Source organism: Hyalella azteca, unplaced genomic scaffold (assembly GCF_000764305.2).
Source record: "Hyalella azteca isolate HAZT.00-mixed unplaced genomic scaffold, Hazt_2.0.2 contig3816, whole genome shotgun sequence".
NCBI lineage: Eukaryota > Metazoa > Arthropoda > Malacostraca > Amphipoda > Hyalellidae > Hyalella > Hyalella azteca.
In genome coordinates, this window is record NW_025934050.1 from 152004 (window position 1) to 224092 (window position 72089).

Consider the following 72089-nt stretch of genomic DNA (forward strand, 5'->3'; position numbering starts at 1 on the left):
ACTTTGTCGGCGTTCTCCGCAGCAAGTGAAGAGAATTCTTGCAGCTCAATAACATATTCGAAGAGGGTTCGTTCCTTCTTCTCCTTTAAGGTTGCTATCTTCCTACAGGTATCTGAAAAACAGCCAAAGCACTGAGCTCTAACCTGTCGTCCACACAGGAGCTCTGTATCTCCCACAAAGCAAATAAGGTCGGGATATAGATCCCAATCGCGTGGCTTGTCGGAACAAAGTTTTCATGAGCACGCTTTCATAGTTGAATGAAGTCTCAATCCTTCCGTTTCCTATTGCATGGTACTGGATTGTGAACAATGGCTTGAACCCCAACACGCCAACAGTCTATGTAGTTCGACCATCATCTGGGACGTGAAATCGGTTCCTCGATCGGACAGAATTTCTCGCGGAATTCCCACCCTGGAAAATATCAATAGAAGCACTTCGGCAAAAGAAATAGAATCAGTTTCTTTAAGTGGGACGGCTTCGGGAAAGCAAGTGGTGAAATGACTGAAATCAATCAGGTTAGGATGTACCTGAACCCACTAGACGGTCGCGGCGGTAAGGGGCTACGATGTATACGGCAACTTTACTGAATCAGCGTTGCCAGATGGTATATTTCTATACCAGATTTCACAAATTTGGTATTTTCAGGTGTCTTGTATTAATATTTTCAGACTTAATGCAAATTTACTGCATCAAGTTACACCTCTGAAGTTTGAACTTCCTCCATCGTAGGCGTGGATTATATAGATTACCTTCAGAGCGGCGCGACTATTTTGGTTTCCCGTCATTTTTAGGAACCGCAAGTTTACCGCTTGATGAAATAACCCCAATCTAATTGTTAACATTTAGTGCTTAGTGCAATATAAGCACGGGAGTGATGGTCCTTGATTGATTACCGATCAGTGATGATATGGCCTAGGACGAGTGAGGTTGTCGAACCAATATCTGCGACGCAAGCTCCACCATTTTTGTTCGGTGGTTTTGAATTCTAGAGTGCCACTTGAATTCTGGAGTTCCATTCAATTTTCCCTTTTTTTAACAATGATTGAAAAAACAATTTAGGTCCTGTTACCGCGATAACACCTACAGTGGAGATAGAAATTGACAAAACATTTATCTAAATGAAAAGGACTCCAGGCTTTTCGTATTGATTCTAATAAATAAAACAATAGATTTATCCTGGCTAGTTCGTAAGCCCGCATCGAGTTGATTATAATAGTTTTAACTCGTAACTTCCTAATTAAAAATTATTGGTGGAGCATCAATGATTATAAGTGGCTATAAGCTATAGGTGACGCTCCGATGCGGCATCGATGGCGTGTGCGGCCTATGTTCCGCCTATAACCTGCCTGTGGCCACCCCACCCGAAAAACTCTTCTTCCACCCATAACTACTCATAGTCATTGGCACCGGTGGGGTATTGATGAACCACCGATAACCACCTTTAAAATGAAGTCGATACAATTTTTTTTATTTAGCTTCAAATCCGATGCATTTGCATTTGCTGATATTGCTTCTTACGATCACAAATTCTGAGGACTGCGTATGCAAATTCACCATGGCAGTACAAGAAACAATGTCAAACATATAGCAGGAACAAATTATCAGAGTACCATGCACATACATGATGAGACTTGAAGAATCTGTACATTAACATCGGGCTGTCTTGGTGGAACGGGTCTTTAGGCCAAAAAATATGTTTGCTGAGGCCAATCATAAGAATTGCTCTCATAACATCTGGAGTACAAGCATATACCAAAGTTGCACTTAGATATATGCTCCATGCTATAGTATATACTATATAGCATTTACTTTATGCTATAATATGTCTTTCATGAAAGGCTCATTCATAAGACTGCATGTAAGGGTATCATCCTTGATCCTAAACGGTATCAGTCGAACCGGTGGGTAATAATGGACGCATCACAAAATAACTTTAATGAAATATAAACGAATTGACAACTTAACTTAGGAACAAGGCAAGATCCGATGAAGGAATGCAGTTAGCCGACGGGAGAATCCCAGACGACTGACGGTGCAGTTATGGAAGGCTGACGGTAGGGTTACGGACGACTGACACTAGTTACGGACGACTGGAGGTAGAGCCACGGACGACTGACGGTAGAGTTACGGACGACTGGCACTAAAGTTACGGACGACTGGCACTAGCCCACACAACTGGTTCACAACTTCACAGATGGCGGATAGAGGTACAGACGACTGGTAGTTCCATAGGCCTACTTGGTAACACGGCTGTGATAGTCTTGCTGTTAACTCGGGTCACTGGTGTGTCAGATAGTAGATAGTCTCCCCAACCGGAACTGGAATGGATACAAGAGAGATCAGCATGGCCCCTTAAATGTTTCAAAGGTACAGAACATAATATTCACAGGCAAGACAAATGAAGATTTCCCATCAAGAGAACATTATCAGTTGTTAGTAACCTATGGCGCTGGCGGCCAGAGCAAGAGTAGCTGATGGCCGGCTAATGAACACAAACTATGACTACGGAGGCAAATATTACCCTAGGGTTAGCTAGAAATGGTTACACTGCATCGGAGACTTTCTCGAGTCTTTTCAAAGTAATATTCATATTGGTTGGAATTAGCGGACGATTTGCTTTCCAAGGTAGACTGACTGAATATTGGCCTTTCGAATATGAAATGCTGTCACTGAATCTTGACAAATATGAGTGATCCTTGAATGGTAGTTTAACGCCAACTGCATTAAGCTGCCACATTTGCTTACATGATTCGTTTAAGTTAAAAGAATAATCAAAAAATGCTACACTTGAACAGTAGTGACCAATGAAACTTTGCCTGAAGTCTAAATGTTCCCAATGACAAGCGTTACCCTTTTGATTGAATAGAATAAATATCCTTCATGACCTTAGTTCCGTACACAAAAATGTAATAATTATCGACTCCAAATACTATATTCAAATCGGAAGACTCTTCCGTGGATGAATCGCCAGCAAAAACCATTACAAATGATTTTAGTCAGTCAATCGCCTATGGCCCGTATGCTAAATAGGGCACTAGCACTACGAAGTAGCACTACAAGCCGTAGTGCCGTACTAGTGCGACATGGAACACTACGGTTGGCATGCTAAATAGGGCACTAGCACTATGAAGTAGCACTACGCACTACAAGCCATAGTGCGGCATGGAACACTACGGTTGGTATGTTAAATAGGGCCAAAAGCATAACGCGCACTACAAAAATCTGAAGTGTCCTACACACCGCACTTCACGACGACACTACGGTATATTTCACCTTGTTTACTTCGTCAGCTATGGATCTGTTTGGGTTACAGCAAAGGCATCATCGCGTAAAAACCTCAGGAACAGCATGCCATGAATATAAAAAAGTGTACCGCTTCAGTGAACATGTTATTCTTATGGCTCACATTTTCCTTGGCGAAACAGATGAACAGCGTAGAAGTAAAAAATATTTTTCTTGTTTTTGATACCATGTTTTGAATTTTCTTTTTTGTTTTTTTCTGGAGTCATTTTGAATTCTTCTGCAAGAACTTTCCATGCTTCTCTCTTTAGTTCGATGTCTTTGGGAAGCGTGGACTTTGAATATATGATGGGAAAGGTGCGCAGACGCATTGCGAATTTCAGCTCACCATCACAATTTTCACTAGTACCATTACCATCACAATAAGACATTTTACATCAATCTTCTGCAAAGAATGAGAATTACTTAGGGAATAATTAATTATTTGAGCACTTATCTACCATTCTTCAATAGACTCATAGCGTAGTGCGGCACTATAAAGTACTCTAACAGCGAAGTAGCACTTCAATGTCTTTCTGCATACGAATCAGTAGTGCGACACTAAGCGACACTAAACATTGCAGAGCTACTTCGAAGTGCTTAGTGTCTGTGACGTATTTAGCATACCAACAGGACACTTCGTAGAGCATTGTGCTACTTCGTAGTGCTAGTGCCCTATTTAGCATACGGGCCTATGTCGCGGGCATCAGTGCGCAGTGGCGTGCCACCACAGCAGGAAGCGTTCTTGGGCCTATTCTGTTCGTTGCTTTTATAAATGATCTGCCAAAAGTAGTGTCCTGCGTGTGCTCCATGCATGCCGACGACACAAAAGTTTATAATACAGAGAAGGATGCGTCAAATAAAGTTAAACTGCAAGATTATCTTGACAGTTTAGTTAACTGGGCTGATACGTGGCAGCTGTATGTAGATTACAGTATGAGAAGACATGCATGGTTACAACGAGAGAGTATGGATTGAAAAGTCTAGTGTGGAAAAAGATGTTGGAGTTCATGTCGACAAGGAGCTGAAATTTTCTGAGCATGTTGAAACGAAAGCTAATACATCCAACAAACTTCTTGGTCTGATCAGACGTTCGTACAAGTTCATAGATGCAAAAGCGATGAAGCAGTTGTTTGTTGCTGTCGTGCGCCCGAATCTAGAGTTTGGAAACGTGTGGTCACCGAGATTTGAAAAGGAGAAAAATTTAATAGAGAATGTTCAAAGACGTGCAACAAGGATAATTCCAGGCTTGGAGGGCAAGTCCTATGAAGAAATATTCGAGGTTATCAAGCTTCCAAGCCTCAGTTATCGACGACTGCGTGGGGACCTCATTGAAGTATACAAAGTATACTCATGGTTTATACAAGGTTCCCGAAGGATTACTAGAATTTGAAACAAGAACCAACACCAAGGGCTACGGTTATAAACTAAAAAAAAAAACACGCTGCAACTTGTCCACGCGACAATATTTCTTCTCGCTTCGAATCACCGAAATGTGGAACAGCCTCCCTGATTACATCGTTGGCGCTTCGAGTATGAACGCGTTCAAGAACAGACTAGATAAAGCTATGGGAAAATATAGGTTCAGATTTGCAATGACTAGAACCATATAGTATAGTAGCTATTTTAAACTATCGTTTTGAAAAGATCCGGTCAAATGACACGTTTTTGGATCTTCTGTGAACAAGTCACGAAAAGTAAGAATCGGCGACAGGCCACATCAAGCCTACTCTTTAGCGCCGACATCACTATGTTATGTTACGTTATGTTATCACTTCCGATCTACCAGTCACCGTGAGACGAGGTTGCATGGAATCCACCAAATTGCCCAAACAGTAAGCATTATTGCTATCTTTATATGATACGACGAGTTCGAAAACAGGATAAGACTTCTCCGAACCCACCAACAGCAACCACCATACATTGCCAGAATCCGCTCACCGTAGCCTGGAACCAATCAATATAGCCTGTATATCAATTAACTTTTTCTGCAGCAATCCAGAATCTTTAAGTCTTAAACCCCAATATGCATTGACCTGAAATCGAATGCCGTAAGAGGGGAGTGCTTTTAATGAGTGTCAAATGGGCGGCAGAGGATTGAAGAATAGTACAGCTTGGTCCACGTTCGATGTTGTTGTAATTGCCCATCCTGGTAGTGGCGACTAGGTAAGGGAGGGGGTGATAGGTCAGTTTTTCCGGGCACTCTGTACCACTGGTAGTTCTACGACCATCACTGGCTCACTGACCTGCCAGAACCATTTTTTGCATTACACAACACCCTGGACAAGCCAGGTACTCATCTATCAACCAGAGTTGGATGAATGGCTGAGTTGCCCTTGAGCTGAGCTTCCCGGAAGAACTTGTCCTCAGCGGGACTCGAACCCGGGCGCTGGGTGCGAGAGACAGTCTCTCACCACTGCACCACCGCAGCTCTGCCCCCGTTCGTGTCTCCCACTGCCGGGCTCACTCAGTTGATAGCAATCAGTTTCGGAAACGATTTTTGTGCCTTGCAGCAGCAGACAAACAATTTACTAATTGATGAAAGATGAAAAACATTTGTTGCGATAATTTATGCCTTATCTTGTACACAACATTCACAAACAGTGCTCATAAGAGATAATGTCGCCTGTTTAAAATCTCGTCGATTTGAATTATCGCTGATCAGGGCTTCTTTCCTTTGAAAACTTACGTCACGTTCAAAACAGTCAACAGTGAATTTGTCAATGAAGAATTGTAGAAAATTCATTCTATCAGCATCAATTCTAGGAAGAGTTTATGGTAGCCCGATATTTTCGCGATATTTTTTGCGACAAAACGACACGTTCTTTGTTCACTATGAGAGAAAAACCTGCAATTTGATTGCTTCATGACAAATTTTTCATACATTCCCTTTAAATGAGACCAAATAGGACGTTTTATGAGAATCCCTATATTCTTGCAGTCTTACCTCACCAACATTCATTGAGCCGTGTTCGACCTCTCAGCCATGTGGCGTTAGATGTGCAGGCTGAGTGGCTGGCTCAGCCGTCCGATACACAAGAGTCTCGGGAGGCAAGTCGCCAGTATTGATTGTACTGCGTGGCTTGCAGGATGTGCGGTGCATTAATAAACCATCCCTCCTTAAAGATTCATTCCAATGTCTAAGGTGAGGCATTTATTTCTCGAGTTAAATGTCTGTAATTTATGAAATATTGTGTTTGTTTCATATAATGCATAGCACATTGTTTCTGATGACTGAGTGAGAAGGTAGCGAGCAGTGTGATTGTATGGGAGATGATGGCTCTCATGACGCCCTAGTCAACGACCACGTAAGAAAATTATTTGACCCCACTATCAATCACCAGAGCAGTAATTTCAGAATTTTTCGATGACTTCGATCACACATGGAGTATGGCAAGATTTCAAACCTTATCTTCCAAAAAACTGTTGACATTTTACACATACTGGCAAGCTTTCATGATGCCGCTCTATGGTCGTGCGCGGGACAACATGTTTAACTGGTTGGTTTAAACGATAAATTAAAATGAAATAGATGAAGAATATACTAATATTGACGGTAAAATTAGCATTCAGAGATGCTTTAGCGTTGGACAAATTGCAAAGAAATACATGTTGTCCCCCGAAAATGTCCCGAGGGACATTAAAATTCGGCCCCGGAGATGTTGAATGATACTTATTCGTACTCCATTTATTAAGATGCTATTTTTGCTAAGAATCTGTTCCTTTTTTAATTTTTTGTCTGTTCGTTTACTTTTTTGTGGGGTAAGAGACAAAATAGGAAAGTACACAAAAAAACTTCAATTGTACTAAATGGATCAATGTGGAACGGTTATTCAACCAAATTTCCCAAAAACAATAAGAAATATAGAGATAAACAGATAGATGAAGATAGAGATATAAAGCGGAATTTAAATCAATTAAACATCGGGGACATTTTTTGGCGCACCTTCTATGCCTCTCAGATTATGGTACTACAGCTACCATGGAAAGCTTATAACACGCACTTTAAAATAGAATATGAATTACAGATCCAGGTCAGAGCAAAATTAAATCGAAATAAACTGTTAAATAAAAGGAATTAAAAATAATAGATCTGTCGTATGTAATCCTGCCGTTGGCACTGTCTTATTCTTGACGAGCCTATTCAGGACTAACAGCTTTGTCCGATGAGTGCTAAAAAATCAGAACAGTTGCGGCTTTCTTTAAAACTCCGGGAGTTACCAAGGCGAAACGTTCCGAGCACGTACTATTTTTAAAATTCATTCAAATTCATATCAATTGACCGGAAACTGATGCCACTCTGTTATATAATTAAGGCAAAGAAAAACTATTATTATATTTTGTCAGAAATATTTGTCAGTTTTCAACATTTAAAGTATTTTACCTTATACGATTTCACTTGGGCCCATCTTGTCAATAGGAGCAAATCTGAATGACCTGAGAAAGCCCGCCTCGCTCGCCTGAACGGCTGATTCATAAGTTATTACTTATGACGGCCTCGTTTACACGTGGCCTGTTGTGGCATGCTACTTTTACGGGTGCATGCTAACCTCCAATAAATATCAGTGTATCAGTGGTCTCGTGTAGAGGCGCCATAGCGTCGAAGCTCGCCAGTTTTTTTTTTTCGGGGTACCGCTGATGACTTCCTGAAAACTTAATATTTGCCTGATATGCTTTTAATGATTGACTATTTTGATGATGTTTCGTATAATGTCCCGGGGCTCCCACATAATTTTATATTTTTTACTCGTGCGTCAAGGGTGAATTGTCATTCATCCTGACATGATGTGGGTATTGCTCGTCTTGGCGGGTAAAATCATTGAGTTTTATATGAAATTGCTAAACTTATTTGTCTTGTCGGCAACATATGCGCATTTTATTCCAATATCTTTGCACATAAAATTTTTATCCTGCCCTTTGCCCTGCATATTCAGCATTCGTTAATGCTAAACAAGGTACTTCGATATTTAATATATTATTTACTTCGAGGGCACGAGCTTAACGAGAGCACAAGCTTAGCGAGCGCACGAGCTTAAACATGACATAGTTAAGTCATAGATCAAGAAATTTCAATTAGGTCCGACCTCAACAAAGCATCGGATCCGAATCATCATCTATATTACAACCTTACTGGGGCTCGTGCAGCTGCAAGTCCCGATACAGCTTCGCCACTGGCACTACAAATTCATTCAGTGACATCAAAATGTGTGGGGAGCTTTACCACAAAAGGGCACTGGCTACTTCAGCACGTGTCGGCCGGTAGCTGTTCAATTGATCACGGCCACCTTATTCGCTGGTTAATTGTGAAGAATGCTAAGGTTTATATGGATTAAAGGTTAGCTTGTTACTTACTTATTGTCTGTTTAATACCTGATAGAATGCGATTACTCTTTTTTTTTCTTGTTCATTCTTTCATTGCACATCAATCAAAGATGAGGTGAATGTACATGAGTATATAATTTGTTTGTAAATAATACTGGAAAGATTAATTTAATTGATTGAAAATAATTTTGCTTTAAATATGTTTCATTTACGTCACACGTCGTTTTAATTGACTTCGAAATAATATCATGTGGAATTCATTTCTAACGTACTTTCTCCGATTACGATCTTGACCCATTGTGTACTGACGCCATCTTTTGTTCAGGCCTTTAAGTGTTGATGTCATTGTCTGCGATTAATCTATCGGCAATAGTTAAAGATTTAAACATTCATGCAGAAAGCTATGGCAACCCGAGTTCCTAATTTTTACTTTTAATGTAAATGTGCATCGCAAAAAACTATCAAAACTCACTTTGAAAAGTATTATAGTAGTTCACATGTCACTTATTAACAATCTTCAGGAATACTTATTGATACTGTGGCGTCTCACTGGGAAGCACTAAAAAAACTTACAGTCAACTAAAGACATCGACAGTCACCTGAAGAACCTGACAGTCACCTAAAGACACTGACAGTCACCTAAAGACACTGACAGTCACCTAAAGACACTGACGGTCACCTAATAAGTCTGGCTGCGGCCTCTAAAGACGTAGAATTAATGGCCGCCACACCTTGGAAAATACTGGAAGCCTTAATGGCCTCATGTGTAAGCTCACCAGCGATAAAACTATTGGCGGTCAGCTGTGGCCGTCAATACGGGCTGCCACAAGCGGGCCCTTGTACATGCAACTGTGGACACGACGACACCGACCTGCACTTATATTCATTGAGGCATATGGAACGCGTATAGCCGTATATATGGTGCACGTTAGGCCCGATTACCTGAAGTGTATCAAATGAGATGTTATGAGAATTATTTCTGACAGCAAAATTTATTTTCCAGATATTTATCGCTACTTCTACCTATTAATACCATTGCCGAATTGTGTTAGTTGTCAAATGACGCCCACTCTTCAAAACCATTCAATTACAATATAGCGTTTTACTTTTCATACTCTATCAGCTCGTTCAGTATATTACATTTTATCTCGTATGTTAATAAAATGTATTAACTTGTATCGAATATCTAAGACTTGCCTCGTTTTATGTCCATCTGTCTCCTTACGTTTCAATTTATGCGAGACAAGTTTTAAATTCCCGGACGTTGGTCCAGAAATTTGACTCGTTATATTTTCCGGGACTTTTTCGGGACTTCGAGGCTTTCCAAAAATGGCTGCAAAAGTATACTACGTCCCGATATTACTCAATATTTTTTTCTAGCTGAATTTTGTCCTCACACATTGCGGCTGGAAAGCCTTCCTCGTACAGTTACGAGGCACAGGATAGAAAAATGTACAAAGATTTTTACCCGATGAGTGGACACATCCTGTCTTGTCCAGTATGGAATCGTCTCTCTATATGTGCTTCAAACCGAATGCTTAGAGCGAAGTGAGGCTTTATTTCGTAAAATATGTTGTGGGAAAAATTTGCGCTTTCTGCAGACAGACAGCAAATGTGAATAAAACTAGAAATGCTTCTCCGGAAAACTAGTGTACACTTGTACTCGGCACATGGCTCGGCACATTCAGCCTATATTTGTCTCCTAACTTTACAATTAGGCCTCAGTGCCCGTGAGAACAGCCTTAGAAATTACTGCAAAAAACTTAACATCCGTTTGGCTTCGAGCCGGAAAAATTTACGAGGATTTAGTCAACATACTGACCCACAGGCCTAGACCATATATAGCTGTGTTCTGCATAGCTCCTGGCAGCTTAATGTTTTCGTTCTTACCAGGTGTCTTCAATTATCCGTATTTTCTATTATTAAACATTCAATGTGGTAGTAAAATATAAAAATTCCTATGACCATTTCTCCTGCTCCCTCATGGCGCGCACTCTTCACATTGGTTACCACTGCACTTGCGGTTAGCGGAACGTTTACCACACCCTTATAGTGGTACTATAGAAGCTAGTTAGTGCAACAAACGAGAGCTCTGTGATGGGGCGCTCCGCGCTCAGGAACAATTAATTAACCCCGCATGAAAGCGAAACTCAATAAGACTTCTAAGCAGAAACAACGTAAAAAGCAGGACTTTCTTAGTTGTCCTTTATGTATTCCTATACCCACCTTCTAAATCTTGGAACTCATTCCACGAGGACACCGCGTCCATAGCCACGATGAAAGCACCGCATGTCGGTATCTGCAATCAATATTACGGAATTTTCCAGCTTGCAGGGGCTCGAACCTGTTGCTCGCTGCTCCAATCGCTGCTTGTTTGGCCACTTTATTACTGTCAGGCACAAATGACCTCAGAATTTCCTTTAATCATAATCATTGAACCTACAGAGCCTGCATTTTCTGAAAAAAATTCGCATACATCATCATACAGCAAAGTAAATAGACTGGAAAATGATAATATTGTGGTGATATTGTGATATATTGCAAATATACTGATCATCAACAAAAATGTATAACGCTCAACAAATTCGAAATGTTTTTAGCGGTTCATGTATTAATCGCTTCCAATACTTTTTTGGAAGTAATCTTAACCCTTGACATAGACTTGCGATGTTCTACACTGCCAATTAACACTCTATTTTCGTATGTCAACTTACAGATCTGTTATGAGCCTTCTCTCCCAGGACAGATATCTTTCTTTATTCATTTTAATATGGAATCTATTTTGAATTCATTCACCACAGAGTTATTTTTGGATTGGCAAATTCAAGTCTATTTACCAAGCATTTTTGGTACAATTTTCATAATTTTTGTACGCTTTGTAAATTTTCATCCTTAATTTTTCCATTCACTTCGTGACATTCACATTCACCTAAATTTTGTTTCCATGCGAAAATAAAAAATTCGGAACAATTCGAAAATAGTTTAAAATAATTAATTCAAAATACATGTATTAAATTTCATTTATTGAACTCATCTTAAATATAATAACCTTAGCGAGGTGAATTCTTCTCAAGTTTGAGGGATGTTTAAAATAGGATCAAGATTAGGTAGTCGATTAAACAGGTAAAACTTTTCAAACGTTCTACTCAGATATTCATCATCTTCAGATTAATTAGTTTACCAAGCAATCAACACGAAAGGTTTAACAAATAATTAACAAGTCATTGCGCACAATTATTCTTCTCATTCGTAATTAAATCTAATTGCTAGAAAAACATAAGCACCAAGTAATTTCCTGCCCAGACAGTAGCACCGCAATTCGGAAGTGCAGCGCTTGAGTCGATCGCTACCTCACATGTCGCCGGCGGGCAATAATCAATGACCTCAGCAGCGCCAGTCCCCTATACATGCGAGGGGTGGGCGGCTGGTCGCTTCACTGCCATGCTGTTCTCGCAAGGTCGTCTATGTGATTACGCCGTCGGTCATGAGTCTGATGTTTGGTTAAGACTACGGCGCTGGCCGTCAGAAAACCTAATGAATTATAAGAGTATCAGGAGAGTCCGCCATTTCATAATGAACGGAAGGGTAATATACAAATAGGCGAATTGCTGAGTGTCTCAATACATTGAAATATCATTGAAATCTCATTCAAATATTTAAAGTATGAATTTCTCCTCTTGAGTCATACTTTCTCGAGTTGCAATCTTGTGTTCCACAATTAGCTTTTAATATTTTCGTATTATATTGTACTGAATTATCCATTTGGTCTCTGTAAACACCGAGTTATTCACTTTATTTGCATTCTAGATTAGATTAGATTCTAAAATACATTAATGCCCGTTATTGTTACCAGAATTTATGTATCATTCAAATGATGATTGATAATCCGAGAAAATCCACACAACATTTAACAAACAGCAATCTTGTCTTCATAGGTCATTTTTAAAGAGCCAGCATAGGCTAGCCACCAACCTGCCGCTGACACTGCAGCTCGTAGCGTAGCTCACCGTCCCGTGGACGTTGCGTCAGGCGACACGGGAGAGCGCGTCTCGCTTGCTGCTGCTGCTGCTGCTCCGTGAATTGCATGCGTGCGTGACATCAGTGGAGCCTTGTGCGTCTCCTGGCTCGGTGCAGTGCGTTGGTTGTTCGTCTGGTTACTGCATGTGTTTAGTGTGATATTGCATATTCCATATTCTCCTGTGTAATGTTGCAAATATGTTCCACTTACTCCAGTGTAATGTTGTACATATGTTTCACTTACTTTAGTGTGATATTGCATGTTCCTCATACTCCAGTGTAATGTTGCATATTCTGCATACTTCAGTGTAATGTTGCATGTTGCCCATACTCCAGTGTAATGTTACATGTTCCACATACTCCAGTACAATGTTACATGTTCCACATACTCCAGTGTAATGTTGCATGTTCCACATATTCCAGTGTAATGTTGCATGTTACACAAACTCCAGTGTAATGTTGCATGTTCCGCATACTCCAGTGTAATGTTGCATGTTCCACATACTCCAGTGTAATGTTGCATGGTCCACATACTCCAGTGTAATGTTGCATGTTACACAAACTCCAGTGTAATGTTGCATGTTACACAAACTCCAGTGTAATGCTGCATGTTCCGCATACTCCAGTGTAATGTTGCATGTTCCACACACTCCAGTGTAATGTTGCATGTTCCACACACTCCAGTGTAATGTTAGCATGATCCACACACTCCAGTGTAATGTTGCATGTTCCTCATACTCCAGTGTAATGTTACATGTTCCACATACTCCAGCGTAATGTTGCATGCTTCGTTCATATAGTTATATTGCATGCTTCCATTACTCCGGTGCAAAATTGCATGTTCCGCGTACTCCAGTATAATATTGTCTTTTCCTCAAATATAACATCCGTCCATCTCAAACCCTGAGTAGCGAAGAAGTCGGCCATTATATTCTACTTCTCTTAAACTGACGCTCAGCATTTAAAATGCACACTTTGCGCAGCTACATTTTGCTTCAGGGATACAAGTCGTAGACCACGCTAGTAACGCCAAAGCCCGCACACTAGTTCCGAAAGATTGTTTTGGGTGGAGAATCGAAGAGTTGAGGTAGGGCCAAGCACTGATTGCAAATACATGAAGACTATATTGATGTTAGCTGTGGTTGCGGACGACGGGCGTAGTGGTTTTAATTAAACAACAAACTTCTTTGACTACGGTACGGTAGTGGGACGGAATATTATAGTAATGGTGGTATTGGCGGTACGTGTTGGCAACTAAGTTCATGAATGCATCAGGAAAGATGATGCGCTCCACATGTCACCGTACAACTAGCCGATGATAGTGTACCACTGCATGTGTAATGTTGCATGAACACATGCTGTACCACGTACACTAAGGCATACTTCAATGTGATATTACATGTTCCACATACTCCTTTGTAATATTGCACGTCTCACTCGCCTAATTATAATGGGGCATGTTTCACATATTCAACATCAATATTGCATGCTCCGTATTCTCTAATGTAGTGTTGCCAACTCCATTGTAATACTGTTTACTACTCAAACTCTAGTGTGACAGTTTTTCATAGTGCTCAGTTTTCATTTGAATATTTTTTTAAGTCATGCTATAGCATGTTATTTCCTGCAAAGTGTGCGAAACTGCGCGATTCTTTCGTCTCGCCTCTTAGAACAGCATACCACTTAATGCAAAAACTTAAAATCTCAAAGAAAATATAACATCCGCTTTAATATCAGTTCCTCCATTGTGTGGTGCGCAATAAGCCTTGTGGTGATCAATACGACTGTCATATTTGGCAAGTAATCGACAAAAAAATGATTTAAGTTTCATTTAATGAAAAAATTATGGAATTATTTGATCCTATAACACAGTACGGCAAGTCATAAGTTTAAATGGGGATACGAAACACTCTCATATCGTTCCATTGTTTGAGATACTGGTAGGAGTTTGTGATAATCTATCGCTGGCTAGTAACCCTAATCGCTGAACACAATCTTCGTCTGGGGAAGTTCACGAGCGTTATGATTGTCTGATGATTTCAGCAGTTAGAGTTCAGTTCAGGGGCGGTGCGTGACGCTTTTTAAGTGATTTCTGGACAATACATGCATCAAGTGAAGTGATGAAGTTCGATTGTTGATGGAGCTTGATCGTTCAACCTCTCTCATGGTGAGTCAGTCAAAGGCCGATTTAATATTTACGAGTGAATTTTCGGGGATCCTTACAATCGTTGTTCGGACTTATATAAAAGTTTAGCCACCATTACGATATTTCATTAACGTTTTTTCCTGTCGAGACATTAGACTTCTTTAAACTTTCGTTAGACACTTTCATAATGTAAATGATTAGTTGCTGTCATATAACACGTGTGATCTGATACGTTAATAAAAGTTGAACAATTATTTTAAAAATTGAAAATCTTCGATTGGTCATGCAGTCTGTTGCATGCAGTATTATCAGTTACGAAGTTCGATTACTCCTGCTTAAATGTCTTTCTGCAAAAATAAAAAAAAAAAATTTCTGTGCATATCCTCGAATATATTTGAGAGTCTAAATTAATCCAGAAATCTGGACGAGATTAAAGAGCTAATTACTGTATATTTAAATTGCATCTCTACATGCGGGGCCCGGTGATAGTGAAAAGTTCTCTCTAGGCAAAAGGACCATTCAATGAAATCGAGCATAGATAGCGAATAAGGTCTGTCATCAAATATTCAGCATGAAGTAGAATAATTACGATTAGAACTGCTTAACTGCTTTGATAAACAATTTTGTCCAGTTTCCATGCCAGAATATGTTGGCATGAATGAGTCGAAAGTTATTAAAACATTTGCCTATACATAGAAATTTTTCTCGTCTCTACGTTGATTACCGCAAACATTTGTTATTATTGTTATTAGTGTCGGATTTAAATTCTAGCAATAAGCGAGCTCTGGTTTGTATCGTAGATGGAAATTAACAGCGAAGGGCGTGTCCCACAACGCTTGCAGGATTTCCTGGATTGTTGTGATGTATGTATATATCTATATTGTCTCGTATGTTGTCGCTTCCACAAGAACCAAGTTGACTCAAACATTTAACTAAAGCCTGTAGAGATAAGCAACAATAATTTTAGATGTGTTAGGTGTTTCGAGATCGAATTAGTTTCGTGTAAGATATTTATGCTTTGAACTTCACTTCTATGCATCGTATATTCACTTCACTTCCCTGCATCGTTTATACTTCCCTGACCACATGCTTAAATTTATCGTTATAAAACGCCTCTAATGATTACAGGAACTTTACCTTTTCAAAGGAAGACATTGATCAGTAGTGTGATCCACCTGAGTGAAACGCTTGCCGTAACGTGCATTGCTGCATGGCTGGTTGCTACTCGAACGCTGTTGCGGACTATTTAGTCATTTTAGTGCTTTACAGCGCAACTCTTGTCTATGGCAGGATTAATTGAATACGCGTGCATCCAGGGTTCATTTTTACTTTATATTCCCAGAAGTCACGGTTTCTGGAGAGAAACCGGTACAAATACAAAATTTAGTCGAAGAAAAAAGGTTATTGAATATATTAACAATATTCGAAAATATTCAAGTAATTACAAAGGCTTTCGATAAACAGCGAAGAAATGTTCAAATATGAAAACTAGGCTCACCAAAATTCGTTCTTGATCTTAGTTCGGTCTTTACTCTGCAGCTGACAGATGACGAATGAACGAATAGGTTTCGCAAGACCACAGTATTAAGCTAGTCTCCTAATTTGACAAATGTTGCGTTCACAATAAACGCTCTCGGTGATCGAGACCGCAGTAATGCTTAAAGGCTGCCGCCATATATTGTAGTTGTCTTCTTGGTTTAATAAGTCCCATCTCGTTTCTTCTGAAGATGCCGCGCTGTATGTAGGGCTGGCTGTGAAGTTAATAACGTCCCTACGTTGCAATGGTTGTATTGGCTTCCACTATAGTAAGGTGTTGCTCTCGGATAGTTGCTTCAACGTTGTTACTGTCGGCTGTAGCCGATTTCCCGAACGATAATAATAGGCCCTGCCTGTTCCTTAATTGATGTTATTGTCAGCTCCATAATTGCTGCACGGAATTTGCTTCTCGTGTCGTTTCACGACTGATTCAGAGATGACGCGTCCGTAGTCCTATGTTTCATCCAGGAGTCTTTGTTTCCTCAGTGAATTTAAGTTTCTCGCAGCCATTGCTTCCCCTAAAGCGCGGGTAAATGAGTTGCCGTCACTCACGCCTAGAGAATAGGAGCCTGTAGCTTGTGCTCCAGTCGTGGCAGCTTAAAAAACTATTTTGCGCCAATTTTGGTAGCTAATAATTTACGCTGTTGCTACCCGCGGTTTGACCCACAGTGGTTTACATTGTGGATTGACTCCGCGTCCCGTTGCAGAAGCTTCCTTTAAGGATAATTTTTTCTTAAGCTTTTGATCGAAGCGACTGGTAGTGGTTCTGCATCTGGCGTCCTTTGACCAAGTTTCCAATCAATTTCTTCACCAAGTTGATTCCTGGTAACTCCTCTTGCAAATAAGATTAACGGCTCATTTCATGGCTTATTCCAGAATTTTATTTAAAATGCTGAAAAATTTTCCGAAAATTTATAAACTTTATTTAGCACCAGTTATCACGAAGAAAAATTCTGTACATTGTTTTACATAGTAATTAACTATTTTTATAGAAAAGGGATCGTTTCGAAACTTTTCTCTGTATCCCAGTCACTTATGAATCCTCCTCTTCATCATAGATATTGGTTGCCAAAATTAGTAGGAATCGAGCCAACCCTGTCGAAGAGAACAATTCCCTGAAAATTTTTTCAGATCAGATCGTTAGAAGGAATTCAAAGAAAGTACAATAGGTATCGCAAGGCCATAAATCCCTTTATACCAGTGGCATTATTAGTGCTATTTTTGTTTTTTGGAAGCCTGAGTGAAAAAGAGACCAGTGATGGGTCAGAGCCAACATGCTCCGGCCACTTATCATTATCAGCCGATAAAAATCGCCTTCCACCTCAAAATCTCAAATATCATTTATGTGATTACTATACCGAGTTCAGATAACGACTTAACGCCGCAGTTTGCCTGATTACACCGCGGTTCCGATCACGGAGTCTTGCAGAGTCCATGCACCTGAATATTACTGGTTCTGGTTTGTATTTCTTCAACTTTTTCATTCTCCTGTACTTCCAGCGCATTAAATCAATCTTTAATTCTGTAGCCTACTAGTATATAGACGGTCAATAAAGTACGTTTAGGCTAAGGCTACCTATACTGATCCCCGCAATAAGAGTGCATGAAAGTCGAAATGAAATACTTTCATGTTTAAAGTTAATCGGGTAAAATCATGTCATATCCGAACGCTAACAAATTACTGCATCGAAATTAAATGGCTAACCTATACTCGAACTTCCTGTTATATCAGGTAACGCTGATCCGTACGTAGTAATTCAACCAAGTCTTCTGTTTAAAAATATTAAGAGCGAATATAATTTCCTAGTCGAAAACGTTAGATGTAGAAACTAGCATTCTAACTGGAAACTATATAGGTCACTATCAGATGCAGGGATGTTGCGTTGCATAAAATTTGCGCAAAAAAATCACGGCATTTATATCTTTGAGCAAGAAATTTAAGTGAAAGTCTAGAGTAGAGGAATCTTTACGTTGTTTTCGTATGAAATTATTAATACTGTTCCCGATTACCAATATAATTTTAGATATTGGGTCTGGAATTTTAATGAATTTAGAAATTGTGGTTTTGAATATAGTTCTGATTGGGAACAGAGGGTATATGATGATGATCCACTGCCGTGAATATTATATAAATCGTAGAAAAATTTATCATCGAGATTATGTCTATTGATAAACTCTCTTAATTACTATGATTTATATAGGTATTGGATTTTTTATTATTAAGAGGAAATTGAGTTTCTTTCGATGAGCTCGTAGCTTTGTTGAATGCTTCTGTCGACCGTCCGGCACTTTGTCGGATAACATAGGCACCAAGTGTGAAAATTTAGAGTAAGAAAAAGTGTTTAACGGCGTTTCTTGCCTAAGCTAACTCCTGACCTAAAGAAAACCCGGCTTTAGGGTTTGCTCTGCCATTGATGATATGCAATCAAAATTCGTATTTGTGCGCCGCCCTGTCGCACTAAATCGTTTTTCGTCACGCCTTGTGTTAAAACGAATGAGGAAATTCATGTCTAAGCGATGTATAGAAGTTGAACGTTAAATATGAACGTTAAATTGTTTATCGTTTATTTTCATACCTTATAGCCTTGCATCAGAGACATGTCAAATGTGTTTGAAAACATTTTTCAATAAAAAAAATCTTCCGATTATTAATTTTCCTGGCTAGATTTTAAATAATTTAATGTAATGACAATTATTGACTATTTAATTAATGATTACTTAATCTTTTATTTTTCCATTCATGAATATATTATTCCTATCCGCATGATATTGTTTCAAGTTAATCAATTCAGTTCTGTGCAATATGCATCAGCGTACGTCTGTGTGACAGCGCACACTTTCTATTCTAGACAGGCTCAGCATAAAGAGAGGAGTTATCGAACTGGAAACAAACTCGTGCATCTCACTCATCCAGCAGCACTCAACTCGTGCCAAACATTCATTTGCTACGAACATTCTCGCATCATTTGCTATGATTTTGAATTTAAAGTTAATTTATAATTCAGGTAAAGTGATCTCAATGTTTCATGTAAGTTTTACAGCTCCCATCCGTTTTACTCAACTTCAGACTTTCCACTGACTTCTCTTGTTCTTGGAATGAACCTTTCCAGGCATAGTAGAATATTAAATGCCACAAATAATAAAACTAACGAAGAACCTCCAAAAAATGCAAACTACTCATAAATAACGCGGTACTCCATGCTAATTATTACGCGATATTGACAAAAACTAATCTAGAAGTCGAAGTTCTCCTCAAGTGCTAAGACGAATGTTTTATTACATAACATTGTGTAATTTTGTTGCAGGGAACTCACGAGAACTCGTCAAAACGGCGTTCTGGGCTGCCACGGCCGTCGTCGGCCCTGCCGCGACTCTTCTCGAGTCTCACCCGCTCACGCCAGACGGGGGATGCGGCGACTCGCCAGTCGACGGCCACGACGCGATACTCGACAGGATCAACATGGTATACAATTGATGGTCAGGTTACTCAATTCAGCCACAGCCCACCGACGTCGCCCAGAGATCGAAATGTTCTTGAATGTTTTCACAGAAGTAAAGTAAAGGATAACAGACTTGAAGCTGCGATCACGAACACTGACCCATGGGAGCTGAATAAATCTCCAGACGCGGCCATGAAAAGCCCTTCAGGTTGGACCGAAGGACGAATCGGCTTTCAGAAATTGAATTCTTTTTCTCAACAATTGAAAATGATTGTCAGAGATGATATTTATGATGACATTCCTCGATCAGCTTGGGATGACTTTCCTCTCGAATTGAATTCCGATTGCATTGGCAAGAGAGTTTTGGTGGGAGGCAAGAAAAGTGGTTGGCTACGCTATATCGGACCCACCGAATTTGCGGCTGGTCAGTGGTGTGGTATAGAGCTAGATGAACGGGAAGGAAGACATGATGGGTCTGTTGAAGGGATTTCCTACTTCAAGTGTCGACCTGGATATGGCTTGATGGCTCCATCAACCAAGGTTTCATTAATTGACTCGTGCGTTGATAACTATCAAGAATTATTTGTGAAAAGACAGCGTTTGCTGGAAAATGAGGAGCCCCTTGTTATAAACAGAAGAAGTGATCCTACTGGAAGCTCTGTAGGTCATTCGCAAATTGAAAATAACAGGTTGAGTGACTGTTCCGATTTGCGACTGTCATCTTTGTCATCAAGAGACATTTACAAACCAGAAAACTTTCATGCCAATTCCATGTACTCTAAAGAAAATTACCACTTATCTGGCCTCAAGAAACCATCGAACATTAATATCGGTTCAAAGAAATCATTTAGTGGTCGATTCTCTTATTTAGACTCAAAAATAGCGGTGAATCGTGCCAATAATTTTTCACCCGAAGAAGTGACCTACGACGATTCTTCACTGAGTATTCTCACGCCAAATCAAATGCCCGACTTTACCAACAACTCTGTTCAACCCTCTCCAATGGACGAAGTTGTTGATCTCCCTATGGATGCAAATGATGGAGCAACTGCTATGAATTACGATGAGTTTGATTTCTCTCTAGACGCATCTGCAGTTGTCAGTGAACTTCAAAAATTTAACGAAGATCTCTGTAGTTCCTCGGGAAGTTCTTCGCCTGCTCAGCAAACCGTGAATTCACGCGACAAGGAAAATACAGGTGTGGAAGAAATTAGAAGCCCGAGTGCACAAGATAATATATCATATAAAATGCAAGAGAATATAGAACTTAGTCAAAACGAAGTAGAAGACAATATCAAGCATCGAACGTCATCAATTTGTTCCAAGACCGTAAGCTTTATCGATCACCAACAGAAAACGCCAGAGAATACTCCCAGAGGAGATGAACAAGTGGAAAAGAACGACAGATATAGCATTCAAGAGCCGAAAAATGGACAAGAAGCCAGACATATACATATGCGGTCAATGCCGGTTTCCAGCGAACAATCTGCTGGCGCTTCATCCACCAATAAACATGAATCCATTCGGTTAAAGTCTGACCATACTGGAGCAAAGCCCAAGTGTAGAGTGAATGCTGGAGCCGATCATCAAGTCGATGATTTGAATTCGTATTCTTCTAGTACTGGAGAGAGCAGTGATTCCTGTCGGTTACCATCTGGTGTAAAGCAAGTTATTCCTTCTGCTGCTAAGATGATTTTAGCTTCTCGAGGAGCCAAAAACTCTATTGAAATTCCTAGAAATTCTGAGCATCCTAGTGACGATCGGCCCTCTGACGGAACGTGGCCACTGAGTGCTATGACTATCAGCTCCGTCAGTCTTGATCCTGGGTATCAAGGCGACGGCGAGTTTGACGTGCCTTCAGAAATAGGTTCTGGGAGCGCTGGCACGCCAACCCAAGATCCACAAGAATCGAACATTCACGAAGAAGTAGTGGATTGTCCGCATATTCCATTAGACTCTTCATCAGGACTTGCCACTGAAGCTGACATAAGTTTAGGCGACGAAGAAGATGACGCAGGTTCCGAGTCCAGCTTTGTAACTAATAGGACTGCTCGTGTGATTGATGGAAAATTATATCACAGTCACGGAGAACTAATGCTGCGTGCTCAGGAAGGGCATGTAAGAGGTGCAGATCATCATGCTTCTGAAATGGATTCCTCAGGGTTTTACTCAGATCTTGATCCCCGCGAAGAAGAGAATATCCGAGCAGATCCTCCGCACTTACAGCCCCTGAAAGAAGCAAATCACGATTCGGATCAAATGGACGCAGTTGTAGCTTGTGTTCATGAAATGCCTATCCGAGCAGAGAGGTCGTCAGTTAGTCGTTCAATTCAAGTGGACGTATTAATTGATTTTCCAGTAGAAGACGAAGAGAAGAGCACCACCAGTACTGTCATGCTTGAGGTAAACAGTTCGGAAAGACTTGAATCTTCCCCAGCTCCTTCTGAGCAAACTGTGAAGCTCACCATGTGCGAAAATATGCAGATTTCAGCGAAAGAGTCAGAAATTACGCAGGTTTTTTCCAGCGTTGTTGATCCTGAGAAACCTCGGAATTATGAAAAACCCTGGTTATCCAAGCCCGTTATGAGGAAGCCTGAAGCTCCTAAGAAGATAATAGCACCTCCACCTCCCCGCCCCAACATTAACGTTGAATCTAAATTGAAGGCAATTCTCGCTAGCATGGAAACACAAAACGAAGAAAAAAAGATTAAGCAAGTCGTAAAAAAGAACAAATGGGATGAAGTAATGAGTAAAATTGCCGAAGGTAAGGAAGCTGATAAGGAACGACCCAAAGTGAAAGAAATCAAAAGCCGTTTGCTAGAAGGCCTGAAGGCCCCGCAGCAACTGTCTCCTCAGGCTGAGAGGATCCGCCAAGAGCGACGGGAGCGTCGCGAGAAAAGAGAGCGACAAGCGCTTGCTGCTGCCGCTGCTACACGTCGCAGCGCGCTACGCGTCGAGAAAAAGAGAAGGTAAATGCAATACCGAGAATGCTGATGATATAAATCTATATTTTTGTATACTTTCGAGCAGGCTGTTAATCTAGATTCTAGATAGAAATGGTTGGAACAATTTCAACTTTCTTCAGTATTACGTGACTGTATCAATGCCAGAAAGCTGCAAATGTCCTTGGATTACGGGCATGGAGACGCATTTTCCATATTTATCAATCTACACAGCAGATTGGTATAAATTTCTTATTCATCCATAATTTGTGAGCCAGTTTTGTGAAACAGCTCTGGAATTCCGCTAAAAGCTTCAGAATAAAAAATGTTGCACTATAACCATTTCATTTTTGATAGTTCGATAAATAATCTGTTGCACTAGCCCAAAACCACTTCTATTTGTTTATATTCAGTTATAAAATTAAAGGATAATTGTTGGGCTTATCATAAATTATTTACTTCTTTAGCAGTATTCAATGTTAAACCTATCGTCTATGATGCTCCATTATGTTTGAAAACGTGAATGGTTGTTGATTCACATAATTCGCTGTATAGAGATCAAAGGAATAGGGACAAGCTGTTTATAACTTATTAATATGAGTGGTTGTAACATTTTGAGAAGCAACATTTATCTGCAACTGAAATAATTAGGACGCGAATGAGTTAATAAATAATAAAGAAACGTTAAAACTACGTGTTGCTCGCATTTGAAGCAATTCCTCTGAACCTCAGCAGCACCAGCACGCGTGGAAGCAGCCGCACCAGTCGAGCGCCTTCAGAAGACTCGCTCGCCCCTGACGCCGCCAGCAGACCCGACACGCCTGACTCGTCCAGAGATGTTTCCCTCGCCTCACACCACTCCGGTGAGTTACGCGCGCTTTTTGCATGGGTCACCATAAGACACTTAGTTAAGTAATGTCATAGCCTATCGGTTAACAATTGCAAGCGGATAAAAACTGGGAGAGTTGTTAAAACGAGGGATGTCATAGCCTATCGATTAACAATTGCAAGTGAAAAAGAACTGGGAACGTTGTTAAGTCGAGGTTGGCGAGTACGTTGCAATTGTAAACGAATACGTGTGCAATTCTAGTCATTGACAGTCGGGGATCAGATTCAAAATTGTGTGCGATTTTCCTACTACTTCTGTACTTCATGTTCTCCCTGCGTTTGATCACCACCTACTACTTCATGTTCTCCCTACGTTTGATCACCACCTACTACTTCATGTCTCCCTGCGTTTGATCACCACCTACTACTTCATGTCTCCCTGCGTTCGATCACCAAAGGCCGGATCTCTTGTGAATCAAGTCACGAAAAGTACAAGAATCTGCAACGTACATGCCGCGGGCCTATTTCTTCAGTGCCGACAATTCTATTCTATTCTATTCTATGAGGGTCAAAATGATACACTTTTACATTTAAAATCAAACGGGCGAAAATCAAAGCCCATCTTAATTTAACAAAACCACCGTTACAGAAATGATGGTAAAGTGGTAATAAATTTAGAACATGAAATTTAGCCCTACTGTAACATCACTCTTTACTCGTAACCAATGAATTACATGAACTGCTTGGAAATACCGCTTTCTAACCACTGTTCAAATTTCCCTACTTTACCTAGTAACATTGATCCGTAAAGTTATCCTGCCGCAATAACGAACGTTTGTTATAAGTAGCCTTACCGCTGTTGTAGTTCTGTGGTGTCGAAAGATATCCCGAGTTCCGCATGGTCGTAAATATCAACGGCCTTACTACGAAATCGTTGTGCTGGTTTTCACTCAAGGAGAGGTCTACCCTCAAAATTATCTCCTTAACTAAATAATCGATCATTTATGAACTTCTTAGGCCTATGCAAGGCACCGAAAGAAAAACATTTTGCTGGTATGAATGTTAAAATAAAACATTCATCGAAAATGCATAGAAAACGGCAAGACAGGGGGGCCCTTTGTAAATCTATCTCCTTCAATTTGCGTGCGACAACATCGCAAGACATATCGTTCGATTTTTAAGTAGAGATTTAAGTAACGTTCGATTTTAAGTAGTAGATTTTTCTTAAGTACGTTCAAGAAACTTTTTGTTCGATTTTTCATTTCATTCTTTTTATTAGCTGTTTTCCCTTTCTCCATTACCCCCCCCCCTCCTTCCCTAGTTTTTTCTTCATATAATACAAACCATGAACATATCAGAAAAAATGGCTTCTATAGTCGTTAGATATTATCTCTAAAAATTATGTCTTTCAAAAATGTCTTTCAATGCTGTCGCTTGAAAAAATATGTCTTTCAATGCTGTCGCTTAAAAATCACAGGAGGAATCATCAAAGCCACCTACTACCAATTGTTTTCCCTGGGTTTGATCGTCTACAACTTCGTGTTTTTCCTGGATTTGATTATCCCCTACAATTGTATGTTTATAGAATAAAAATTAATAGGGGATGAAACAGCGAGCTACTGTGTCGACAATTTCAAGGTAAAGAGTTGACCTCGCTCCTCCATTAGTTGTATGGAAGCAAAGCTGTTCGGCACTTACCATCGGCATTGGCGGAAGCTACGATTTACGTACAGAACTGACGATGGACTAACTCGAGTTTTGAGAGCAACACTCCGAGGAAAAGTGTTGGTTCTCTTTAACATTTAGTCCGATTGTCCTTGGGCAAGCCAGTTCTCGTGATTAATATATTGAATTACGTTGAGTTGTGGGATATCATCGGTTGTCTACATGGAGGAGCGAGGTGTATCTTCCAGGAAAGGTAGAGTAGAGAACTAATTAGCTGAATCCATTCATGGTTTGAGTTGAAATTTCGTTTACACATACGATTGGATCGTTCAGAATTTCTAGCAATTCCAGTTGCATCTCAGAATATATGCTTTTTGAACGCGGAATCAGTTCCTTGATGTAGGGTTAAAAGGCGTTATCGAGTTGCTGAACGTTGCTCACACGCGTCCACGCAGCTCACTGCACAGTGACAGTGCACGCGGCGGCCACACGACACACCGCACACACGTTGCACTCAGTCTGCGCTTGGCGCTTGTAGAGGCGTGAGTGTAGATGTGGACGACACACAGTTTGGAATAGCTGTTTTGGAACAAAATTATCTAAGCTTCTTGATGTTTTGTTATAACACAAGATCCTGGTCTGCAGCTTTGAACAACATTGAGTGAAATAGATTTAGGTTGCCTGCATACAGCATGAAACTGAAATAAATTTTGTGTAGTTATTAAAATATTCCATCGAACCCAACAATGTTATGCACGAGTGCAACAATGCATTGGATTCTATAATATTACTACTATTCTATCAAACTACGGATTTTTACCCAGGAAATCACCTCTCTTCGGTCTCTTGTACTCCAGAGCTTATAAATTGATTGAATTGATGCCAGCGCTGCTTTGGTTTCATTCGATTTTGTTTCCAGACTTGCTATTCTGTTCATTTAATTTGCATGAACTCATCGAATCATTCGAATGGAGGTGGAGTGAACACAAGAGAAATGAACACTAAACCATAACTTTACCGGTCCAATTTGGCATTGAGGATGACAACGAGATTCTTCTTCAAAACATCGTTGATATGTTGATAACGACGCTAATCATGTGATTGAGTAATTCAAAGCTTATCTGGTAGTCCGATTATGACTCTCAGTAGAAAGCCCAGCACAATCGCCCGCCCTTCTTCCCGCCCCACGACCCTCCGGGTTAGCCAAAGTCACGTTTCACCTCTCACGGCTTCTGCGATGGTATCGAAGACTACGATACCATTGCTACCTGCAAACCAAGCCAAAATTTGGAATTGCTCTGGAACATCAGACGGATCTCTTGCTCTATCGACTACATCCACTGCCGTTACAATCACGACTTCCCCCACAACACCACCGATGAGAAACAACTCGTTTGGTGTACGAGGTGTGGCAGAGAGGACCTCATTATGCAAAGTTTCTTCATTGTCACCTAGCAAAGTTGCGTCTGCAAGACGAGCATCACGGGAAGCGGTGTCATGTGAGGTAGCGTGCGGTCCTAAATTAAGTGATGCGTCTCGCTTGACTTGCGCAGCTACAATACGCTCTGCTGTTGGTGTACCGGGAACAGGTGTGAAGAAAATGCACTCAGAGGATTCTATACCTGCTAAGAAGAATGTTCGAAAGATAAATCAACGGATTAAAAACGATTGTACGGACTCTCAAAATTCTGTTGAAGATGCTGTTTGGCTGGTAAACGGGGATAATAGTGCAGCTATTGATTCAAAAAGCTCTATAAAAGGTCATCTAAACAAACATGAAAAAAGAATCTCGAATAAAATCAGAACACCACACCATACAAAATGGTTATCAACCGAAAAAATAAATCGAAATGAAGAAAATAATATCACGAACCATGTCGTAAGTAAAGATGCCATAACTTCGCCTGTCTGCCCTCAGTGCCCTGGATCTAGCGATACCATAACCAAGTCTGACGCGACAAATGGAAAACTTCGCTCGGTTGCAATGTCGCAAACCACACATGAAACTACTGATAAAAACTATGTCGAAAATCAGTTGCTCTTTTCATCAGACGTTGTGGAGCTCATGAATAAAACTACTTCTGGAACAGAAACCGGCAAATACGATGTACAAATTTACTCGAAGCCACGAGGAAAATGCCCAGAATTCTTATCGTGCAGCATTGCTGATTGCGATTGTAGAATGGAACATTTGGAGTTTACTTGGAATTTTGAGACGTCTCAGGCTGAAAAAGTCGTCACTCAAAATAATTTCAGCCAATCTATGACCGCATGGTCAAATGGTGAGCCCACGCTCATGTTTGTGGGTGGATCTTTCCATCGTGATCTATTGAAGTCACGGACTGAAAGCATATTTTCGGTCGGAAATACTGATCCAAAGGTACTGTATCCTGTGCTCATTGACGAAGATCACAAGTTATGTCAAACAAACTTTACATCTCTGAAGATTGACGCCTCTGAATTTTCTACGATCGCAAGTAACAGGTACTCGTATGACGCCGAGACTGGAGAGCATTTTTCAGTCGGCCAATGGATATCACGGCCTCAAGTGACCGGAAGAGCGGCGACGGTCGGCTGCTATCAGGCGAAGCCAAACCTTAAAAACTGTGAGCGTGACTCAGCTACACCACTAGATGTTGATCCGGACGTTGCTTGGTCGAGGAGTCAACCGCGAGCACTACAGTATGAGCACGAAAACGCAATTTGTAGGACAGATATAGGAGTAAATTACCCATTTCTAATCAATGTGAAAGAATCAGCGATGCAGACTATACGTGGCAAAAATGACCATTTTAACGCATTTGGTATCAATAATTTGTCGAACATAATTTTTCTTTATAAAAATAAATTACGACCTAAAGCAGGTTTCTTAGAAATCTTCAGAGCCAATTCTTACAAGCCTCTCTTCCAAGTGTCGAACATTGTCAATCACCAGTTTAAACAAGGACGAAGCTCTGCTCTGAGTGAAGTTGAGTTAAAATTCTATTCCCAAATTCCAGTTGAGGAATACAAAATTGTTGAATACTTCTCACATGAATACGACACACTTGATATTTACCAAGAGGAAGGAGAACGTAAGAACGTAAATGACGATTGTCCGTGTGCCTTGAATGACAATTTTTCTGATACACGCCAAGACTCGTATTGGTCAGGGAGCTCTGCTTCGAACTCAGATCAGACTGAACAAGTTATTGGATCAACAAAGATTCCTGCGTTCCTTAGGAGTTGCGAACATAAAGACGATTTGTCCAGCATGACAGTAGGCAATTTCTACTATCCTCTTTGCACAGAAAAATTAAACGCTTTCCAAAATTCAAATTCAAAACGTGTGCCAAATTGGATTCAAAACTTTGGTAAAATTAAGAAATTAAGCGATGCATTTAAACAGAATTTAAGGTCAAATTATACGCATTTGCACCTCGAACTCAGCTGCGAAGGAAATGTCAGTGAAACCTTTAGGCGAGCGGCAACGAGAGAAGACGAGCATCGTCCGAATACAAATTTGCGAGTGAATTCTTCTGGCTGTGACTTCACCCCTGGAATTTATGAGAGGTTCGCAACTGAACAGAATTCTTATGGGAGCTTATTTTTTTATGATAATCTTGGATACTATCATGAGTTCAATTCATTAGAACCCCCATATATTGAATATGAGGAACAATGTTTACCCAAGGCCAAGACTCTAAGTTTGATCACCACAGAGAAATCGCCGTTAGAAAACCTGATGTTGAATAACATGGTTTTTCCGCACCTCCGACAGTTCATCTATAATGTTTCCAACGCAGTAAGCGCCTCATGTGTAGCCAATACACAGACAACGCAATTTTTTCCTCTGAACTTGAATACAACAGCTTTGCATATTAAAGAATTACTGCCTAATAAGCTATTTACTAATGAAAATGCTGAAAGCCTATTGGCAAATACTTCATCCCCTGCCAAAGAAGTTTCACATTACCCGCTCAAAACAAATGTTACCATGAATACGGTTAAAATGACAATTCCGTTCAATTCCGCACTGAAAACTCCCGGAATTTCCGTTGTGAAGTCGTCTCAAGTAATGGTGAAGTCGTCTCAATCCATAGAGCCCCCAAAAAACTCATGTGCTTCAAATGACGATCAACGTAGGGACAGGACCAATAAAAAATTTGACATTCCTCCGCCTATCAAATCCTTTTTCTCAAGCCGAGCAAGTTCCGCCGAACCCCCTCCTGTAAATAAAATACAAAGGAAAGCCACGTCTCCGTCAGGAAAAAACAAATTCATCCCATCGGCGGATAGTGAAACGACAAGAAGCTTAAATCAAGTCTCGTCATCCTCGCCGTGCACTGTAACGAAAAGGAGCTCAGTTCAGGTCTGTTCCTCCTCACCGAGAACTAAAACGAAGAGAGTCTCACTTCCTTGTATAGTTACTTCTTCGCCGTACAGTGGAACGAAAAGAATCGGCAAGTCTTCCAGCAGTGAAGGTATTTATAATTCTTTCTATTTTGAATTTCGATTTTTTTCGAACAAACTTTTTTTAAGGAAGCAGGCAATGTCATTTGGTTCAAGAAACGGCTGGGATAGAAGCTTGTAAGATCAGGTCATTTCTAACATAAATTTCATGCAATATCTATGGATGAAACTCATGTTTAGGACGTGACTTGTGTGTGTTTGCTAGAACTCCATCAAAAGAGGCGCCCATGCCACCCACCATCGGGTTTATTTTCTCTGAATAAAGTCGCGCAAGGGATCTTTATTTCTCAAAAATGGAATCCATTAAATTTGCGGCGTGCTCTAATAATATAGTGAAGTTTATTGCAGCCAGAATTTAGAATTTAATGCATCTTATTTCAATAACTTCTTCCGTGAAATTAAGACTAAGATAGATGTTATTCAATGGCGGAGTTGAAGCCAATCGAGCTGTCAATGTTCGTTCGACCATTCAGTCAAGTTCCCGCGCATGCAGTTCAGAATGAGCATGTCGCACACTGTACTTGTCCGGCTTCACTTGTATGCTGCCCAAGTGCATGCATCTAAAAATAAATACAGTGACATATTAATCTTGTCTCAACTACTCCATATTTCTAAACGAATCTGTTCTATTTACCCTGCATATGTGTGTTCCGATGAGTTTTTTTTTTTTGTTATCTCCTTGGGCTTGAGATTAGAACATACGCAACCTCTCTGAAGAATTGTTCTGAGGCTAAGAACTTAGAAAGCTATTTTTGAATGCCGAGAAAATTTAGATGAGAAAGAAAAGAACGACATACAAGTATTTTACTCCCAAGAAATAATAGTAAAAATTTTACACTCAAACTCATCACTCAAAACATTGAAAAACGATTGCAAAAAAGTGCAAAGCTTCATTTGAAACACACATCCGAACTCCACACCGAAATTCACAAATTGTAATTAGTCTACGGACAAAAAACAAAGGTTGCAGAGTATATCAGTTTTTAAGCAGGAGCTCAACCGAGTGAAACAAGACCAGCAGCCCAGGAGGGCAATGCGAGCGATTAGGTTGACTTTCGAACGCAGCGACCTTGTGCCGCGCTGTAGAAGGCAGCTGTGTTTGCCTGCCGCAACGTGCACACCTGGCGCAGGCTTGCCTCACTCGGCTCAACCTGATCTCTCGGCCCAGCGCCTACCGCGCCTTCTATTCCCATGTCTGCTTATATTCCATTTATTCGCCTTCAATTCCCATGCCTTGTTTATATGCTTCCTTTTGCTGCTGCTATAGTGCTAATTGTGCTCCTGGTAAGCATTTAGGCGCGTCTTGAATCAATTGTTGCCATGGGCCTATTTCTTCAACGCCGACACTTCTATTCTATGGGAAACAAGGGAAAATTCGCATGGCTCTTGAGTTAACTGTTTCCCTATGAAGTAATGAATATGCATTTTTTTGCGTTTGTTGCTTAGATGAAAAATTGAGAGCAAAGTTATTGATTTTGTGCTTGGGTACCTATTGAAAAACGCTAGCAATATTTAGCCTTAGTTACGGAAATATCAAACCGCCTTCAATACGATTCCCATCTAAGGGCCTGATAACCAAAGTAATTATCGGTAGACTAAAAGTGAATACGACTCTAAATAATTGCAAGAATCGAAGCGTGTGCTGGAATGCAGTTGAAACCTTGACGCGTATGGCTTCACAGCGATTAACTGTAGCAACACAATCTCCTGCACAGCGTGTCTGTCTCTATCTTATTCATTCGCAACGCGACGCAAGAGACCAGCACGAGAATGTCTGTGTTGGTAGACTAACGTGAACAATAGAGACGCCGACAGTTTCTCAGGCTGACTTGCATGTGCATGTTGGTAATGCGCCTCTGCCGGGTGCTGAGTGAGGAGTGTCGTCGTTTATGATGCGGGAACTGAGTGAATAAATTATCAAATGTCTCCGACTAAAACCTGTTTAGACAAAATTTTCCATTCTAAAATTTCTGGATTATTTACGTTACAGAAATTTTTTCTTTATCAAATATTATGATTTATTTCATAATTAGTTGTTCTCTTAATTTATTCATTGATGACATTATTTCTAAGCGATTTTACGGTGAATTTAGTCTCCGCAACTCCGGTTTATTACGCTGGTAAAATAACTGTGGCTCTTATACCTTGCTTCTATTGCAGGCTCCACGATATCTCGAGGCGGACGACCAGGCAGTCAAGCGATCACGAGCAGCAACAGTCACCCAAGCGACGACTTGTCACGCGCTAAAGAGAAACGTGCGGCTTCTGGCAAAATCTCCACGTACAAAAGTCGGCAACCAACCTATCCTGGTGAATCTCTACGAATCTAAAATTTGTATCTCATGTTAATTAATGTATACTTTCACCTAACTCATATTGCATTCGTAATCCTCATAGCAGTTTGCAATTCGGTAAATACTGCAGAAGGCTTCTTCATTCGTTTATTAAAATTAGGGATTCATATTATTACTTATGGACAAAATTTTTTCTATATTGAATCTGAACAACGACAGTGAACGGGGAAAATTAGTTGATTTCATGTTAAGCACACGTGACTTATTTACTAGTATATGAGTATGAGAAAAAGATCAGAAACGATGATCGTCGATGAAACGCTAGAAGTTGCCAACGTAGTCGATGATGTGCTGGTGGCTTCAATTTAGTCATAAGGAGTAGGAATGCAAGGGCCGTGTAGTTTTTCAAATTAGATCAGTCCATTCATAGTCCTGGGCATGGAGTGCAGTAAATATTGTCTGACAATGAGATGGTAACCGTGTCTTCCTAAGTGCATAGTAAAAGGGACTGAGCGATTTCAAAATAATGTTTATCAAATACCTGTTTTGTATATTTGTTTTAGTTTAGATTTCGTTACGATAGCACAGTTTTTTCCATAGCTGCGATGTTTGAAACAGATCACTTTAATGGATTATCTTTTACAAAATTTTGTCATTCCAACCGCCATCTTCGACTTTTTCTAATATCTGTAAAATTATTTTAAGCAAAACATAAAACCAAAAGAGTTGCTTATAAAAACTCTTCAACTCTTATAATGAGCTGCTTATGAAAACTACATATCAAATTCGACGCAGAAATTTTTCTAATGAATAATTTCAGTCCATTTAACCTTTTTAACATTGAACTGTTATGTAATATTTTTCATTCGAAGGGGAAAATTTGGGAGGGCGAGGACCTGTGCACAACCCTGCTAAGCCCGAGCAGACGCTCCCTGCGCTACGACGATCCGCCGCACCGCGAGCTTCAGGTCAGATAACTTCTCTGTTGCCGCTCACTCTCACGCGCACTACGAGCTGCAGGTCAGATAACTTCTCTGTTGCCGCTCACTCTCACGCGCACTACGAGCTACAGGTCAGATAACTTCTCTGTTATCGCTCACTCTCACGCGCATCGCGAGCGGAAGGTAAAATAACTTCTCTTTAACCGCTCATTTTCCCATGGTTAAAACGAGATGGAGATCTGATGAATCCCCAGTTGCTGCCTCTTCATGCTCTTCGTGACTGGCATGTTAAATCGCTTTCAGGCTCACACAATCAGTTGCGTAACTATCACATTTATACGACGTACCGGTAGGTATCATTGTAAAACAGGATAATGTATTTCAACTGCGTATCGATCCTACTCGTGCATTTGAAAATAAGGCATATTTCATGGAATGATCGAATACTTAAAATAATGAGGAAACCAGATATTCTACCGGTTATAAATAAGCGGTAGAATGCCTGGTAGAATGCCTGGCAATTATAAATAATAACTGCTGTATACTTACTAAATATCTACCGCCTCAACTCGCCCATTGCAACAAACTGGCTTGTCGGTAGAATTTTGCTCGTTAAATATTTATAGAATTTATTTTTTGTGCTGTAAAAGAACGAAAGTATGCTTTGTATTGGATCCCTAATTGGGCCCAAGAGCGCACCACTAACACGTTCCGTTAGCGTTTTTCTTCTACGAATTCCGAGGTCGCAATGCCTACGTCTTCCGAGGTCGCAATGCCTCAGATGGACCGCAGGACTCAACTCACTCAAGTCTGTTCCTGATGAAGGCCTTGTGTCTCATCCGTGTTCAGTAGTGCGGGATGTTCTCGTGCTTGTTACCTTGCTCGTACTGCACCATTCTACCACACTCTGTATTCAGTGCTCATTGCAGGAGGTGACTGCTTTTAAATTTTTATGCTACGATTTTCAATCTGGGTGTAATAGTTCAGCTTCACCTATTGACACAATGATATAAATCATTAAGTATGGAAACGATCACTTCCCTATGAAGTAATGTTCGCGTGCTGTGCATTTTAATCATAATGCGCGTTTGATCTTTGTTTGCTCTTCAGAATCCCGCCATATCCTGTAAACTTCTCGGTCATTGATATTTAACTCCAACTTTTTTGTGCTACAGTATTTCAACATTCGTTCCGGTTTACTAACGGCTTTATCTTCGTAAAAATCAAAAGATGACTGATTGCGGCATTAAAGTTGTGTGTGATATTTCGTCATGGCTCGTTATGCTATTCACGTCCTTACTGCCAACAGGCAAGAAGATTGCGTCCTTCCAACTGTAGTTATACTGAGCTTCATATTGAATAAAAACGATTATGTTTGCACAATTCCTAGTTGGTTTTTCGTTTTCGGTGGTGTCTGTGCGCGATGGACTGAGAGTACTGTCAGTTTTTTGTTGTGATAATTTCTGTATGGACGCACAGGTCACCTTAATTAGACAGGCAGATTTGATGATCCGGTCACTTGCGATAGTGTCAAGGCGAATTTTCGTTCTTTATTCTCTATTTAAAACCCGGTCAACTGAATTTTTTTTCTTTCTTCTCCATTTAAAAGCCGTCCAACTGAGGAGACTCACGTAGGTTGTGAACATCGGCGATTATTTGTTGATGCATCCGTGACATGAATTTAATGAGTCTTTGTGCTACGGTGGTCGTTGACATTCTCGTGCTACTCGGCGCACATATTATTGGTGAAGATGAATGCTAATCCTACTGGTTTCTCGGGGCCTGGAGGCAACATTACCATTTAAGGTTAAGACGCGAGCTTCAAGAGAAGCGAGGTTCAAGTTGAAATACGCACGAGTGGAGTTTCCTAATGCCAGCAATTAGCAGTTGCGCAAACTTAATGCATTGATGGAATTAATTGATTTAGTTCAATTCAATATGTATTTAAAAGGTGAACGCATTCGACTAGAGTCTGTCTTTGAATATGGAATACAAAGTTAACTTAATTATGTATAATGTATTATGTTTGTAAAATTATTGAATCCAGTTGAAGATTTCTTTAGAAAATATTGTGCCTTTTGAATGAACTAGTGCTTCATGTGAAGTTGTAAGGAAATACAAATTTTGTTCGCTGCTCGGTGAGGTTGATGCAATAAATCAATTAGGCCATTGATTTTTTGGTTCGGAAGTTAATTTATAATCCACTGGCCTGGTGTCACCAGTATTGGTTTTGCAGCAGTCATCCAAGTGCACTACCAAATCAAAAGATTGGCTATAGTTTCGATCATCTAGATTGCTTATTGCCGTTATATTTTTCTGGTTTTTATTTGTGCCTTACAAAATATTCATACATGCAGTCACCTTCATATATATTCGGTCCTGCCATTGAGTGCCAAAGAGTTGTGCCGAGTAGTTTTACTCATAAAAATTTGCCAATACCGCGCATCATTTCATGATATAATTATGTCAATTGCTTTTTTTGTTGTGTGTATGCGTACATTAAAATTGCATGGTATTCGCTTAACATAACAGTGCACACTACGTAAAGATTATTCAAAAGCATTGACTACGAGTTTAGTTATGATCTCGTGAACATGATATTAATTTAGTTTATGTTCTACCGAATTAAAATGTAAAAATTCACTTTTAGCTCTGTAATTTTTCAGGTGGTAATTTAAAAAATGAGTTATAAGTGTTTCGATAAATTTTTCCATATTATAAATTGAATTATTTAGTACAAATTTAAAAATTGAAAACACTAATACAGACGTTATACACTATTAGCCAAATTTACGTTATAGAGCAAGAAAAAATTTTGAATGGTCTCTCCTGGAATTACGCTGCAGAATACTAGAGGGAAATAGAAAACTTAGTAGGGCTAACTCACATTTGCAACTTTGCAAGGCTAATGCCGCATCTCTGAAGTCTGCAATTTGACTGCAAAACAGTTGCCATGTTACGGTTAAAATACCTTTCGGTCATGTCAACAAATATATCTATGCCTAAATAAAGAACTGTCTTAAGTTAGTTTTCACAGACTGTACGATAACCATCTTCATTCATTTAACCGTCCGTCTTCAGTCAAGGCCAACATAGTGAAGCACGCCATTACGCAGCACAGCCAATCGCTGCACTTACCTCTGCTGTGTACATAAATTCGTCTACGACTGTCTAATTACCCTAAAAATTAGCATGTATCCACGAAAGTATTAGAAATTCCTGACGTACGAATGTCTTGTAACCAAGTCGATGCTTCCTGTGTCTTGACGCTGCTGCCTGAGTGCCTGCAGCTCGAAGTCGCTAACCAAGTAAGACATTGGACTCAGCTCTGTGCGGCCCCAGTAGCCCAGTTCCAGCAGGGCGCTGGGTCTGTTAATGTTACTGCGCCGCTGCGCAAATAGAGCGCTGGGTCCGTCATGGTTACTGCTCGGTTTTGTTACTGCTCCGCTGACAGAATAATAATAAATATAATAACAGCGGTTTCAGTATCTATTTGGTCGTATGCCTATCGCCGATTCTTAACATCGCAGAACATTCGGAGCTTGTTGCGGTCTCGAACTCGAAACTCATTGCTCCAATTTAGCTTCGCCTAGCCGCCCGGCCTCCCCGTCGATTCTGGCGGGGAGGTTAGAAACTGGCGCACAGAGCTGTGATCGAACCCGCACCTCTCTGCAAACCCGCACGGTGACAGAGAGCGCAGGGGTCGGCAAAATCACTACTGCGCCGCTGCCAGAGAAGGCGCTGGGGTCGGTGTTGTCACTACTGCGCCTCTGCCAGAGAAGGCGCTGGGGTCGGTGTTTTCACTACGGCGCCTCTGCCAGAGAAGGCGCTGTGGGCGGTGTTGTCATTACGGCGCCTCTGCCAGAGAAGGCGCTGTGGTCGGTGTTGTCATTACGGCGTTTCTGCCAGAGAAGGCGCTGGGGTCGGTGTTGTCACTACGGCGTTTCTGCCAGAGAAGGCGCTGGGGTCGGTGTTGTCACTACGGCGTTTCTGCCAGAGAAGGCGCTGGGGTCGGTGTTGTCACTACGGCGCCTCTGCCAGAGAAGGCGCTGTGGTCGGTGTTGTCACTGCTGCGCTGCCAGAAAAGGCGCTGGGGTCGGTGTTGTCACTACGGCGCCTCTGCCAGAGAAGGCGCTGGGGTCGGTGTTGTCACTACGGCGCCGCTGCCAGAGAAGGCGCTGGGGTCGGTGTTGTCACTACGGCGCCACTGCCAGAGAAGACGCTGGAGTCATTGTTTTCACTACGGTGCCGCTACCAGAGAAGGCGCTGGGGTCGGTGTTTTCACTACGGCGCCGCTGCCAGAGAAGGCGCTAGGGTCGGCTTTGTTACGCTTCCTCAATTGTCTGCAGTGGCCACATCCTCTAGGAGTGGCATCCTGCAGATGGTGGCTGCCGTCGTGATGTAGCCACCTGATATTCACGTGCATCTTGCCTGAAACGTGCACGGCTCCTTCAAAATGTTTGCATGCCCTCTGCCTAGTTTTTGCTATGTGCACCACTGTGCATGGCTCCTTCTAAATGTTCGCATTCCCTATGCCTAATATTTGCTCGTGACATGTCTACTCCCTGATACTCACAAGTCACAGCCATCATATCTGATATACATTCGCGCACAAATAAGAGTGGAAATCATACCTAACCTAACCTAACCTAACATAAGCACATTAATTTGAGATTTGGCTCAGTCAGTCAAACAACTTGCTCATGGTTTACTTTGCACTCCATGCAACTGCTATGCTGCCTACTCTGACTTTCAAATAAACGACCGTGTTAACTAGAAATAACAGTACTGTCTCTTTCCTGGTACCTAATCCGTTAGAGCCAATACTGCTAGCACATCTAATGTTATAAAAAGTGTTGGACCGTCCTTAGACTCCAGAGAAACTGCTCTGCATAAATTCTGAACCGTGAACAACTGCTCTGTGTGCTGAGAACAAGGGTTTGTTTCCTTCACGCGCCACCCACTGGCTGCTAGTTGGGTTAACGCTATTGCCTGCTGGCTGGCGGCTGCTGCCTGCGGCTGCTGCTAGCTCAGTTTGGCGATGGCCGCGGTGATGTGGAGTTGTGTGTGATTTGCGTGCGTAAAATCTCAACGATGAACCGCGATTCAATGCGAGGCTGTTCTCAGAACCTGTTATCCGGCAAGCCGCATCTAGGACGCCTAGCTTAAAATTAAGTGTAAAATAAGCCAGAACATAACTATAAACTGCAAAAAACACCCAACTGTGTGATCAGTTGCATTTGAGATTCTTTTTTTTTTATTTTCGCGAGGCTTCTAATGCTATAAAATTCTGATTTTTTTTTTCTTTGACAACATACGTTGCTCTTTGTTTCTTGCTCAGGCGTCTGCCGTACTGCCCGTACAGACTAGGTACTCTTTTCTCTTGTTCATGCTAACGGAACTTGTTGCTATGGGGCCCAATCAACGCGGTACCCATGGAAAGCCCATTGCTACGGCTTTCCAGTTCTTTCTTGGGAAATAGGGCCTACTAGGTTGCCTACTTGTAATGTTCTTGCTACATGATAATGATATGTCTCTTGGCATCACATAAACCAAGATGCTCTCTCGATCTTCATTTTTCTTTGTTGCATGTTGGCCAGCCCAGAAGTCCGTAGGTACTATTGAGTCTTGAATTAGTTTTGTCTAAATATCAATTATGTCACACACGCCAGACTCGCCAGTGTCGAAACATGCCTGTATCGTTATTTAGATTCAATGTAATAACCTAATTTAGAACGTAAATCTTCGTACAGAATGTCATTGCAAAAATGCGATAATATTAATGTCGCTAAACACTACCTAATCAATTGCCATTTGCCAAGTTGAATAAACGCAAAGCTGCCATTAGCTGACACGATGACTGAGTTGGTTGTGACTAACTCATCAAACTGTAATACTTTTCAGGTTCAACTTCACTCGGGATTTCATTATTGTAAAGCGTTTGCTCATTATTGAGCGAATCAACATGAAAGCTTCTTTTCTCCTGCTTACGTAGGCTTTAATCTTGTTGAAAATTCGTAAATTTTTACAAATAGTCTTGATTTTCAAAGAAAAAAAATTACAAGGTAACCTGAAGGCAATTTTTATATGAGCTACTCGTCGTTCTTTAACGACCTGGGGATAGGTCATTAATTTTCCTTACTATTCCTTTGAATAATCACTGTAAAGAAATTGAACCGACTGGCGACCACAACTGCAAACCTGTCTCACTCTTTTGGGACCCGAGGCAAGGCAAGGCTACCTTATGAATGCTTCAGAGAACTGCGCACTGCATTCTTGCTTGCTTCATAGTTTTCACTGCAAACCTGCTTCCTATCACATGATGGCGGAGCTCCGCTTATGTGACTGTAATATTGTTATCAATCACTCATAACACAGTGAGGATACGGCCTCAGGACTGCATTCACATCACACAGAGGAGCGACCATCACAGCGATCATGTTTTCGTGCTTTGGGTTACGCGCGCGACAAAAAACTTTGGGTTTGAGTGTTTCCAACTGTGGGGAGCTTCAAGTGGCCGTCGCCACCAGAGATGGCGTGCCCCTCAACTTCCATAACCACCACAACAAATATGCTTTATTCCAGTACTACAACACACTGCAACGCAGCAGCTTCCACTCCAGTCGCAGGAACAGCCAGAGCAGTTGTTCAAGTGTTAATTCTAATTCCAAGCATCAGAAGAATGTGGACCTACGACCAAAAAGTGAGGGATTCTTTCACAATAATAATTGTTTTCCCGATGGTTTGAAAATCACCGATATCGACAGTTACACAACTGACATCGTCAAGAGTGGCGATGACTGTATTTCAGTCGGTAATGGTGCGAATTTGATAAAAAAATGTCACCGGAGCTCCAATAAGAGACGTTCTCACACTTTGCCTAAAAATATCGGAATCGAAGACTCAGATGATGGCAAACACGGTCGAGTTTACGCATTGCACAAGAAAAAAAGATCGGGGTTATTTGAGTTGTTTAGTAGCAACAAGGAGGGCTCGGTGGTTTGTTCTGAAGAGACAAATTCTAACAGTCCACTGGAAACTGCGGAAATGGTCAAAAGTAGCCCAGTGGAACTTCTTCAGTATTCAACAAAGGACAAATCACTCAAGTCGGACAAGTGTCAAGCAAACCATTCCGAGAAGGTACGAAAAAAGCAAGTTCAAAATCGGAGCTTCTCTCCCACGAATTTGGATTCATTTTTAGCTGACAATCGCGTAAAACTGGATGTTCCTTCAACAATTTCAGTTTCGAACTTAGCGCACACTAATTTGTCCAAAAATTCAACTGACTTTAATGTTTCTGCGCAATCTTCGCCAAGTTCAATTAATACTTTGGCGACCAAAAACCTTATGGCTCAGAAGTCTGAAGGAACACAACAACCAAACAGTAATGGGACTAGAATTGCGACAAAGAAGAGTGGATCAGATATCGTGCGCAGCGACGTGCCAGTGATTGCACCAATTATTGATGTAAAAGCACAAAAACAACATTCAGTGCCTACGAAAATACCGTCGCTGTCCAAGAATGAAAAACAGCTTGGAATTGTTTACGTTCATGATCGTGCGTCTCATCCTCCCGTGAAAGAAGATTCAAGAAATAATATTTTCCCTGTCATAAGTGAGCAGTTAGCGTGTGCACCATGTGACATTGTTGGTACGGAAGAAGCGAAGAACTTAGCAAACGTGGACAATAATTGTCTTCCTATGTCTAACCGCGGATTTCATGCACCTACCTCTAATGCTAATTTTAAAAACGAAAATTTGCTGTCCTGTCCACACTCAGACGTTTTACATGAGGGTACACTGCTGTTGTCAGACCAGGATAACATGATTTCGAAACCCCCGCATTCGGGAGTAATTGTGAGGGATTCGTCGATTTCCAGCTACTCATCTGCAAAATCCTACAATGGCAATTTATCAAGATGTGTTACCGATGTTACGAGAAACACGTGCGCCTCCCAAGTGACCGCCACTGAACTGCTTACCACCACGGGCTTCGATGACTCGTCAATACCAATGATTGACGCCGAGGACACTGTCAGCGACAGCTCTACAATGAATGATACGGGACTTACGCCTGTTAAACCGGTCTCTAAAGTGAGTAAGATTCCCTCTTACAAGTCATTATCAAACGAATCGTCTGGAAGAGAGAAAATAATAGAACAGAAGACAGGAAGAACTGAAAACGCAGAGTCTACCTCTAATAAACTTCAGGAACTGCAGCATAGAACGAGGAATCAGCAGTTGAATTTTTATAGTAAGTTCACGTTGATACGTCTCAATTGAAGTGTTCATTGCTTCAAGGCATTATGATGGGAAATTTATGGTCACACAATGCTAATAAATGATAATCATTCCTATTTGAATAAATCTATCCTAACATCATCTCTCAGTGTCTAACACTTGGCTCGTGAAAACTTTGTTTCTTGATCAATTTAACTATTATCACTCAAGCGATCCCCTTCCTCCGGATTGTAAATACTATACAGCATTGCATGCATACTATACTCTTATGCCTACGCTACACAAAAATTTAATGACTGCAGCATGCGCAGTAAACTCCAATGTATGCGATACCGAGGAGTAGCGTGCGCAAAATGGAGTACAGTTCACACACTATAGAATTTAATACGCGAAATTCCTTATTCTATGATCGCTTGTCTCCGAACTCACAGGCTAGCTCTTACTATTTAAATGTTGCCCCTCATGTTATTAATATGATTCATCCAATTCAAACATTTTCTGCCATTTTGTTCGCTGTGAGGCACACTTTCACCTTTCATCGGCGTTTTAAATTGCCATTCTTGGCTTACCGATTTCCATTCATTTTTTCAAGTCATTCCCTGACTGCAGTCGACTTGGCACTCGTGCATCTGCGTCGACGCTTTCCCTGTTTCACTCTAGACCTTTAAAGTTTGCTTTCTGCTGAACTGTGACCATCGTTATTGTGATGACAATACATACTTGGCGGTTCACTGCTCGCCTAACGCAGCCTCGACAGTAACTTACACGTACGAGTACAATGAGCCACTGTCACCGGTGCGCCGGCTACCGTGCAATTTCGAAACCGGTTTATTGCATCTCCTGCCGCATTTATCCGGTTGTCGCATTCACCAGTTTTGTTGACACTATTCTGTCGTAGCGAAAATGTGTAAAAATAGTTCCACCTCCATATGGTGCTAGATGTCGTCTTACGATATGACTAAAGCCGATTCCAAGTATTCTACTTCGTAGTCGAGCTTCAACATGAATTACTAATATTCAATATCAGTATTGAAGCAAAATGATTACCAACTAAACAGTACTTAAAATGCGAACACAAGTATGGGAAAGTCATTAAATATTGATGTGAGACAGCTAATTCTTTCGGGATTTACGGTCGCGAGTCTCTACAGATGGTAGCATCCTAGGATGCAAATACATCCTTCGGCTAGAGAATAACGGTTCATTTTAGTTAGATTCTCCCCTGGTATGAGCACATGTGAGAAGCTTGTGTCAACAGTATGGGCGCGCAGCTAATCCGTAGTCACCTTATACATAACTTAAGGCGATATCTATGAGCACGAGAACATTTTTGTCAGTTTTCTGCATAGTAGTTCTTGAACGTGAATATATTGCATTAGATGCTATTCAGGTTGTAAAAGAGGTTCTTTTACTTCATAGACAACCAAATACTTCTCGAACTTTTGATTTTATAGCTTCTATAGTTTTTTAGTATTTTTTTAACTTTTAATTCTAAAGCGAGCAGGTTAGTCAAGACGTTGCATGAGCTTGATATCTCCTGCAATTTTGGAACTCCGTTATTTTTTTTTTATAATATTGTCAGTCCCGTTATACCGATTTAAATGAATAATCTGGAAATGGTAATATAATATGCAAATTGAGAATTCCTCCATCGGTCATTCCAAATCCCGCGTTCCTGAATCGCACCATCGGAATTTCGTAATCCCTAATCCCGTTATTATGAACTGCGCTTTCATCCTGGACTATTCTACATACAATAATAAATTGTTAGGTTCATGTAATATCACAACACCGCTAGTATCATGGATGCCTGCTCTTGCAGCCCTTGTATTATTACATCTCTTTCAAACCCTGGCAGAGCACGTATTTGCTCTGCCAGGGTTTAAACACACACCGACACGCAATCCAACTTCGACAAAGTTGTAGGAGTTTTTTTAAAGCCTTGATATAGAATATTAAGATTAAGAATATCGTTTATTACGATTACGATTAAGAATATCGTTTATTACGATTAAAAATATCGTTTTTATATTAAAGTTTCTGGTGCGCTGGTATACTCGTAACTGCTATCCTTGCATTGATCATTTCAGACGCTGCGAAGACTTCTCGCGCTCCCAGGACAACACCTGTGGCGTCCGAAGTGCAGCGCCTGGAGGCAGCGCTGACTGCCCGGACCTGCGAGGCGGAGGCGGCGCGGCGTGAGGCTCAGCTGGCCAGGCAAGAGGCGTGCGCTGCGGACAAAGGCTTGCAGGCGCTCACTGTCATCGTTCACCATCTCACACATCAGGTATGCCTTAGCACACAAATGTTTTCTTTGCTGTGCAAACGTAGCCAGTTTTACATGTACACCATATACTATATGTGCTGATATGTCTGGGTAATTAATTTCAATGACTATTTGATGTAACTGAGTTGCAAAAGATTGTATTATAACGCATAAATGATAGCTTCTAGTGGGCATTAAAAAAAATTGACGTAAATACTTCTCTTTTTTTTATACTACGTTATCATGAAAAGCTTGTTCTACTTGAGAATTGTTGGAATTGCGAGTAACTTGTACCCGATCTTGTTTCTTTTGATAATATTCATGTAATAGTTGGCAACACTGTAACTATAGACGATGATTCTGAATATTAATACATTGCGCAATTTTTATAATGCCCAGTATTACCGTAAACTGGGGTAACTTAGACCACTTTTTTTTAAATGATGCCATTTTTTACTAGATAAGTTAAACTTAAATTGAAACATGTAAAATACAGGTCTATACTCTAGCTTCACTCACCATAAATTGCTGGCTCCTGCCTCTCATAGTTTTGATGTAATTAAAAAAATCGATGGTCTCTTTTACCCCAGCTCTGGGGGGTATCTTAGATTATGTGGTAAAATCAATTATATTTTTTGGTAAAATAACTCCAAATAACTCCATGATGTCTCAATAAAAACTGATCGGCTGCTGGTATTTTTCTTAAGATGGTTTTCAGTGTTATGTTTTTGGGTTTAAAAAGAATAATATGATTTATTCTTTTCACTTATTTTCTTCTTATTTTAAAGATCTGAAGGGATATTCTCTATTGTGTTTATGAGTATACTGCCTTTTTTATATTTAGTCTATCAATCTATTCACTGCATATCATTATACGCAATGCGTATCATTTTATTCAATGCGCATCACTCTGTTCACTGCGTATCACTAAATGCAATAGTACGTATCACTAAAGGTAAAGCGTATCATTCTTTTCACTGCGCATCATTATATGCAATGCGTATCACTATATTGAGCTCGCATGCAAGCTGGTCAGTTCAAATGTTATCACTTGACAGCGCCTCACATGTAAGGCGTGACGCAAGATCTTAGCTTCGTACGTCAGGCGTAGGCGTCGCTTTAGCGGCCGTGAGCCGCCGTCGCTGTCCTTCACTGACCGCCGCCTCTACGTAGCTTGGCGCGATGCTGTGTTGTTCTTTCCTGGTATTTCTGGACACTCCCACTCAAGTAAATAATGTCCACTAGCAACATTTTAGCAACTTCCACGCAAACTAATCGTTGTGAACCCGTCACGACAATTACGAAAAAAATTTCAAATAAATTTAATGAAAAATTGCACTTGAGCAAGCAACGTTCAGGATAGAGAATCCTCTATCGTGCCTACGCATGTTATGATCGAGGCACACTCGTGCTTGGTCCGCAATAATCGTGATAGCCTTCACCTGTACAGCTATTCTGTGTTGGTGGGTCCTTAAGACAGCAATGCCTGCAAGCTGCTTCAAGTTAACCTGCGGTATGACGAGCAACAGTGTTGTACTGCAATTCCCTGCATTGCATTGTTAAGCCGATGAGCATTGCTGCACTGCGCCGCCCGCTAAGCAGTCTTTGTCTCGTTGTTTTGTTAATGTTTTCAGTCTCCGTACTCTCTCTATATCCGTACGCTTCGATCTATTCTCTGCGTAGCGTTACATGAGGGTGGCGCACAAACAATTTATTGAAATTAAATGAAATGCTGTAAGTATATATTTTAAAAGCAAATAATAATTTTTTCGTTAAAGTTTGTATTATGTAAGAAACTAATGAGGTTCACGAAAGTATTAGGATCAGATCTACCCTTGGTCAGTGCGAATCTTGAAGATGCGCGAATTGTTTGCTTTAAAGTGTATTTATCACTGTAGGCTATGCTTTTGAACTTCACACTTACACAAATAGCATGGTTCTTCAAAACTACGAAAATTACTATAACACCTAAACCTAGAGTAAATGAAAAATTCTGCGACGCATCGGTGCCCAAGTCCAACAAACTCCTGCCCAATCGTTTAGACTTAGACCCTCATGAAGAAAAAATATAACTCAGTGCTCACTCTGTCTCTTATACACATCTAGATGTGTATAAGAGACAGGGAGATATGTGTGGCCGTAGCACCCTAGATTTAACGGCCAGGCAATGATCATGAGCGGGAGATATATGTGGCCGTAGCACCCTAGATTTAACGGCGTGCAATGATCAGCGGGAGATATGTGTGGCCAGAACGCCTAGATTTAACTGCCAGGCAACGATCATGAAATGGAGATATTTGTGGCCGTAACGCCTAGATTTAACGGCCTGCAATGCAATGATCATGAATAGGAGATATATGTGGCCGTAGCACCCTAAATTTAACGGCCTGCAATGATCATGAGCGGGAGATATGTGTGGCCCTAACGCCTAGATTTAACGGCCCTGTGACGATTTTGAGAGGAAGATATGTGTGGCCGTAACGCCTATAGATTCAACGGCCATGTAACGATTTTGAGAGGGGAATTTGTCTTCGTGCGTACACGGTACTAAGGACGGTTCATCCATGATCCACGAAGAATATTCATGCGTTGATGAAAATTTTCAACAAATGGTGCTGCCGGCCCGTAATGACCATATAATATTAGTTACGAATGCCCAATCGATCAAAGAGTGCGTTATGTACGTTCAGAGGCCTTTTAACAAGTCAGGCAAAAATGTAATTATTTTAAATATATATATTTTTAATTCCAACAGAGAATTAATTTATTGACATTGGTGGATGATTCCTCATAAAATCGTATAAACAATTATAGGTTTCCTGTTGTGAGCGCGACGGTTATGGTCAGTGTTTAATTTAGTTCTTAAAAATGCCATTTTTGAATAAATCATGCGGTTTGTGCGCGCGTGTCATACGCAACTTATTTATACTCGATTTCAATATACGAGTTTGATTTTAGTTCGATGCTGGCTTTCGACTACTCTGGTAGAAGGTAATATTTTGTACGTGTTTTAGTTAGGAATCATGTTCAGTGATCATCATTTGGGACAATCATTTTAATTAGCTTATTAATATTAATTCATAAGCAATCAGATCAGTCTTATCATTGTATGTTTGTTTTACTGAAATAGGTTTTAATAAGAAGTTATGGAAAACTCGCGTATTCAAACTCTTCGAAACAAATAGATTCAACATTCAGTATATAAATGCAGTTACTTCACGGCAGCTAGAACATACCTCACATACCTCAACCGTGCTCGAAAGTGAGTTGAGAAATTTAATAACTTTGTTGTAGATGAAAATACAGAAGTAAAACTCAGTCCGCTGAAAGAATCGAACTCCACAAATTTCTCGCCTTAATTAATTGGTTGTCCATGAAGTTTGAAAAATTGTGGTAGATGTCCCGAAAAAAAATCCATGTCACTCATCTTGGGTTGTATAAATGCAAACATGACATTACACAATCTACAATTACATCAACATATTTTCATTGAAAAATTGAATTTGCATGACTAACAAGCAGTTGAGCAACATGAGATTTTGCGAGGAACTTGTCTGGGAGTGACCACTGTCGAACATGGTCAGATCAGAACATGAACTTTGCCGGGAAGAGATTTATTCACGGGATTAATGTACTAGTAATAACTGGACAATAAGAACAAAGTGTAGGCGCTGTTCGTTTTCACTAGCATTTTTAGCGCATTTTATCATTTATGAAAAAAGGAGCTATTAATTGTGCTCGTCATGTCCGTCCGTCCCTGACTTCACGTGACAGAGAAAATGCGCTCTCTATCACTCACTGCAGTGAGTACTGAGTAATATTTTTTATTATCCTGTTGACTGAAATTTTCCTAACAAACAAATAGTCTTGTAAACGTGGTATATTCTTCTATAGGTATGAATTATTTGCGTAGGGGCCTAAATATCCCGAATTGCTGTTTGTGTCACGAGACATCGATATGCGGTGAGTTAATTTATCGTTTGATCTTTAACTAATGATTATTTTGATTTATAGGTATTTATTTTATATCGTACCTTCTTTTATACTTGTCTTATGTATTTTTTGACGTTGCTTTTCTAGGAGCCGCATGTCGTGGAAAAATCGTTACATATCCTACCATGCTGTATAGAGCGTCTATAAGAATACAAGTTACGAAAAGACTAGCGTGTAAGAAAGTATTGATACACATGTCGACAAAATTGATTACAGATGTGAGAAATAACTGGAATTTATATAGAAGAGTCTGAATGCGCAACAAAATATACGCAGTACACACTATAGATACTGAAGACCGGCTTCTCTATATATCAGAAGGCCAAGCATACATTTTATAAAGAAACTAGCCTTGTGTGCGAAAAATCGGTCCATGATATTGATCAATTTATTGCTTCTCTAATTTCGTCTCTCTCGTTATAAGTAGCCGTATGAATAATAAGATAGCTTTATTATGCATCGAAATAAAATAATTAGTAATGAAACGACCAAGCGTAAAAATTTCGTTGAATTTGTAACAAATTTAAAATTGCATGAGTAATGAGCCGACGTCTTTCGATGGTAGTGGATCATATTTAATTTGTTTTTATGATGTTAAACGAACATGAGGACGCCCGGCAGTGGCGCTTTCTTCATCTAGCGGAGATGATGTAGGAAGTAGCATTGGTAGAAAATATATATTCTAGGCTGTGTATAGGGTCAAACAGGTCAGGTCCTATATATAGCAATAAAATTATGCTAAAAACCTAAATAACATCACAATGAACTATGAGCCTTCAATAGGAACATTCTTATACAAATTCGTTGCCACGAATAGCCTGCATTTTTGTAAAATATTTGTATTTCAGTATGACCAGCCAATCATTTGGCACAATACCAATAAATCTGCACTCGTGCTCTTCTGCCTCAAAAAAAAATATATTCAGCTGTAATTAACGACAACTTTATGAGTTATAAATTTTATTCTCTGCATGTAAAAAGGCCATTTATTTCTATATGAACATGCGCTGTCGTCCGCTCATCTCTGATCCACGAATTTAGTCGCGCACGACCGTAATCTTCTTACGTTGGATCCTCTAATCGTACTTGTGGTTTTGCAAAATCTGGATTCGCGGGAGTTTTCGAAGACTTATCTTGCAGGCAGAGTGTAAATTCCATACCCTACGCGTGCACGGAAACCATAAACGGAATGTTGAAATGTTGCTGAATTTTTAATTAGTATTCATAATAATAATACACAGATAGTTATTGCAATGGACATATTTTTTTCTTATTTTGCGGCAAGAACATTATAAATTGTATCCCGCCCCGTTTTCACTTGAAGGTTTCAGAAGGATTTGAAACGTCGATGAGACTGTAGCGGTTCAGCTCTTGATCAAATAGCGAGCAAAGCAATCTAGTTGCGTTGTCTTGAATTACAATTTTGAGGCACTTGTAAAATAAAGAGGAAGACTTATCGAGTTTTAGAAAGTATTAGTCATTTTATGCAAAGCTTTGTTATGTAGGGTCATTTTTGAAATATTGTGTATAGTTAGTTAAAAGTCTGCAATTCCATTATGAAGCTCGAATGTACAAAAGTTGATAAAATTTAAAACTCTTTACGAAGTCAGGTTTCCTCATGAAGATAAAAAGCCGATACGCAAGTTTTTCTCCCTTATTATACTGTTTTTTAATTCAATAGTCACATACCGACGATTTGAATGAAATACATCTTTCTCATTAATAAAGAGGCACGGACATGAGAACACATTTTTATAGAGGAACACATTTATATACACGTATATCGTAGAATGACGGGAAAATGTGCTTACCGCAGTCGAACTGAAAATTTTGTACGGCGTGGGAATGCTTGCAGCGCCGTATGAGTCCATTAATCTAACTCGTGTCAAACGTTTGCTTGACACCAGTTTCCTTGAAATTTTTTACCACCTTCCACACAGTATCACGACGAATTTAGAGCTTTTTTGCAATGACTGAATTACTCTCGCCCTTTTCATGAAGGGTTACAATTGCATTTCTATCTACTGCCATAAGTAATCGTAAATTTAGACACATTAGACTTCTGAAATATTAAATAGATGAATTATAAGATGATATTAAGCTTCACTATATAAGTAAAGTCTCCTATAGAAACCAATTTATTTTTATATAGCAAACATCCGCTGCCAAGAATATGGCGGACCCTGTAGAGGAACACAGTTATTTACTAGTTTATCGTAGAATGATTGGAAAATGTGCTTACCGCAGTCGAACTGAAAATTATTTTGTACGACGTGGGAATGCTTGCAGCGCCGTATGAGTTCTTTAATCTAACTCGTGCCAAACGTTTGCTTGTACAAAACGTCCTATTTTACGGTGATGTCGTGTGTGCCGGTGACCAGACTGTGATAGCGTCTTACAATGGTGTATCGTGTTCGGGATTGAAACACGGTAGTAGCTCATCTGATCAGTTGAATCGAGATTTGGAGACCAGGTTACATAAACTATGACAATTAATATAAATGAGTCTGAAAAACGCGAATTAGTTGATAAAATATTGAACAAGGTCCGTGCTAATATTAGGGATACGTTACTAACTTATATTCGACAGTATATATATTATTGTTGGCAATTATTTATGATGATTATTTAAATAACATCAATAGTAATGTTGAGTTTGAGTTGACGGTAACTGCGCTGCGCTTTAAAAAGGGTGTATATTTATCGACGTCCTTAGAAAATGAATTGTGCTGGTAACTCGAGGAAATATATATACCTGGTCGCTGGACTTCATAAATTGATCGAATCTAGTAGGGGACGATTATCATTATTGGCAATTTATTCTATTTGCCGGAAAGTTTTTGATTAAATTCTTAAAATCAGTTCAAGAATCAATGAATTTTATATGAAGCAATTTCCAAACGGAAGAAAGTTTAACGTTTAAGCTCGGCCGATTAATTCAGATTCAAATGCCTCCAGGATTACAGCTGAGTGTTAATTAAAATTTTCTAATTCTAAGGAAACAATAAATTATGATTACGTCTTAAGAGTTTACTGAGATGCCTAATCCATCCATTTATCGAGTTAGGGGATAACATATTGAGCGAAATCGAATTCGCAATTGAGAGCAAACTTAATTATTTGATCCTGATTAATAATTTGACGGAGAATTCATTAAGTGAGCAGTGTTTTGAAGAAAATTCGGAACGCGAATATTATCGTGGTTAAAAATCAGGTTATTTTGTTTCTGAATAAATCCTAATCGAATTATCTTTAGTGCTTTCATGCCTCAAAGGTAGCCTACATGTTCCGATTAGATGCTGAAACCAAACAGCCATAAAGTGAAAGTCATCGCCAGCCATAGGTTCGTGAAACTTGAAACTAACAAGGCGCAGCAAACGTTCAATACCGACTGTATTGTTCCGTTAATATTATAAGCTTACTCTCATTACCGACTGTATTGTTCCGTTCCGTCCTCTCAAGCGTTCTTAGCATGTTAATTCTCAACTGTACTCGATTTTCTACATGTAAATTGTCAGTGGGAGCTAAACCATTCCCACATGCAATGACATAAGTTTTTCAATGAAAACCTCTTAAGATCGTTCCCTTTGTTCCAGATTTGTGGTAATCGGAATTTTAATTGTTCTGTTCCAGCTTGGAAAATGAGAAAGTAATTCTCGCCAAGTCAACGCGACAAGTTGACAATCTCATCATGCGCTGGCGTGAACGTTCACTCAATTTGAAATTGATCCTCTCACACTCAATCTTTCCTCCCTAATTTGTGAATGAGACGCTTTTTAAAGAACCCATTCCACAAATGAAAATTGATATTTCTCTATCCCATGTACTCAAAACTCGTCGAGTTAGCGAAACGATAGAACGGCTCACGTCATCGTACTTTCCCCGATTTTATAAACGTAGACAGCGGCTCGTCTCACCTGCGCAATGAAGTTACTGCGGTGCCACTAGGAAAGTGTAAAGAAAAGAGGTGTCACAGAGTGATCGGAAAAAGGCAGGAGAAGTGGAAAATACAGTAGAAAATGCAAAAGGCGCATAGCGCATAACTGGGTCGATTGTAGGTGTGTGGGGTTTTGTTGGGGTTGTTTTCTGGATTATTATTATATTTTTTGTTGAAGTGGAATAGTTAAATACACTCTATTTTCAGTCGTTTCCTCTTTCTAAGGTATTTACTTCACTATACTATTATTAGTTTATTATATGATTAAAGGATGATGATATGATGACGTAAAGGATGACATGATGGGAGTGATTTTGGTGATGTTAAGTATGAAGGTGAATGCCATGGGTGGTGGTTCGCTTGAGATCCAGAAGGTAAGTTTCGTTCGATTTGATTTTTTCCTTTTCATTATTAGTACTTCGTTAAGGAATGTATGAAATGTGGTGATATTTGTGATGACGATAATGATGGTGAATGTGATGCGTGGGTTGCTTGAGGTTGAGTTTTCTGAGGAAAATGTTCAAATGAACTTCACAGTTAAAATTTGGAAACACATGCTGCGCTGCTTACTGCCGGAGAGCAGTTTAGCAGCAGCATTGGAGCAAGAATGCCCGGAAACTATCCCTTTATAAAAATATGGGTAGGGAGCAGCCGCATTAGGGCAGGAATTTCACAGCGTACATAAAGCAACAACTTTCCGTCTACGCCAGTTTCTAGGCAGGTTTGAAAACGGAAAGTTGTTGCCTATATATACTAGAATGTGAAATTCCTGCCATAATGTGGCTGCTCCCTGCCCCTATTTTTATCAAGGGGCAGTTTCCGGGGATTCCGGCTCCAATGCTGCTGTTAATGCTAAAGCCCCGTCGACACGCTCAAACTTATAGTCAGTCTTGCATGTCATGCCAAAGTTTGACCGACAAGATGGAAGACTGACGAGCGTCCACACGTTCAAACGTTCCTTCAGTCTTATGCGCCCGCGGCAATGGGGTAGTTACCCCATTGCCGCTGATGCAGCTGCAGTCATCGCAATTTGCGCCACCAAAATTAGATTAAAGCGATGCAAACGTACGTACGCGGTGGTCCAGTAAATGGTTTAAAAAAATGCCACAATGAGGGTTGATAGACAGCATCCCAATCAGCCCCAGACAGCATTGACGACTTCATTTTGGCAAGTTCTTTTCGATAAAGAATTTGTTTTATTCGTTTCAGTCTTTGTTTGCTGTAGGATCAACTTCTTTGCACTTAGCAATCAATGCCGCATAGGCCAGTGCTCTCTTGTTCTTGTAACTGTAGCTTATTGATTGAATTTACCACAAATAATGGAAACTACGATATAATTCGATAAACTCACCAAAAGAAATCGTGAAATCAGTGACGTATATCTTGAGATGTGAAAAACTAGTGCTAGCGAGGAGCACCACACATCACAGCTCTCAACACCAATATAGACTAAGATAGAGTAAAAGTTTGACCAATAATAATATTATTAGTCGGTTGCCTGTACACACAGTCAAACTTATCGTCAGTCTTGCATGAACCCAAAGGTCTCGCTCGACCGTCTTTTCCAGGTTTGTCAAACAAACTCCGCCCACCCGTTATGCAAGACGTCAAACTTTGAGCGTCCACACGCTCCGTTTGTCGGTCAAACCTGGCATGACAGGTTTAGAACCTGGCATTTATTTTGGTGAATTGAAGGTTTAGTTCGAAGCAGGAGAGGGAATGATGAACCCACGAATGATAAATATATTACAACCAAAAAAAACAAAAGCATTAATATTCAACGCAACACAAAATTTTCAACGACGTGCATCTTAATATATGGTATTTTACTTATTTCCAGAACATCATTGACGAAAGGAGTATTCATCTTGGTCCTTAATTGAGAATCAAGATAAAGGAAAACCACTTAGCTGTAAAATAACTTATAACATGCATTTTTGCTTGCAATTCCATCACTTCTATCTATCAGCAACACCGGCCCCGATATTCCTGATATTTTCAACGTACCCATTTAATTTTCTTCGTTGGCTAAAATTTTACTAAGTTGACAATTATGAAAATGAATAGTAATTTGACTAATTTCTCACATTGAATTTGTTACAATGGGGACAGTTTCTTATCTGCTGCTGGAACATGTACTGAAGAGGTCTCTATTTCGAGACGAAATTTCAAAGGTGAACTTTAAATTGTAGTCAGAATTATCACAATATTTTTAGAACGCGATGATATTTTTCCTCGCTAAGTTTTTCATTAGAACCTGAAATTTTGAATAGGAGGCAAGTTTTTCTTTAACAGTTTTACTTACGAGATTGCTAACGTTTTTTGTTAGAGTTCAGCTTTCAAGGCATAATTCGTTCATTCGGTTAATCATACCTAAAGGTATTTTTTCATTCATATTGCGAAAGAGCTCACATTTAAAAAAATCTTGCTACGTTACAAAAATTCCCTCAATAAGGACGATTATATATTCATTGAAAAATCACTCTCAAACTCATGTTCTACTCTCTTAGTAGACGTGTTAGAAACAGCCCTATTAGGTTAGAGTTTTTTAAATTGGAGATTAAAATTAAATCTGCAAAGTCTTGTACAAAATTTGTGTCAAACTTTGTGCGTATGTGTTATATGTTTTCGACTCCTGACGCCGCACGTATAGGCAATCACCTGTCTCTTATACACATCTAGATGTGTATAAGAGACAGGGTACGGGTAATGCCACNTCCCACTTTAATTTTTTCTTCCTTTTATAATTTGCAAAAAAATATAAGTCTATATTGACTACGCGTTATATATGTGTCCTAGTATTACTATATAAAGGTTAAATTGAAGAAAGATATGTAAGAACGAAGGTTTATCGAACTTCTAATTCATGAAAATTTCTTTTTATTCAAAATATGCAGAATAAAAATATAATTACATTTGTTAGTGAATAAATATTTTACTTTTCATGTTTCATATTGAAACATGGTGGGCAGAGATAAGGCGAACCATCACATGAGTCACAAAATGTAGAAACTTTTCGAGATTTGGTTTTAGCCGCTTTGGAACCTTCGTTTTCGGATATCCACTGCTGTAATTTTGAACTTCGTGTCAGACTAGTGGAACCAATTTTCTGCTCTGCATAACGATTTGTTTCTTGAACAATTAGGTTTAGAATTTCATCAGTCAGGAACTGTTTATATATATCAATTGGCCAAATTTGTTTATCTGTCGATGATGGTCTAGCTCTTACGCAAAGCTCCTCAGTCCCTGGAAAGACATGTTTTCGTACTTTTCTTGTCACTTTCATCCAATTATTTTCAGCTGGAATATCATCTTCATTGTCTTGACTTTCGTTATCAACATTACTTTGATTTTCATCGATACTGTCTTCATACAATGAACTGCTTCCTGATTCTGAAAGCGCATATTCAAGATCGGATCTGTCATCATTGCACCCTGAAACGATATCTTCAGAACTAGAGCTAGCAGTAGTAGTAGATCTTTTTTTACCCTTATAGAAAGCAGAAACATTCATGGTCACACCTACAAAAAATATCAATTAATTATAACATTGAATAAATAACTTATGCATCGTGAATTCAACATATACAATTATTTAACATGGGACCCACCGGTGGGTCCCATCGCATTATAAGAAAAACATTATCTTCAGATGCGATGGGACCCACCCGTGGGTCACTGTTTTTCTTACCTAATCAAGCTGTAACATATGAGAACAAAACTCTGACAACCTCACTCCGTGCTATCTCAGATGCATCTGAAGTTATCGTACAGATACCACCGTCGCAACAGGAGAATAGCGTCGATATTGGCCGTCGCCGTACACGTAACACAGTGGTGACCCACCGGTGGGTCACATCGCAGGAAACGTGTTAAAAATACGCTAGATTTAGCGGAAAAATAGCTAAATTTTGCAATACTTGGCTCCAGTCCCCCGGCGACTCGCTTCTCTTTCTACCTTGCAGCAGTCAATGAGGTTAGGTTAGGTTCGGAAAAGTTTTCTTGGGTTGAGAGTCAGGGCAAGTGTGGTGGAAGGAGTATGCTGGGTTGTAGCCTTCGTGAAGACTATTTTACTGGCTGGAGCAGTGGCTGTGGGCTTATGGAGCCTATGGAGTATGATCTAGTCACTCAGCTTCATAGACAACTACTCAGTAGTATGCTTACGCAGGGGGAGGATTATGAAAGTAATGACTGTATTGGGCAATGCTTAACTCTAACATGCATTCCATGCATTTCATGTACCGTTACGCACACTACACGAACAATGCAAAATACCCATCATAAACACAGTCATCCATCAGCAAGCTCGTGAAACCTGGTCCACCATTACAACACATTTACAGCTCCTCAGTCTTGCATTCCATCGAGTTACTGTTGTCAGAGAGCGTTAGACAGATAGTAATTTCTAACATTGAGCAGCGAAGACAAGCTTATCGTCACCGGTCTAGGAGGCGCCATTATTCTCGGGCTAAATACATGAAAATGAATTGAGAAAACAGAAGTCCTAATTTAGTACATTAATTAACACCAACAGTCACATATTCAGATTACTTAACCTAGTCACGGACATACAAAAATGACAGTGGCACACGTTACAGCCGTAACACTATTTAAACGGAGGTCAAGTCAGGATACGCATTCAGGATTGCAACAACTTTTGAAGGGACAATGGCTCAACTTGCTGAAGCCAGTCAAAAAAATTAGTATCATGACGAATTCTTAGAGGTAACGAGAAACAGATCAGAAGAAGCAAAAGGCCCTCCTACTGCAGCCACCAAAACCAAAAAGTAACGTTGATAATAATTGATGGGGAACACTAACTTCATCAGGCGACCTGCGCACAAAAAGTCACAGGCCTCCCAGACTGGTACGCTACTGTGTTGTTGAAAAGTTCTTAGTAGTATTCATCATCGGAAAACCAAATGGTGCCATCAAGATGCGCTCTAGAACCCAAAGACTTTAAGAAAAATTCCCCACTACTGCATCGCCTGCGTAAAGCAGCGCCGGTTATTCTAGAGATTCAAAATACACTCTCTAGGTTTCCCATTACCAACCCTGTACGCATAACCACTTATACTCCCATACTCCCACTTGTACAAAGGTCTATCTGAACCTCGACGTTTTGGTTGCGTCGGCGTCTGGGTGCAGGGCCTATATACTTTCAAAAAAAGTTAAGAGATCGTAAGTTCATCAGCCAATCATTGACGGCCTATCGAGCAAAATCCACCAATCACAGACAAGGAAATAGAGCGTAAGTACTTACGTTCACTTAGCGAGTTTTGAAAGTATGGCCCGAGTCCAAACAACGAACCGACCACAAATCCCACCGCCCCACACGACGGGTAATCTGCGTTTGACGCACATTGGGTGCGTTGTTATCTGGGCAGTCAGTTGCGTCCATATGCAGTTCCTCAAATAACGATAACCGAGTAAATATTGGTGCATTTTTGTCTATATAGCTGAAAAATATCATAAAGCTTCTGTAATCATAGAATATCAAACGTTGAGTTAGAACTCCTTATGGGAGAATCACAATTTTGTTTGAATGAATCATATTTTTTCGCTCCGTGTTTATCAGAAACAATTTGTATTTTGGAAATACAAATTGAGGAAACTGTTGTTAAATTGAGGAAAAATGAGGATAATGAAGTAATGCTATTTTATGGTTCAAACAAATTTGATTTATAAATTAATTTTTTAAAAAGTTCATTACTTTCCGAAGGCAGATGCTGGTGGAAATTTATTGCGAATACTAAACGACTGTCAGCTATAGGCATTGCAGAGGCCGCAACGAAGACCAAACTTAAATTATTACCGTATTACGTGCCGGTGCTGTCGGAGTGCGGCTTAATTTTGCTACAAACATCGTTTGCGTGTGGAATTCTTTCTTGGAGTTTTTGTCTCTAATTTACGTTAACTCTGAATTATCAGATGCAGGTGCACGATTATTGAGCTCATTGAGATTAGATTTAATCGGTAACGGATAATATTCTATCACTTAATACGTACTCATTTGGTTACGAATTACATGCGCTTGATGTGAACAAATGGATTAGTAAGAGAAATTTTAGTCTCATACAATTCAGCAAATCTGTAATAATACGAATTTAGACATAACGAGTTTGCTTTATCTATTATTATATAATACTGTAAGTTGCTCAAGTATTTCTTCGCATATGTGACCTGCTTTAACTTAAATAAACTTTTACTTTTAACTTTTTTTAACTTTTTTCATTCAAAAACCTTTTAAGTTTTTACTTTAATTACAAAAAGGCTAGCTTTTACTTTAAATGAAGCTGCAAATTAATAATTACTCTGTTATTATTAGTTAAATTCGAATAAATAATTATTTAAAATGCATCCTATTTCAAGAAATAGTTACTAATAAGAATACGCATGGATTCAAATTGAATGAAAGATATCATAAAATTAAAAAAATCGAAATAAAACTTTGTATATAATTATTTACAAATAAATGAAAATTTTTTTTTGTGCGTAGACGCTTGCTGTATTGATAACTTTCATTCAGATAGTGCCTAAGATCATAATTTACTGACATACCAACTCTTTACTGCCTCCCATGTAATAGTAACATAATTATTTGAATATATGCTGATGGTTGACAAATCCGTCTATAAACAAAATACCGCGATTTACTCTGCATTTTTGGGGGGAGCGATATCAACACCCATGCATACAACCATTGCTGTCTAGACATTGTTAAAAATTTAATCTAAGTCAAATCAAAATTTGTGAATTACCCGAAAAAATGTATCAGTAAAATTTTTGGCAGTATCTTGGGGTAACTCACGTGTTATGCAACTGTATTGGAGTAATATTTTGAAATGGATGATCAATGCAGTTTTTTAAGTAATCATTTGATTTGGTAGTTTTATTTTTTGGTTATCAAATCAATTGTTTTGAAAATTATTTCCTTTTAAAATATATTGGCTGGTTGAATCTGCCTTGAAATAACCTCGGTTCGTGACGTTGGAATCCTGTTGAACACTAGTCTATGTGACGAAAATTTAGTCAACATCATTCTTTCCGAGTCGCGTCGACGTCATTGGAAGCCTGTTGAAGGCTAGTCTTGCATTAAAATTTAATCAACAGCATTCTTGCCGAGTTACGTTGACGGAACATTATTGAAATGATGTTATTCGTATGACGTTGTTTCAACATTGAAAAACTGATGTTTAAATCGCATTGATAAAATCTTGGTTTTGAGAATTAAATCGACGTCCTCAATGCAACGTTGAAATCATGCTGATACATGACCGGATTTCATCCTCCCCGAATTATAATCTATCGGACACACATATGACATGAGCATCATATTACAAGTTGATATGAGAAAGGGAATAGCTTACGGCTTTAAGCAATGTATGCGCATATTTTTAACTGGTTATAAGCCACAGCCTTCAACTTGGTGGGGCCAGCATTGTTTTTTCAGTGCGCCATATATTAACTAGTTAATGATACATGATATTTCGAAGATATTGATGGCACTGACACACTGTGACTGTCACGCCACACTCACATATTTTTGAAAACTGCCTCAAATGCAAAAGTTTTTAAATCCAATAACGAAGTAGACTCCAATTTTTATTGACTCGTAATTTTTATTGAAGAATCAAAAAACGGTCTAGTGAACCAGCAAACAAAGTTGACGCTTAGCGGTTCACATGACTAAAAATGATCAGAATAGGCAATTCTAACTTTAGTTTATTGATGGAATTTCACACTATGATAAATATTTTTTTACATAATATGCTTGCAAGAAAATAATCGGAATTTTTAAATTTGCAATCAAATTTTGTTTTCATGGAGCATCGGAACCTATAGCTCAAATTATAGCCGGAGACAGCTAGATTCTGGATCTATATAGAACTAGATTTTTCGACGGAGATTTGGAAGACTCTTACTAGAAGTCATCAACAACTCCAACACACGCTGCATCTCCAGAGAATGCTGGAGATGGAATTTGTTTCATCGAATGCTGTCGTAGTGAACGGTGCAATGATCCTTATTAATAAAAAAAATTCATCTACGGAAACCAAATTTAAATTACCTGCCAGTTATTGGTTGTGACCTCAAAATAATTAAAATTTAATTGATAAATGATTAATTTTCTAATACCTCTTCTGATTAATCTATGTTTGCTGAATTTTTGTATCCACCAGTTAAACCAATTTCGTGGCATAATCCTTTAATTTGTTCCTTCAAATATTGAGAAACCATCTAAATATTCTTTGTGCGTGAACGCTTTACGACATAACGTTTCCAGATCTATTATTATAACATAGTCTTAAAATGATAAGAATTTCATTGCCGGTACTCCTAAATATAAAATTTTCAGGTTGTCGGGGCCCATTTGATAAATAAGTAAATGTGAAAATAAAGCCGCCTGTGGCCACAGACATTTACGTACGATTTGCTGGAAAGCTTAATTGCGAACAAAGAAGGATGAATAAAACTGCATGAAGGAGCAAAAAAATTAATTGAAATAACATAACCTCAGGTAGCAGTTCGGGTAACTTTTATTTATATTAATTTTAGGTATGTTACAAATCTTTACACGTCGAATAAATCAGCAGAATATTATTTGGCTAGTTGTTACCCTCTATATTTAATTATCACTTCTTTCAAGTGAAAAATATGATATAGCAGCAGCTAAGTTAACGTCAAATTCCATTATGCAGTTCCAGAGCGCCACGAATGCCTTCGCCAGGAATGCCTTCCCCGGGAATGCATTCATCCGTTAATTAGCAGGTGACGCCGCGGCTGGGAGCCTCTCAACGCCAGCCTGGGGCGGGGTCCCCACAATGCGGTCGCTGGCGCAGCCGCGCGACACTGACCTGATGGAGTTGTCTGGCAGGCCGAGCTCGTCCATCTACCGTGGAAATTTCAGACGTCACATTTCATCGTACCAATGCCAATCATGTAGTAGTATGAATAAAAGGAACTTCATCTTGGTTTTGCATTCGTAGCGAAGTATTTTTTATTATAAGCGGTCATTCTCGCATATGCACACGAACAACGTTCACGTGTTAGCACTTAAATAATTGAAGAGTGTTTTCATGACTATTCTGTTTCGTGGTATTGTAATAAATTGATGTACTTCCGGTCTTTCTCTCATCCTATGCGCTATATTATATTTGGTGTTCTCTTTCGCCATACTGTACAGAAGCGTCGGCGGTAAGTTCACTGAGGCTTTCTCTATTTACGCGCTAGAAGTAGCTCATCGGCTGGCTGAGTGGCGTTTTAGACGCTTTTGGCAACTCATTTTGGGACAAGCTTGGATAGTCACTTTCGTGCGTAATTTCTACGCACCGATTTGTTTCAGTGCGTTTAATTACTAATGGCCAAGCCATCGCCAGACTGAATTGTATTGTCTCTGTTGCAGCCACTAATCTTGCAATTAAATACCTTGTATAAAGTTGTGCGGTCAGTGATGGAGTAGACCCTCAAAAGTATGACGTCGGATTCTACGTTATAAAGTAAATGTTTGCTAGTGTAAATTTTTGCTGTGCCTGTATGGCGGAATGTTTTGCCTGAGTGGATCATTGAGCCGAAAGATCTTTATGTATATATATATGGTTTCGTAATTTTAGTTGTTGTTAGTATGGCAGTGTGTCTGTCCATGGCTGTGAAGGTTTTCTGCGGCAGGTTAATTGTGAGCTGGTTGAATTACAGTTTGGTATGAGTTCATTTCTCACATGAGTATAATTCTTTCACAGCGATATTCTCTCAGCAGTAATTATTCAACAGTCCGCAAACATACAAGATGAAATTATGATATTCAGGGACAGGTTTGGGGTCTGTGTAACTTCTAAATTGTTTTGTTGATAAGAAATAGTCAGTGCCTGGAGCTGGGGCCATACTATCAAAAATAGCCACCATCTAGCAACTCAGTCAGCCAATCTCTGAAGGATTTTCAATCTAAAAACCACCAAACACAGATGAGAAATCGGCTGTTACGCGTACTAACGTCCTTAATTAGGTTACTAGGACTACTTAATCGAGTTTTGATGGTACGGCCCTCGGTATGAAGGATTATTTTAATGTTCGTCTCCAGTTTTTCATTTCTTGTTGTCGCTTTCGCTGAATCATGGATGCCTCGGATCTTCTGATGTCGCGATTGTCTATGACTTAAGTTCTAGGCTAAAAGTATGTGTCCTGAGTCTCGGTTTGGGGTCTCGAGCGTTCAGAAGGGATTAATGGTTGATTAGGTGACTTCGATAATAATGTGAGAGGAAGGCGTGATCTTAATTAAAGATGGACTCAATGTCGTAGTGGTTGGTTAGTCGTGAAGTCGCCCCTATAGCAATCTGGGACAAGCCCGTCGGGTTAGGATCAGGGGAGTCCCTTTGATGAGGGAGCATACGAATTGAGGTAGGAAAGAGAGCAAAAAAACATACTTATACAGTGCATGGTGATAGAGCGATTTAATGATGACGTGCTCGTACGGTTGGGAAGATGCTAATTAATCGGGAAACCTAAGAGTATGAGACTAAGAAGAATGAACTACAATCGATTGTCATGTAGGGCCTTCAACCACTTTACATGAATTAGATTGGTCCACTCATTCAATCATTCTTTCCACTCTACATGAATTAGAATGATCGACTGTTTGTTGGAGGAAGATTAGTTCATGGAATAGATGTCGGTGTATGGCGTTCGAAGGAAGGCCGACAAAGAGTGGTTGGCGTATGATTTGTCAATGGAGTGGACTGGCTTAGAAGGATGTATCTAGTCTCCTAATTATTGCAAATGCGGTAAAAATCGCATTCAACAAAAAAGCTACCGGTAACAGGAGCGTGCAAGATCTTGAATGGGAAAATCTCAATTAATGAAGATCATTTGTATAACTAACTTTTACAAACATACTTATCATTCTGTCAATTGTTTATCATGCTTTCATCATCGCTTTTAAAGAATACTTTAAAGGTAGAACTTTTGCTTCCACTATCTTGAGCAAGAAATACGTCAGCACGGATCTGAAACAATGTCAGAAATTTATAATACTGGCGGTGGGCCCATCATCTGAGCAAGCACGTAATTCACAAAAATTTCGTACAGAAATCTTGGGACACTTAAAACTGATGAATTTATTTGCATATAATTTTCGAATGACATCAGAAGGAAAAGGATAGAAAATTAGTTCTTACCGAATAAACACGTGCGTAGTTGAGTACTACTCCGCCGTTGCTGACCATTTCGTCAGCGTAAACGCACACGGAAGCGTCGGTGAAATCAACTCCTCTGGAACCAACAATAGGTTTGCAAAAGAAAATACGAGAAAGAGTTGAGAAATTATTTTTTCATTCATGGATGTTCCAAGATTACTTATTTTGCGATTGTATGACGTTAATGCAAATTAAATTGCGAGTATTTGAAATAGGTAACCACTAGCAATTGGACTGGGCTGAGGACTCACGTGTAGAACGTCCATCCAGACTGTCCAGTTATAATCAGGGATGAAACGGCCAGATCCAAATTGTCCAAGTATGCAGCATTGATGTTACCTTTGAATTCAGCGCCGTGAAAAGAGTTACCCTCGTACAAATTGTAAAAGTTGTCATTCAGTCCGAATTCGCTTCCAGCGTATCTGAGCGAGGATGCCTGCGTTAAAAAACATTTAATTTTTAATATCACTGTAGGACTTTGCATGTTGGGAAAGCGGGGCTCATTGAGCGGGGCTCAACGTCAATTAATTTATAAATTAGAAGGTACAGCACATTTTTATGCTGCATCTTTCAATGTACTGACTCTTAACTGCTGTTAAATTATACTCCTCTTTGATGCAAAATATAATATACGTAACTCTCTGTTCCCCATGTCTCTTTGAACACTACTTCAATGAATAAATACCAAATACCGTCATATTTTATGAATTATTCACACACTATTATACACCTCTATTATCACCACCGAAAAAGTTTACTACAATCCTATCATGTCAAGTATGACTTATACGTAAATCTACGTTGACTTGGGTAATAACTCTGGTGAATAAGCCTAATTCAAACTATATTTCCAATTAACTGAAGAAAGAACAAGCAAGTACTACAACGTTTAGAACCAACAGAAAAAAAACATAACTTTGAGGGCTTTATCCTGCACATCATTCATGTCAAGACTAAGGGTGCAGCCATGCATTGGTCACAAATTGGACACCCAAAACGTCCAACTTAAGCTTGAAACAATTATCCTCAGGTTCTTAACTAGCCAGTCAAAATTTTGAGTCAGCTTTCGGACGCCTAAAAGCTGCAATTCTCGCCTTGGAGGTTAATCAGGCTTGAATCGTACGCCTTACAGTATTCGGCTTTTATTTATGAGCCTTTTGCGGGAATTGATTGCCCGATGGAACGAATCTGCGTAATATGACCGAAAAGAGCAGCTGCATGCTTCGTGAGAGCCTGGTCAAACTCTGTTATCAGAGCGAACCATGACCATCTCCTGCTCATGGAAGCGCGTGCACATGTACATTTGTTAGCTCATACGGTGGATCGTGATGAGAATTTACTTAACAAATTTTTTTGAGTTTACGTGTTATTTAGATAGTAATTTCATTAATTATACACCAAAAATGGTTTTTTAGACAAAATAAAAAATGGCGCGAAATTACTTTTCCTCAATGGGGGATGCAGAAAAAAATGAACTTATTTCGAGAAATTGGACCGGTTTAGGCAGTTGTGGATTTACAAGTCCTAAATATGGCGTTAAGCATTCAACTTTTTAGGCTACTTAGCTCTATCACGCTTGATCGGAAAGGAGTATGATGTAATGTCTGGAATCGGAAATTTCATGTCTCTAGCATGCCCCACCAAACTAAATTATGCATAAATTCAGTTTCCGGGAGTTATTATTTTGCCCCAGTATAGGAGAATAATTAACAATTAATAATTATTGTTCTAGACAATGCAATCCAGTTTATCAATGTTTAAAAGTGTATGCCATTCCCCCAAATAAGTACCATTCTTTACAAATACTTCTTACCTTCTTGTAAGTGGGATGCTGTCACTTAATGCTTAATTATCACTCTTTTTTGAGATTCCTTAATCAATTTTCATAATAGTATTGAAGTCACTCTGGTGCTCACCATTTTCTGGCATGGGCCGGCCCATTTTTTACAGTCATCCACGGCAATAATGCTACAGATGCCGCCAGTGAGATTCGGGTTGAAGTTGACGTTGTCGTAGGCAATCCAACTGTTGATAATTTTTTGCATCACTAAATGTCGCGAAAATGGTAATTTAAGAGGCGAAAAACTTTCATTATATGTTACTTAGTTTAAAAATACGCACATTGGCCATCTGATTATAAATTAAGATTATACAGGATACGGTTTCTCAAAAAAAGATACTCAACTTTGAATGGCTGCAACTCGAAAAGTAAAATGTTAAAAATTTTTGGAAGGTCAGGATTTGTTTCCTATGTTTTTCTGCATCTCTCCACCAAAAATCAGACAGATCGATGTAGCCATAAATTCGTAAGCTCACTCGTCATTGACATACCATGTCTGAACAAATTTTTCTTCTAACAATATGCTCAGTTTTAATCTTGCGAGATTTTCGGAAATGATTTTGAAAAACTTAACGACTTCTGTTGACAATTCTTGCAAGTTTATTAATTTATCGGTCGCATGAAAGATTTTATCGACATAAAAGCGCATCTACAACTTCATTTGGCGACGAAAATGTGGATGCTGTGAATGTTGACTCATCTAATAATGCTGTGGATGTTGACTTTAACACTTCGGTTGAATTAAGAAGTGAATCTCTTGTCTAAACAACAGCTGTTTAAATCTCATGGGATTATCAGTTTTGAACACTGTTTTTGCATTTGCCAGAAAAATTGCATATAAATAAATGGCGTTGGCCTGGGACTGCCATTTAAACGAGACGAACATTTTCATGGTTTTTCAAGATACTTTTTTTGGCAAGCCTATTTCCTAATGATTTCAAGCCCTTAAATGATACAGATAAATTGATTATAGATGACGCCCATTTTAATCTTCAAGCATCCAACTCAGCGGTTTTTCATCGATTAGCTTAACGTGAAAGAGTTTAGGATAAAATTTACTATAAAGTAAAAGTCACAAATCACAAATGGTTTTTCGTTTCTTGATCGGGAGGAATTATATCTTAAAGTCCGTTTCAGACACATATTTTTCAAAAAATCGACTTTCGCTGGTTAGATACGAGCTTATATAGATTTTATTCAATTTATGTTAAATTTAATGGAATTCAACCACCACAAATAGAAAATTTTCTCCAACTGAGATGCTGTACATTCTGAATTCGAATTAATTCGGAACATTTTATTAACGAATGGCGTTCTCATCTCCATCGAACCGTTTTTTAGGGTGCGAGTTATGGCCTGCAAGTCTCATCATCACTCTAATTCATATTCCTTTGGTAGTTTAGTTCAACACGCTGAGGGCGTATTAGCCTCTGTAGTTTAAGTAATTAGAGCCATAGGTGTCGTAAATTCAAACCCATTGTTCAAGTCAATCTCGTCTTCATGGATGTGCATGAATGCAAGCTGCGGCGCTACTAGGAATGTATGGAAAAGAGCATGAGATGGCACATGCAGTAGTGGCCATAAAAAAGAAGGGTAAATGAAAAAAAACAGTAGGAGGCGTAAAGAGGCGCATTGCGCATAATTTGGTTTGTTATTGGTGTGTATGGTTTGGTTGGTGTTGGGAGAGGAAGAAGGAAGTAGGAACCCGTTAGGGCTTTGGAAGGTTTACCGATCGAAGGAGTGATGAGGTTCATTATAATCAATTATTTACAAGTTTGAGTACTATTACGGAAAATATAGGTGATGCGTGTTCTTGATTCGCATGCGTTTCGTTATTTTTTTTCATTTTGTATGTTATATTTCATTTTTTGAAAGCTGATATGATGATGATGCTGATGATGGTGGCGGTGAGTCGCTCGAGACTCCGAATCAAGGTTTTGTTTAGTATTGCTGGGTTGTCGGTTGGTCTACTCCATCGTCTTTCCTGTGTCAATCTCGACGAGTCGCGGCGGTCCGTCAGTGTAATCGGACTGTTGCGGCTGGTTGTGGTAGCGAACACCTGCCAACCTGACGAAACGGGCCCATCATAGCGCATTGGATGATGGTGTGGGTTGTGTGGTTGGTGATTACTTAGCTTGTATTGGGGAGGGCGGGGAACCAGTGCGTATTATTTAGAGCTTTTGAATAGCCGGTGCAGTCTTGTTATGGCGTTTGGAGGAATGAGAGGAACGAATAGTTGGGTATCATATGCTTTGATTAAATTGTGGACGATTTTCTGCGTGCTTGTTGGTGAAGGACTGTGTTTATTGTAGGAATTTTGCGTTGTTCGTGTAGTGTTCGAGAGGATATGAAGTCAGACCATTGTGTGTTTGCAATGAATCAAAGTGCTTTGACCATCTTCAGTTCGGATATGTATGATTTTAATGTTTATGAAGGTAGTGAAAAAAAAAAATCGCGTTTTGAGTTGATACTTGAGTTGGGAAGTAGTGATGCCTTTGGCACCAGGTGCTATCTGTTTGTGTGTTATCAACGTTCATTGTTGTTCTAAAATACTTATGGATGCGAAGTCTACTATATATAGGTGGAGTCGGGTGAGGTCGCCGTGATTGTACGAGTGAAAAATTTGTATATTGTTGTTTATGTTGTATCGTATGGTGCGAATGTGATCGAATTCAAAGTCTTAACTGTCTGTGTCATTTTGAGTAGAAATGTCCTGCCGGTGTTTGAGGAAAATGGGTTATTTTTGTTCTGTTGAGTCATGTTCTATGCTGTGTTTGAGGTATGGGACAGCTTGTATGGTGTTAGAGACTATTATGCGTTTAAGGGAAGGCCTGGATTGTTTGGGATCTGTTTGTGTTTGCAAATTCCTAATGTGGAGCTGCCATGCCTGTGTTTGCAGGTGCTAGTGGTGGAACGTGGGTGTGAATGAAGTGGAGTGCCTTGATATTGTGTTTGTATAGGTAATGTTTCGGTAGTGGGTTTGATGACGGTGATATAGTGTGGTGTGTTATGATGTGGATGAAGATATTAGTTGCGTTTTGTATATGTTTTGTATAATTGTCTAGACGTGTGTCTAGTTCTTCTGGTTGTGAGAGTACTGTGAACTGTAAAATTGTCTGTTTCTGAAGGGTCCAGTTTGCTCGATGGAAAGATCTGCGGGAATCAATTGATATTTGCATGGGGTTGGCAGAAATTGTGGTTTTGCTATTGTGGGCGCTGAGGGTATGAAAGTTGGAGGCGAATGTGGCTTCTTTTGCTCTGGGTTATTAGTGTGTAATTGTTTTCTTATGTGGTTGGAGATACTGTTTCCTGGTGTTGTGTGACTAGCGTTTATGTCTACGAGGAAGTAAAGGGGGTGAGGTATGTTTAATAATGTGTAAATGTTTATGTAGTCGATGTAGTCAGTGCGAGGTGGTATGTGTGTTGTTCCTATAATGATGGAAACTGGTTGAGTGTCCATTGTAATTGCGAGCATGTCATTGTAGAAATTGTCGTGTAGTTTGTATTTTAGATCTAGTTTGATTGCTACGGCAGCAATCAAACAGATTGCTAAGGCAGCAATCGTGGTGTGTGTTGTCTTTATTGCAGCTAAGCACTTGAAACTTGCAATTGAATATTTTGAAATGGGTGATGTGGTCTGCACAACACCCACTCCTTTTTCCGAGGTCACGGTCTTAGTTGCGAATTATGGCTTTCGAAGATGGAAGGGTATTTTTCGGTTGTCATCTGTTGGTTGTTGCGATAGATTGAGTAATGATATTCTGAGGTCGTTATCGTCAATAAATTGAGTCCTAGAGTTGAAGTCAAAGTCAGGGTCTTCCTCCCAAATTGGTTGTAAAAAAATTACAAATTCTTGACGAGTCTCTGTCTGGGAATGTCGCATCCATGTCGTAGTCGGCGTTTGGAGATTTGGAGTGTATGGTGCCAAACTCCTCTGCCGGAAAAAGGCTGGTGATGTGGATCCATGCAGGTATGATTGCTATCAATTTTACTTGCGTCTTGTCGGTAAGTGAAGTGTAAGGCTGAGTTGTAAAATGTAGAATTGTGTGTTTCGCTATGTGTCGAGATTAATTTTGTCTGGTTGGTTTTGTGTTTGACTGAGTGATTTAACTGAAGTTGTTAACTGAGATACCTTCTGATTTAACTCGAGGGGATTTGACTTTTGACATAACAAGGAACCTACTTTTAATATAAGATTATATATCAATAACGATGAGATACAATCGTATGCTAAACGACATTCGTCGTTTGCGTTCCCGCCATATTTAGATTTATTTCTAAGATATTTTATTTGTAAAATTGTGACTTGATCCATGATTTATTGACTTTAGTGTGCAATTATTTTATCGAAAAATGTTGTTTTTATTGTGATAATTGTAATGATATACTGTTTTGTAAATCAGCGCTGTCAATCTTCTGTACCATAGTTTAGGCGAGAACGGCTACGTCGCCATCTCTGCGTGAACAAGCTGGACATCTACGAGCTTTATGTTCTATGAATAGTTGATCATAACATGCAATCATGTTGCCAGAAGGTTAGTATTTTTACTACTGTGATTCTATTGAGTTGCTCTTTGCTACTTCTCGTTGCTCTTTGGTAAATGTTTTATTTGCCTAGGCGAAGTGCTACAAAGTTCTCGACTCACGCGTTTGCGAGTTAGGTATCTACAGGAATTATTCTATTATATATCGACTTTCACCTTTCAATGTGTGGCCAAAGGATTAAATTATGATTCTTCGGTTTTGCAATTTATTATATTGTCTATTTTCTATGTTAATACCCCCGTAACGGGCTAATAACATAGATGATGTTAATAGCCCGTTCCGTGTACACTGTGAACGAGGTATTGTTGTGAAGTTATTTAGTTGAGTTACCGCTCGCGGACGTAAAATTCTGCACTACTCGGATGTAGCGCGCGGGAGTCTTGCTGCGAATTTGTCCGACACGTACCAACCAGCCCTCGGTCGAACGGCCACTCGTAGAAGGACGATAAATTTTAGAACAGAACTATGCTATCTGAAACCTAACCTCAGATGCGGTGAACGTCAAATTACGTAATTTAACGATGCCCGGAAGTCATATTCCATCCGCAGGCTGGTGGTACACGGCAGGTTTTACACAAGGCCGGAGGAAGACAAAGCCTAGTGGTCGCAGGCTGTTCCAGGCTGCGCGCAAGTTCCAGTTCGAGCGGTGCATGGCCGGGGTATGAAGTGATGGTTCGACGCAACTTTTAGTGGTGGATAGTCATTCGACTCTTAAGTTATTCGACTTCGTGTCTGGGGGATGAAGAGCTCAAAATATTCAAAGCAGAATGATGTCAAGGGTCGGCTACGGATAGCAGGTTCCATTCACGGCTGATTGGTGAATGTCCGGAGAGATGCACGGCGATCGATTCAGGGCTTATTGGTGCCCAAAATTGGTGGTGTGCGGCTGCGCTCCCCCCAAATAAACCTAACCAAACGTCATTCGCTACAGCATGGCGGGGTGAGTGTGGAGATGGGGTTGGACAATGACAATGGGTGAGTGTGGTGTCCATGATGGAGTTGGACAAAGCCCAACTATGAAGACAAGACTGAATTAAGCTGTAGCTGCGGACTAACGTCACAGTCGCTTTAGACAGTTCGGAACTGGTGAGGCTGGCGGTGTTCTTCATCGAATTGGCCAAGCCACAGGTAAGGATTATCATCCTAGAAATTCGCTTGCTCGTCTGCCACATAACGATGAGTGCCTTCACGCCGAACGCTGCAACGTTTCTTTGTCCTAAAGCAACTGTAAGATTTGAACTTCAACCTCCGTTGCTCCTGATTAGGGTTTTGAAATCCTGTGATATCTTACCAGGACAAGCTTGTATTTACGTATTTATGTGCTTGTAGGTAATATGTGTAATATGTGCTTTAAATTGTTGACAGAAACGCTTTTACATTGCTTCTCCTCTGAGCTATTTTTATTATCTGCTGTGTAAATTTAGTCGTTTTTTTATTATACTTCTAATACATTTATATGCTCAAGAATTTTAAACTGGTGAGGACACAGATCTCCCTAACTTATCAATTGAAATTTTCTGAATTATCTTGAAATTTTCTTTTTCTTCAAATTCTTGGTTTTTCATAAAACAAAAAACAATAAATAGGTAATTAAAAAAATTTTTGCACCTACAGTCCAGTAGAGCAGCTGCTGTTGATGGCATTGTTCATTAGAACCACACTCAGGTCGGGAGCGTAATCCGTGAACTCGTAGGAGGCCCCAGACCAATCGGTGCCAGTATACCCAGTCAGGTACCGAAAGTCCCCAGCTTTTCCCTTTCCTGCAGTGGATTAAAAAAATACCTTGAACATCCATGTAGGTGAATAGATTGTAATTACAGTTGATCATGAGCTAAATGAAACGAAACAATATAGAACAATTTTTCCCTTAGATAGGAATTATTAATTAACCGATCAACAGTTACTGAACATCTAAACGGGCTTATTCAGGTTTAAATTTAAATTAAAAAGTTAAAATTTGTGCTGGAAACAACTCTTTAGATGTATTTTTAAGCCAAGCACAAACACTGGAATGACATAACTCCACCAAAACAATTGACAGCAAAGATTACAGTAAAGGCCATCCAGCAGGCAATGTCATGTTGAATCCACGGTTCTTCGCGACGTTGGTGTAACGTTGAATATTAGTCCAGAATGAAAAGTGATTCAACGTCGCTTTTCAAAGTCGTACATTTCGACGTTGTTTCAACGTTGACATGCGTTAAAAGCGTTAAAAAAATGCGTTAAAAGCGCATTTTATAAGGTTTTATCAGGTTAACCTTTTCAATCCTGAATGCCACGGTTTTAACGCGATTTCAACATTGAAACAACGTCGAAATATACGACGTTGATTCACGTTTTATTCTGTATTAATAATCAACGTATTTCAGCGTCGCGAAGTTCATTGTTTCTACGTTGATTCAACCTGCCATTGCCTGCCATTGGAAAGTGATTGCAGATGCAATCACTTTCCTACCAAATCAATAGCAATGTCTATCATAACAAGATTAGGACAAATCCTCGTAGAGGCTTTCGATTTTCAGACTGCAAAATCAGAAATATTTCTTCCGATTTATGTTTGAAAAGAAGGATTTCAAAGTTTATCAACAGCCTCGGAATGCCTCGTCGTCATTTTTTACTCTAGTAAATACATTAACTTTAATTAAAAATCTACTTTTCTCCTTTCTGTCAATATAATTATCAAAAATTTCAAACGCTATTACATTCCAAAACTATATTCGCACTCAGACATGTCTATGATGCCGCTAACCGATAGCGAGCCCTCATGCATCCTTAGTTGTAGCATTAATTACATAAATGGTCGCACAAAGTGTGAGATCACGTCATTAGTTACCTGCATCACCTAGAGTGGTTGCAGTTGCACTTAATATGTAAATTAAGAAAACAGTTAGTATTTTCATTCTACAGAGTTGGCCGCTATAAAAACTTAAACTTTGTAGAAGCAAGGTGGGAGAGTTACTAACGATTCTGAGACTATGGCGCCTTTAAAGTTTTTATCGACATTTATTAGCGTCCACCAACATTATGTGTCAGTTCCCATGGACAGAATGATAAGATAGAAGGCTTCTAAGTTATGGACCATCTCATCTAAATATATTTACATGCAGGTGGCAGTTTTCACACGCCTGCTAATCGGAATTTGAATTATGTTCGGTCGTGTCTTCTTTCGACGTACCCAGGGTTGCTAGAAATGAGTTGATCAAATTATTCTAACTG

The 72089-nt window shown here is 39.7% G+C and overlaps 2 protein-coding genes across 2 annotated transcripts; one reads left to right on the top strand and one right to left on the bottom strand.

Annotated features, from left to right (window-relative positions):
* The first annotated feature begins 14663 nt into the window (after positions 1-14663).
* LOC108672064 lies at positions 14664-43789 on the top strand. Its single transcript, XM_047879782.1, has 7 exons — positions 14664-14785; positions 19606-22709; positions 23415-23545; positions 31788-31937; positions 32794-32889; positions 43194-43390; positions 43769-43789. Exons 1-7 carry the CDS (start codon positions 14756-14758, stop codon positions 43787-43789), a joined length of 3729 nt encoding a protein of 1242 aa, XP_047735738.1. The 5' UTR covers positions 14664-14755.
* Positions 43790-59780: 15991 nt separating this feature from the next.
* Positions 59781-71844, bottom strand: LOC108672067. Its single transcript, XM_018159684.2, has 6 exons — positions 71707-71844; positions 70486-70633; positions 64405-64513; positions 62740-62924; positions 62471-62564; positions 59781-60192 (listed from the first exon to the last, which is right to left on the bottom strand). Exons 1-6 carry the CDS (start codon positions 71771-71773, stop codon positions 60061-60063), a joined length of 735 nt encoding a protein of 244 aa, XP_018015173.1. The 5' UTR covers positions 71774-71844; the 3' UTR covers positions 59781-60060.
* Positions 71845-72089: the final 245 nt, after the last annotated feature.

What these genes read in the sequence shown, in the direction of transcription:
- LOC108672064 (XM_047879782.1), top strand. Translation starts at nt 14,756, where the DNA reads ATGGAGCTTGATCGTTCAACCTCTCTCATG. An exon ending in CGCGTCGAGAAAAAGAGAAG is followed by an intron (nt 22,710 to 23,414) that starts GTAAATGCAATA and finishes TCTGAACCTCAG; the next exon opens with CAGCACCAGCACGCGTGGAA. An exon ending in CGCCGCACCGCGAGCTTCAG is followed by an intron (nt 32,890 to 43,193) that starts GTCAGATAACTT and finishes TGATCATTTCAG; the next exon opens with ACGCTGCGAAGACTTCTCGC.
- LOC108672067 (XM_018159684.2), bottom strand. Translation starts at nt 71,773, where the DNA reads ATGAAAATACTAACTGTTTTCTTAATTTACATATTAAGTGCAACTGCA. An exon ending in AACCACTCTAGGTGATGCAG is followed by an intron (nt 70,634 to 71,706) that starts GTAACTAATGAC and finishes AATCCACTGCAG; the next exon opens with GAAAGGGAAAAGCTGGGGAC. An exon ending in CCGGCCCATGCCAGAAAATG is followed by an intron (nt 62,925 to 64,404) that starts GTGAGCACCAGA and finishes TTTTTAACGCAG; the next exon opens with GCATCCTCGCTCAGATACGC.